Source organism: Nicotiana tabacum, chromosome 2, assembly GCF_000715075.1.
Source record: "Nicotiana tabacum cultivar K326 chromosome 2, ASM71507v2, whole genome shotgun sequence".
NCBI lineage: Eukaryota > Viridiplantae > Streptophyta > Magnoliopsida > Solanales > Solanaceae > Nicotiana > Nicotiana tabacum.
The window spans coordinates 79213062-79285150 of record NC_134081.1 but is presented as its reverse complement, the minus strand read 5'-3'; the positions used below and the strand labels follow the sequence as shown (position 1 = coordinate 79285150).

The following is a 72089-nucleotide window of genomic DNA, read 5'->3' as shown; positions in this document are numbered from 1 at the left end:
GTGACGTTCCACCAACTTCAGTTTTCATAAACTGAAAAAACATGTTTTCATGTGCTTCCTTTTGTCCTTTGCATAAATACAAATACTAACCTCGTCCCAACAAAGATGATATTTTTGGGATTTTAAAAGTTAATTTTTTAATTTTGATCATAAATTTAAATATAATAATTTTAAAGTTTTAAATAAAATTTTTAAAATATATTAAAAATTAATATTTAATAATTCAAAATATTTAAAAAAATATAAAAAATAGTAATTAAAGAACAAGACGTCTGACTCTCGCAATTAAAAAAATATGATCTTTTTGCAACACAGGGAATATTGCTTAGTAATACTATCAAAATTAATTACTGCCATTTGAGTCAGAAAACACAAAACATTTTCTGTCACTTTCTCCATTCCACCACTGTTCTCACTTGGTAATCGTGGCCAAAAGAAAATTAAGGGGTAAACTATTAAGCACCTTTATCATCTCTTTTGGATCCATTTCCGCCTCGTTAATTTAGAGATTATTTTGCTTTGCCTTTATAGTAATAGTCATGTATGATCATGATGATATTAGAACCCCACCATTTTAATTTTGAATTAAAACTAGAGTATCAAATAAGTAAATCGCGTCATATTTAAAGTCGTCCAATTTTGTTGAATCAATGACATGACCACACAAATCTAGAGAAGTGTTGCCTCAAATATCATTTTAGTTGCATATCATAATCCAATTTTTTTAACTCAGAAATACTTTTTTTTTAATTCATTCCAAATTAAGAGGATCTATAGTATTTTCACACTTCCTCTCCAGCGTGACTCAAACCCGGGACCTAACGATCGTAGATGTAGGTGCTTTTACCAACTGAGCAATATCACTTGTCCTCATAAACACTTTGAATTTGTTCATTTGTTTGTTTTGCCTTTTCTTTTGCTTTAATTACTTTATGTAATGAAGTTGCTAAAAAAGAACTGATAGTACAATAAGGTAAAATATACTTATGGTAAAAACATAGATCGAGCTAGGCACGAAAAGGTAAAATGTACTACTGACAATTATTAGTTCAACTAAAATCTAAAGAAGATCACATTGTGATCGAGGCACGAAACTCTCTTCAATAAGACTAGCAATTGGCCTCACCTTCTTTCCTTTGAAATGTGTCTGCAATTCCTTCATAGCGAATATTCTCAGTTCTTCCACTCTTTTCTTGTAATTATTTTTTCCTACTCCATTTATCATTCCTTGTATTATTCCAACATAAACCCCATAATTCCTCAAGCTTTCTACTTCTTCATCACTTCCATCTCCTAAAATGGCTCCACAAGCAGCTCCACATGCATGAATCTCTCCTTCTTTCTTCTTGCACGCGTATTCCCATAACTTCTCATCTCCATTGCCTGATTCCTTCCATTCTATCTCCCTAAATTGGCCTTCTAGCAATCCCTGTGACCCTACAGCTCGTGTGACCTCAGTAATAACCCTTAAGATCTTGTTCGAGTTCTCTCGGGCCGGGTTCATGGCTTTGGCTAGTAGTTCAATAGCAAAGGCCATGATACCATCTCCCGTGAGAAGCTCGATATTCGGGCCGAACTTGTGGTCGATTGCGGGCTTGGGCCCGGAACTGTGCATGTGTTGGTGGGTGTAAGTAGCAACATGCATGAGATGTATTGCTGATGCTGCAGCCATGGCTTGGACCCTTTCGCCACCTACCAGCTCGCACGCCGCAACGCATAAGGCTGATGCTGTGGATTTGGGTGTTGTTGTAAACGTCAAGTAATGCATGGGCTCGAAGACAGATTGAGGTGGCCTAATTGATATGACCTTCTTAAGATGGGCTTCAATTTCAGATTCGATGGAGGCCCGGTAGGATTGATCATGGCCCATTTTAACTACCATTGGCTTGTAACATGATGAATATGAACACCTAACTGAAGTGGGGAGGTTTGCTGAACCATTGATAGAACAAAAGACCCTTGCCATGCTAAATTCTTGAATCTGAAATGTTATTAAAATGGAAAATGAACTCATATCACCTTTAAGTATGGAATCTTGACAAATATAAAAAAGAAGACAAAAACTGAAAATAAGGGTGTACCGTGTACGAGTCTCCTTTTTTATTTTTTGGTTATTTTTCTTGTGATTCACGTTTTTAGAATTTCGCAAAACACCAAAAAGCCACAGGTGTTGTTGTGACTTGTGTCTCTGCCTTTCTATTTCTTCCATTTTAAAATTCTTATTGTAATTAATCTCAGTTGGGTATACCTAATATTAATATGATCGGATGTTCTTTAGACTTTGTAGAAAAGCGCTCTAATTTTGCGTCTTCACTGTGGTTTCTCAAATCTTATAATTTTACAAAATGAAAGGGTCATTGGACAAATTAAATGCATGTGGACTAACAATTGTGAGTTTAATGATCCTAGACGTAAGAAAATTCACCTTTATTAAAAGTGGTGCTTAATTTGATTATACAGAAAAGGGCCAAAAATGCCTCTAAGGTATTGAAAATGACTCAATTTTACCCTTTTTTCACCTATTAGGCCATAAATATCATTAACGTTAGTTTTTGGGCTCAAACTTACCCAACAATACCTCTAAAGTATTGAAAATAGTTCATAAATATCCTCAGTTAACATTTTGGTCCGTAAATGCCCTTAACGTTTGTTTTTGGGCTAAAACTTACCCCTATATATAACAGAACTAACCTGGTCAATTTTTTAACTTTAACTTCGCCATGTGGCATTTTCTTAATTCGACACGTATATTATTTGTATTAAATAAATCCACTTGTATCTTTCAAAATACCCAACGACCCTGACCCGCTCCTATATATTTGGACGGTCAGCTAAAAATAATTACAGTCGCTAGTTAAATATATAAAAAATATAAATAGATTATATATAAAAATATGTATATTATACATTAGTATTTTAATATATATTTTACATGATATTATTTTTAGGAGAAATTATACGGTGTAGTTTTCCCTTTAAATTTTGCAAATCTTAACAAGTTTAACAAATATAAAAATGATAATGTTCTATTTATATGATTCTAAAGGAGAAGCAAAGAAACAGATGGAAAGGAAATTATTTAAAACCTTTAATTATATACATAACCAATTGCTTAGCACATTAATGGACTTCACATGATCTTTTCATTGGGAACTAATAGTGTTTTAGTATATAACGATAGAGCTAAAATATTAGCAAAAATTATCGTTCCATTGTCATATTTGCTTAATAAATTCGAGTTATAGATCATAATTAATAGAAAAAACTACACCGTATAATTTTTTCTAAAAATAATATCATGTAAAATATATATTAAAATATTGATGTATTATATACATATTTTTATATATAATCAATGTATATTTTTTATATATTTAACTAGCAAATCTAATTATTTTTAGCCGACCGTCCAAATATATAAGAGCGGATCAGGGTCGTTGGATATTTTAAAAGATACATGTGGGTTTATTTAATACAAATAATACACGTGGTGAATTAAGAAAATGTCACATGGCGAAGTTAAAGTCAAAAAATTGACCAGGTTAGTTCTGTTAGATATAAGAGTAAGTTTGAGCCAAAAAACAAACGTTAGAGGCATTTGCGGACCAAAAGGTTAACGGAGGGTATTTCTGAGCCATTTTCAATATGTTAGGGGTATTGTTGGCCCTTCTGTTAGATATATGGGTAAGTTTGAACCCAAAAACTAACGAGGGCATTTATGGCCCAATAGGTGGAAGAAAGGCAAAATTGAGCCATTTTCAATATGTTAGGGACATTTTTTGTCTTTTTCCGTTGATTATATGAAAAAGTTATAAGTGAAGGCAATAATAATGCAGAGTGCATGTGTCTACATTTTGCAAGCCATATGCGTGTTAGCAATATAATGAATAAAATTGATTTTCGAACGGAGTAGCACGCGAATAGTGAAGATGAAAAAATAAAATAGATAAGGATTAAACTATAATTGCAGCTTAATATTCTATAGAACATAGGCTTTAATTTTAGCTGTTGGCTGCTTCATTGTACGGATCAATAATTCTTTATGGCAAGAGATAACGAAGAAGAAAGTTAAGGCTATATATATAAGTGTGTACGGTCAAAACCGATTCTTAGTCATAAAGACCGATCGAGACAATGACGTTTCAATCGAAGGGTATCCGCATGGCGAACTCGGACGAATTCCAAAATAGAGATGTCGAGCTTCAAGCTATAAGACCAATCAATCGCAAAACTCAATATCATTATCAAGCCCGCGTCCGAATCGGACTACAGGGTAACGACGACCGACACAGGCCCCGAATATCGATGCTCCAAGACAGAACCGAGCCGAACTAAGACTGGGGATTCTATCTAGCACCAAGCTCGAGTCAATGCCAAGCTCGTAGACAAGAGCCGTTACAACCGCACCAAGGGAGAGAATCTTGGCGAGAATCAAGGGAGAGACAAACCATCATGGGTTCTCCACTATATGTATTATTTTATGTTGTTACAAATAAAGTAGTGACCCTCTACTATAAAAAGGGAGATAGACTGCAATAGGGACAGGAGATAGAGATTTTATTGTGCTTGTTCTTCTAATATTTTTCAGTCTTCCCGTCCATCATTTCTCATTTCATAGCAAAAAATACCTCTATCATCATTTTGTATCAAAAAAATTTGCGTACCCTTAGAACCACATCTAAATTTAACGTTATCCGATTTTTCGGGTAAACAGTTTGGCGCCCACTATGGGGCTAAGGGTAACGGTGATTGTTTGATATAAATCTACAGTACACTCCAGCTTACAACTTCGAATCAGCCATGGCTCTACCTATCGACCTCGAAGCCGGCCTTCAAGATGAAACTAACAACTTGGTGCCCGGGGCCGGAAGGCTACCTGACAACGGCAACGAGGCTCGAATCGAAGAGCCCGAAATTCGAGCCGAAGTACCACTGGATATCAATTCGCAAATAGCTCTAGAAGTGAATCAGCGTTCTGAACCGGAGAGGAGCGTTCAGGGCGGTGCTCGATCCATAGCCCGAGACACCTACAGCACGGGGGAAATCGGGGTCAGCTTGCGTATGATTTTTGAAATGTTGCAAGCCCAACAAGCAGCGATAGCTCAGTTGCTAAGCCAAACTCATACGCAAAGCGGGCCGAACTCCAATCCGCTTCTTCGAGAAGCCAACCCCAGAACGGAACCCGCCGTAGTGAAATCAAACGAGCAGGAATCGGGGACTGCTCCTGAAATTACTAAATTGCTCGAGGAACTCACAAAGCGAGTCGAAGCCAATGACAAAAAAGTGAAAATGTATAATGCTAGGGTCGATCAAATTCCGGGGGCTCCGCCAATGATAAAAGGGCTTGATTCGAAAAAATTCATACAAAAGCCTTTTCCCTCGAGCGCAACCCCAAAACCAATCCCCAAAAAATTTTGTATGCCCGAAATTCCCAAATATAATGGTACGACTGATCCTAACGAACATGTCACCTCCTACACATGCGCCATCAAATCCGTGTTGTTGAAAATGTTCGGAGAGACCCTGGCAAAAGGAGCGATGATCTGGTATCACAACTTACCACTGAATTCCATTGATTCTTTCGCCATGTTAGCAGACTCGTTCGTAAAAGCACATGCTGGTGCCATAAAGGTTGCAACAAGGAAATCGGACCTCTTCAAAGTAAAGCAAAGGGGTAACGAGATGCTGAGGGAATTCGTATCCCGATTTCAAATAGAGCGTATGGACTTGCCACCGGTCACAGACCATTGGGCCGTACAAGCTTTCACCCAAGGACTGAACGGGCTAAGCTTGACAGCGTCACGTCGGCTGAAACAAAATTTGATCGAGTACCCAGCAATAACTTGGGCAGATGTACACAACCGGTACCAATCAAAAATCAGGGTCGAAAATGATCAATTGGGAGCTTCGTATGGGCCCGTACGTCAGAACCACACAACCACTAAAAATCAAAGGGAAACCAACAGAGAACGAAGGTCGAACAGAGATCGATACAAACCATACGACACAGATCGGATGAACAACGGTTCAGCACGTGACACGGTTCGGAACAACCGAAGGATTGATCGGGGGCAAAATTCTCGGGGACTTATGGGTAAGAGCGGCTTTGATAAATATACGGATCCTATAGAAATCCCTCGACTATCGGAGTATAACTTCAACATTGGTACATCCGCCATCGTATCGGCCATCGGACGCATCAAAGACACCAGATGGCCTCGACCCATGCAAACCGATCGTGCCCAAAGGAATCCCAATCAAATGTGCGAATATCATGGCACCCATGGTCACAAAACGGAAGATTGCAGGAAACTAAGAGAGGAAGTGGCCCGATTATTTAACAAAGGGCACCTTCGAAAATTTCTAAGCGATAGGGCGAAGAACCATTTTAGAGACAAGGAATTTGGTAAGCGAAACGAGCCAGAAGAACCGCAACACGTCATTCACATGATCGTCGGCGGCGTCGATGCCCCCCAGGGACCGATGCTTAAACACACTAAAACGTCGATTGTGAAGCGATCTCGAACTCAAGATTATACACCCACAGGGACTTTATCCTTCAGTGATGAAGATACAGAGGGAATCATCCAACCCCATAATGACGCACTGGTAATATCTGTACTCATGAATAAAACTAAGATTAAGCGTATGTTAATTGATCCAGGTAGCTCGGCCAATATCATCAGATCGAGGGTCGTAGAGAAGCTCGGCCTGCAGGATCAGGTCGTACCCGCAACTATGGTTCTAAACGGATTCAATATGGCATGTGAAACCATTTAAGGCGAGATTACCCTACCGATAAACATGGCCAGAACCATCCAGCAAACAAAATTTCACGTGATCGAAGGTGATATGAGATATAACGCCCTCTTCGGAAGGCCGTGGATCTACAGCATGAGAGCCGTACCCTCGACCCTACACCAGGTCCTCAAATTCCCAACATCGGGAGGTGTCAAAATAGTGCACGGGGAACAACCGACCGTAAAGGAAATGTTCTCCGTCGAAGAAGCAAAATCAATATCCTCACCTTCACCAATAAAAGGATCAGGTTCAAAGAAGAGCGCCAAATAGCAATCACAGACATCGGCTTCGACCCGGCCAGGTAAGCAAAACGTTGAAGAAAACGATGATGATTGATGGATCCCTCGATCCTTCGTAACCCCTGATGATTTCGATGCCACCAAATCAACTGGAGCAAATTGTATTGATCGAACACTGGCCCGAACAAAAAGTATACCTGGGAACGAGTTTGAGCCCTGAACTCAGGAAGAACCTCATTCAATTTCTTATCAATAACATCGATTGTTTTGCCTAGTCCATCTAGATATAACAGGGATCCCGTCGGACATAACGGCGCACCAGTTAAGCTTGAACCCTATGTTCAGACCGGTGAAGCAAAAAAGAAGGCCCCAGTACGAGGAAAAGCATGCATTCATAAAGGACGAGGTAACCAAACTTCTCAAGATAGAGTCTATTCGGGAAGTAAAATACCCCGAATGGTTAGCCAATGTGGTTGTTGTACCTAAAAAAGGAAACAAACTTAGAATGTGTGTGGACTATAAGGATTCGAACAAAGCATGCTCCAAAGATTCCTTTCCACTGCCCAACGTCGATCGTATGATCGATGCCACGGCCGGCCATGAGATTCTCACCTTTCTCGACGCCTATTCCGGGTATAATCAAATTCAGATAAACCCGGACGACCGGGAAAAGACTTCATTTGTAACCCGGTATGGAATATATTGTTATAACGTAATGTCCTTCGGGCTAAAAAAGGCAGGAGCTACTTATCAACGCCTAGTAAACAGAATGTTCGAAGAACAAATAGGTAAAACGATGGAAGTCTATATTGATGACATGCTAGTTAAGTCCCTGCGCACAGAGGACCATTTGACCCATTTGCAAGAAACGTTCAAGATTCTGAGGAAATACAACATGAAGCTCAACCCCGAAAAATGTGCTTTCGGGGTCGGTTCGGGCAAGTTCCTCGGCTTCATGGTCTCAAATCAGGGAATTGAGATCAACCCCGACAAAATCAAGGCCATCGAAGACATCACCATCGTGGACAGCGTGAAAGCTGTACAAAGGTTAACGGGAAGAATTGCAGCCTTAGGCAGGTTCACTTCAAGATCATCGGATCGAGGTCACAAATTTTTCTCCCTACTCAAAAAGAAGAACGACTTCGCCTGGACGCCGGAATGCCAACAAGCGTTACAGGAATTGAAACGATACCCCTCGAGCCCGCCACTGCTTCATACTCCGAAAGTGGATGAGCAGCTCTACCTGTACTTGGTGGTATCGGAAGTCGTCGTAAGCAGCATCCTAGTCCGAGAAGAGCAAGGTACGCAATTTCCCGTTTATTACATAAGTCGGACCTTAGGAGAAGCGGAAACTAAGTATCCGCACTTAGAAAAATTGGCACTTGCCCTGGTAAGCGCATCTAGAAAGTTAAGGTTGTATTCCAATATCACCCCATAAACGTATTAACCACCTACCCACTCCGAAATATTTTACATAGGCCTGAACTATCAGGCCGATTGGCCAAATGGGCCATCGAACTCAGTGGTTACGATATCGAATATCAACCCCGCACGGCCATCAAGTCTCAATTTTTGGCAGATTTCATGGCCGACTTCACGCCAACCCTCATACCCGAAGTCGAAAGGGAAATCCTTTTGAAATCAGGGATATCGACCGGGGTATGGATCCTTTTTACGGACAGTGCTTCGAATATAAAGGGGTCCGGGTTAGGCATAGTTTTAAAAACTCCCACGGGTAATATTATTAGGCAAGCTATTAAAACTATCAGGTTAACTAACAACGAGGCTGAGTATGAAGCCATGATTGCAGGTCTCGAACTAGCTAGAAACTTGGGAGCAGAAGTCATTGAGGCGCACTGTGACTCTTTACTGGTGGTGAGTCAAGTAAACAAAACCTTCGAAGTACGAGAAGATAGGATGCAAAGGTATCTGGATAAATTGTTTATCACCTTACACCATTTCAAACAATGGACCCTACGGCATGTCCCACGAGAACGGAATAATGAGGCCGATGCTCTAGCAAATTTGGGATCGTCGGTCGAGGTAGGTGATTTGAGCTCGGGGACTGTCGTCCAACTTTCAAGATCGGTAATCAAAGAAGGGCACGCCGAAATAAATTCTACTAGCTTAACCTGGGATTGGAGAAACAAGTATATTGAGTACTTAAAAAATGGAAAGCTCCCTTCAGACCCTAAAGATTCCAGGGCCCTATGGACTAAAGTTGCTCAATTTACGTTGGCTGCGAACGGAACACTATATCGAAGAACATTCGATGGACCGATGGCGGTATGTGTGGGTCCGGGAGATACCAATTATATCCTCCGGGAAGTACACGAGGGCACTTGTGGCAATCACTCCGGCGCCGACACATTAGTCCGAAAAGTGATCAGAGCGGGGTATTATTGGATCGATATGGGCAAAGATGCGAAAGAATTTGTTCGTAAATGTGATAAATATCAGAGGTTTGCGCCAATGATCCATCAAGCCGGGGAGCAACTTCACTCGGTCCTATCTCCATGGCCATTCATGAAATGGGGGATGGACATCGTCGGCCCTCTGCCGTCGACCCCAGGTAAAGCCAAATTTATTTTATTTATGACTGACTATTTTTCTAAGTGGGTTGAAGCGCAGGCGTTCGAGAAAATAAGAGAAAAAGAAGTCATAGACTTTATTTGGGATCATATCATATGCCGATTCGAGATACCCGCCGAAATAGTATGCGACAATGGGAAGCAATTCATTGGCAGCAAAATCACATAATTCCTCGAAGATCACAAAATAAGAAGGATATTATCAACACCATACGGACAAGCCGAATCAACGAACAAGACTATTCTTCAAAACCTGAAGAAGAGATTGAATGGCGCGAAAGGAAAATGGAGAGAAATCCTACCCGAAGTCCTTTGGGCATACCGAACAACGTCAAAATCCAGTACGGGGGCGACCCCGTTCTCCTTAGTATATGGTTTCGAAGTATTGATACCAGTCGAAGTCGGTGAACCTAGTCCCAGATTTCGATTCATGACAGAAGAATCAAATAAGGAGGCTATGAACACCAGCCTTGAATTATCGGACGAAGGACGAGAAGCTGCCCTCATCCGACTGGCCGCCCAAAAGTAACAAATCAAAAGGTACTATAATCGAAGAATTAAACTCTGCCATTTCAAGCCCGGGGACTTAGTGTTAAGAAAGGTCACCATCAATGCTCGGAATCCAAACAAAGGAAAATTAGGACCAAACTGGGAAGGACCATACCAGGTGCTCGAGAACGTTGGAAAAGGATCATACAGGCTCGGCATCATAAACGGCAAACAGCTATCAAGCAGTTGGAATGTATCACATCTAAAATGGTACTACTACTAAGGCACGACCTTTCTATATTCATCTAACTAACCCATGCAGAAGTTCGAACAAGAGCTGAAGAAGATCTTCTGATCAAGAGCATGCGTTGCACTCTTTTTCCCTTAGACCGGTTTTCTCCCAAATGGGTTTTCCGGCAAGGTTTTTAATGAGGCAACCATCGATCGTGCTGCACTTTCAACAATATCCGAGGCCTCTTTCGGACAGACCTCGAGTACCGAGGAGCATCAGGGCCCTCAAATACATCGAGTTTAGATGCAAGATAGTCATCTCACAACAAGGTTCCAACGGGAAAAATTGTAAGAGCCAAATGGTCAAAATGAACCATGCTCATATAGATCGGCCCAAACATAAACACATGTGCAATGACTTGAGATTTATTGTGGAACTAGAATTAAGATTCACTCGACTATTAAGCCTACGGGCTACTATTATTCTGAGCTCGAGCAAAGCACTCACTCTACCATTTAAGCCTACGGGCTACTTACATTTCGAGTTCGAAACATTCACTCGACTATTAAGCCTATGGGCTACTATTATTCTGAGTTCGAGCAAAGCACTCACTCTAACATTTAAGCCTACGGGCTACTTACATTTCGAGTTCGAAACATTCACTCGACTATTAAGCCTACGGGCTACTATTATTCTGAGTTCGAGCAAAGCACTCACTCTACCATTTAAGCCAATGGGCTACTTACATTTCGAGTTCGAAACATTCACTCGACTATTAAGCCTACGGGCTACTGTTATTCTGAGTTCGAGCGAAGCACTTACTCTACCATTTAAGACTACGGGCTACTTATATTTCGAGTTCGAAACATTCACTCGACTATTAAGCCTACGGGCTACTGTTATTCTGAGTTCGAGCGAAGCACTTACTCTACCATTTAAGACTACGGGCTACTTACATTTCGAGTTCGAAACATTCACTCGACTATTAAGCCTACAGGCCACTGTTATTCTAAGTTCGAGCAAAGCACTCACTTTACCATTTAAGCATACGGGCCACTTAAATTTCGAGTTCGAACCATTCACTCGACTGTTAAGCCTACGGGCTACTGTTATTCTAAGTTCGAGCAAAGCACTCACTCTACCATTTAAGCCTACGGGCCACTTAAATTTCGAGTTCGAAACATTCACTCGACTATTAAGCCTACGGGCTACTATTATTCTGAGTTTGAGCAAGCACGCACTCGACCATTACGCCTACATGCTATAATATTTCAAGTTCCGAACATTCACTCGACGGCTAATAAGCTACTTTTTACATCTACGGATTATGTTCTTTCAAAGTGTGAATCATCGACTCAACAAGCGAATTCAGGGGCTACAAACCTGATCGATCAGAGAGACTACAAGGTCAACATTCGACTAAAAGTCTTCACAAAACAAAAACAAGTCAACCTGATTATGCATATATATATATACGAAAATTGCCTACAAGATTAATGTACAAACATGAAGAATTCGAAACTAAGCTTCTTGGTCGAGCTCTTCCCCGTCCTCGGATCCGCTTTCGCTACCATCATCATCATCGTCATCAGAAGCTAAGGCTTCAGCTTCCGCTTCGAGCTATTGTTCCTTTTTCACCTCTTCGGTAAGGTCGAAACCTCGAGCGTGTATCTCCTCGAGGGTCTCCCTTCTAGACCTACACTTAGCAAGTTCGGTAACCCAATGAGCTCGAGTATCGGCGACCTTTGCCACTGCCCAAGCCTCCATCTGATCAGCCTCAGTATCAGCCTGATATACAGCAATGGACTTATCCGCCAAGACTTTCGACGACTCAACCTCTGCCTTAGCCTCAGCAAGTCGTGTTTAAAGCTCCTCAATCTTCTTAGCTTGAACCGACCCCTTTTGCTTGACACTTCGAAGTTGAACGTCGGCCGATAATAATTTTGTCAAAATGGTCTCTTTTTTTGCTGCCAGGCGGTCGAGGGTCTCCTTCCACCGATCGCATTCAGCTCGGATTTGATCGATTTCTTCTCGAAGTAACCCAATATTTTTGATTTTCTGCTGCAACTGAGACAACGAAGGGTTAACTTCCACGGTTGAGTCAGACCCATACTTTAACAGAACGAGGCTCACCTGGTTATCGAGCTCGACCCCTTCTTCACGGACCTTAGCCAAATCCGCTCTGAGGTCCTTTATAGCATCGTCCTTTTGGCTTCAAAGAAGCCTCAGGCCATCTCTCTCACCTGAGACCTTTCGGAGCTCGGTCTCACACTGGCTAAGATCGACTCGAAACCTACTAATGGCCTACACAGTAAGAAACACGAGTCAAGTATAGAAAAGAACAAATAAATGAAGTATGGAAGAATCATTACCCGAGTAATGAAACGCTGAGCCTCCTCAAATAAAAGAGAAGCGTCACTGATATCGGAACCATCGTCGACTCCAGTAAAATAATCCCTGAAAGGATCCCCTGCACCAGAACCTGCGCCGATATCGGGAGTCTTCAATTCTCGAGCTTCCTTCAGCGCCTCCTCAGAAAAAGATGGAAGAGAAGGCGAATCACCCATTGTCATAGCCCCGAGCAAATCGCTCGGAGTACTCCGGTCGAGATTCTGGTTTTCGGGAACAACCTCGACAGGTACAACCGCCATCGGCTCGGGAGCTCTGGCAACCTCGATGGCCTCCGTATATCGAACTACCAAAGCCGAGGAACTATTTTCTTCTTCTTTTTCTCTCAGTCGTTGGACCGAGTCAATCGAAAGGGCAATTGTTTTTATCTTCACCCTGCGAGTTTTGGTCTTATGGTCCTCTGACCGAGAGGAAGCTTTTCGCTTCTTATCTTCCCCCTGTTTAGGGACCAGGGACTTGTTTCTTTCCTCGCCGCTCGAAGGCCTCAAAACGACATCCCTGGTTACACCTGCACAAGAGGGAATCGGTAATGAATAGAATGCAAAGAATACTTCGAAGGAAACAAGCAGCAAACCTCACCAAGGTTCTTGGCCTCCCATCTGCCTTTTGCCAAATCACGCCAAGCGCGCTCAGCGTAAGAGGAGGTCGAGGCCAACTTTCGAACCCAGTCCTCGAGGTCGGGCACCACTTGTGGCATCCAAGGGGCAGCTGGACATCAGGGAAGGACATCAGAAAAATTGGAAAAGCACCTGAAAAGTGAACAAAAATCACTTACGGTCAAAATTCCATTCTTCAGAGAACGGCATCTTCTCCTCCGGAATGAGATCACGGGTCCTCACTCGGATATAATGACCTATCCAACCTCGATCCTTGTCTTCATCGATGCTCAACATCAATGCCTTCGATGCCCGACGATGAAGTCTGATTAGTCCTCGAAAGATTTGAGGCTGATACAGTCGAATGAGGTAGTTCAGAGAAAAATCCAACCCTCCGGCTTTGATAGAGAAGAAAAGCAATAAGATCACTATACGCCATAAAGAGGGATGGATTTGTCCAAGGGTGACTTGATACCTTTTGCAGAAATCAATAATCACCGGTTCGACGGGTCCCAGTGTGAAGGGATAAGTGTAAACACTTTAAAACGCCTCCACGTAAGTGGTAACATCCTCATCGAAAGACGAAATTTGCAGCACGATCTCGGAACCCCAGTTGTAATTTTTTCGGACGGCCTCGAGGTGATCCTCCGTTATAATGCATGTATACATCGATACGTGTTCACATCAACCCAGAACGGAGGAAGGGTTCTCCACCTTAAAATCAGTTTTCAAAATGCACGGGCCAAGAACATAGTCATGAACTGACGGCTCCACCGGCGCCTTATCATCAGACGGTCGTGAGGAAGAGGCTTTTTCCTTCTGAGGTACAGTTTTGGAAGTTTTCGCCATTGATATAAAAGGAAAGCGTGCAAAGGAAGAAATAGACAACACCAAAATTCTGGTATGAACGGCCCCGTAGCAGCAAAGTAGAGAGGATAAATAGGAAAGTCTGGAAGAAGAGAAGGCGCAAAAATGGTAAAAGTTGTGTGGAAAGATTATTTATAGACTAAGGCCTGACGGTTCGGTATCAACGGTGGCCAACCACCGTCTGACACACATTAAATGCCTCGATAAAACCAAGCCGATGGGACAGCTATCACATACGTCGAGATCGGGTTCGATAGAAACGTCGGCATAAATTTGATCGAGCCGCAGGGAAATCATATCGTTCCTCGCCATATCCTTTCCGAGAAATGAGGGGACTATCTGTGTACGGTCAAAACCGATTCTCAGTCATAAAGACCGATCGAGAGAATGACATTTCAATCGACGGGTATCCGCATGGCGAGCTCAGACGAATTCCGAAGTAGAGACGTCGAGCTTCAAGCTATAAGACCAATCAACCGCAAAACTCGATATCATTATCGAGCCCGCGTCCGAATCGGACTACGGGGTAACGACGACCGACACAGGCCCCGAATATCGATGCTCCAAGGCAGAACCGAGCTTGAACTAAGACTAGGGATTCGATCTAGCACCAAGCTCGAGTGAATGCCAAGCTTGTAGACAAGAGCCGTTACAACCGCACCAAGGGAGAGAATCTTGGCGAGAATCAAGGGAGAGACAAACCATCATGGGTTCTTCACTATATGTATTATTTTATGTTGTTACAAATAAAGTAGTGACCCTCTACTATAAAAAGGGAGATAGACTGCAATAGGGACAGGAGATAGAGATTTTATTGTGCTTGTTCTTCTAATATTTTTCAGTCTTCCCGTCCATAATTTCCCATTTCATAGCAAAAAATACATGTATTGTCATTTTGTATCAAAGAAATTTGCGTACCCTTAGAACCACATCTAAATTTAACGTTATCTAATTTTTTGGGTAAACAACAAGTTTTACATGTTCCTTTTTAATTCAAGCGCAAAACATAATGGCGTATTTTTTCATATTCGTATCAAATAACCACTGTTATCCTTGGCCCCACGGTGGGCGCCAAACTGTTTACTCGAAAAATGGATAGAGTTGAATTTATATGTAGTTCCAAGGATATGTGAAGTAACTTAATACGAATTGTAAGGATAAATAGAAATATAAATATAGATTGCGAAGAATGCGAAATAGATAAGGTTGTAAAGAAAATGAATCTTAGGACTCAACAAGTAGAATCAATTCAAGAAGCCTAAAAGAACGATTTTTTACTATGGGAGAATATAGTGTTTTTATTACAATGTAAGCCTGGAAAAAACTTATCCTTTCATAAATGATAACCATATCCTTTATAGTAGAGGAACCTTGCTCTAAGCATAATAAAAAATACTTAGTGGAGACCCATGATAAATCAGGTTTTTCACAAATTCTACCAAGATTCTCGCTAGTGGGATTGTAACAGCTTTTGTCTGTGAGCTCGATCTTGCCTCGAGCCCTCAAACTTGGTCCGAGCTTGATTCTGACTCAAACTCTCGATCTTGGCCCGAGCTCGATTCTTACTTGAGCTCTCGAATTGATTTGGGGTCAATGTTGGTTGTCTCTGGATCATAAGCATGATAGCTTTACTATGCATCATAGTTCGATTTGGATTCGAGCTTAATAACGATGTCGAACTCGATATGGATCGGCCCATCGGGTTCGAGGCTTGTTTGTTTCATCTTCAGAGTCTTACTTCGATCGATCATCGTTCGAACTCGATCGGACGTGCTAAGACCGAAATTTATTTCGATCGTATACATATAGTCCCCTCGTTTTTCAGGAAGAATGTGGTGATAAACGATATGATTTTTTAACGGCTCGATCGGATTATAACCTGACGTCCCCATCGGGCTCGATCATGATGCAGGTGATAGCTGTCCCGTCGGTTTAGTCTTTCAAGGCATTTAATGCATGTCAGACGGTGGTCAGCCACCATTGATACTGAACCGCCATCGCTTAAGCCTATAAATAACCCTTCCTCTTACCATTTACCACTTTTACTTCCTTAATCTTCCAAATTTCCCAAGTCCCTTTTCGTATTTTCTGATTTGCCCGTAAATCTGTGATTTCCTAAAAGCCCCTCTTCAATTTTACCAAATCTTTGTCACTTTCTTCTATTCCTCACCTTTGAATTCGAAAATGGCGAAAACATCACAAACCATTCCTCAGAAAGAGAAGGCTTCATCTTCACAGGGTGTCGCCGATGAGACACCGGCAGAACCACGTCCTGAGAAGTACGTTCCGAGGGCGTGTGTTCTTACTTCTGATTTTATGGTCGATAAAGGCTCATCGGTCCCTGGCTGGTGTGAGCCAGTATCGAGGTACATGTGTTCGATAACCGAGAATCACCTCAAACGGCTAAAGAAGGATTGCAATTGGGGTGAAAAAGAAATAATAATTCCTACTCCTGATGAAGATATCACTTCTTACGTGAAAGGATTTTTGAATGTGTATTCTTACCCTTTCACTTTAGGTCCCCCCGATTCTGTTATTATAGACTTATGTCGTCAATACCAGATAACCCTAGTCCAGTCCATCCTTCTTTTTGGCGGATCGTTATCCTGATCCGATATTTTGTGAGCAAAATTGAGAGGATGTCGTTCACCCTCGACCATCTTATCTGATTGTACCGTCCTCGACTTTTTCGAGGAGGGTTAATAAAACTTCAGCGTCGGGCTACCAAGGCTCTATTTCCGAGCATTGACGAGGACATGGATCGGGGTTGGATGGGCAGGTTCGTTCGAGTGAAGACTTCGGACCTGATTCCGGCTGAAAAGATGCCCTTTCCCGAGGAGTGGAATATGAAACCTAAGTGTGATCCTCATGTTACTTCTACTTTGTTCTTTCATTTCTTCTCTCATCGACACTCCTCCTTTTGTGATGTAGCGAACCCCTGGATGCCCGGAGCAGTTCTCGATCTCAAGAACTGGGTACGAGCTCTTGTTTCGATCTCCACATACGTCGAGCGTTCATGGCGTGATTTGTCAAAGGGTCGGTGGGAGGCCAAAAATCATAGCAAGCCCCTTTCTCATACTCTTTGATAATTCGAACGAGGTAGTTTCTAAATATTAAGATTTTCCATATGCAGGTTTGGGTAAAGACGCAGTTTTGAGGCCCATGTCCAATAAGGAAGAAATCTTGGCCTCTGTCCCAAAGCCGGTGAAGGGAAATAAAAGGAAAAGAACCTCAGTTCCCGAAGATCCAAAATCGAAGAAGAGGACGGCTTGTAAGCCGAACAAGAATGACATTCCTTTGACTGTGGAATCAGTTCTGTGTCTAAGGGATGAAGATAAAGAAGAAGAATATGAAAACAATGGGTCTGTGCTGGCGGCCCGAACGAAGAGAATCATCGATGCCCCATCGACCGTTGGATCGATGATGCTTCATGAGGCTCCGCCTCAAACTAAGGATATACCGGAGAAAGATTCGGGTAGAGTCCCTGAATTATCGGAGATCGAAGTCGCATCCCATCAGAGCCAATGGGCAGGAGATATGACTGAAGGGGCCCTTGAATCCCTTCGAACCGAAGATAATGCTCCAGGTGATTCATTTGGGGCAGCAGCAATCGAGGATTCGCCTACCTTTCCTGCTTTTTCCACAGGGGTGATTCGGGATGCTCTTGGGGGGGGGGGAGGGGGAGGGGCTCGATCTGCACAGGCCTCACGATGGAGAGGATCCCTTTCGTGACCTGTTTACCGGTATCGAGGACGTTGCCGGTACTGGTGATGAATCATAACTTTTTCACGGGATGCGGCAGGCTTTGAATCAGGCAAGCTTTAAAATTATTTTGTTGGTACTACCTTTATGTTTACTTTTCGTTAACTTCATTTTTTGTTTCTTTGTAGGCAGCAGCAGTTCATCGAGAAGCATGTTCTCGGTCCCAAAACGAGCTGCATCGATATGAGGCTGACCTAGAACGGGCTACTAATGAGAGGAACTCTCTTAGACTTCTCTTAGGGCAGAGAGAAGAGGAAATAAAAGACCTTCGAGCTGAGTTGGCCAAGGCTTATCGAGATCAGACCGATTTGTCTAAGCAGCTAATGATACTTTTGAAAGCCCATGGTATTGATACTAGTACGGTGGCTTGCCTTTCGGTCTCACAACTGCAGCAAAAAATCGAGATGATCGGGAAGCTTTGTGAGGAGGTCGATGTGATAAAAGCGGAGTCTTTGCAGTGAAAAGAAGGTATGGACCTTTTTGCTGCAGAGAAAGAAACTGCTCGAGCCCAGTTATCATCGGCCAAAACCCAACTTCGGAGAATGAAGGAAAAAGGCATGGTTCAAGCATGAAGAATAGAGGAGCTTGAGGCTCGATTGGCCTCTGTACTTGTCAAGGCCGAATCTGATGCCGAAAAGGCAAAAGCAGATGCAGATGCACTCGTGGCCATCTATCGGACCGATGCTGAAGCTACCCAAGTCCAAGCAAGAGAGGTAGCCGAGTCCACCGATACTCGAGCACATTGGGTCGCCGAACTTGCTAAGTGCAGATCCCGAAGGAAAACCCTCGAGGAGATCCATGCTCGTGGTTTCGATCTCACTGAAGAGATAAAAAGGGCCAAAGAGCTCGAAGTCGATGCTGAAGCTTTGGTTTCCGATGACAATGATGACGACGATGATGATAATGAGAGTAAGAGTGAATCCGAGAACGAGGGGGGCTGATAAAGAAGAGACTACTCTTGACCAAGATGTTTAGTCCTTAGTTTTTACGTTGTAATCAACCATGTAGTTAATTTTGTATATAGATAATTTTGCCGACTTGCTTCCATTTTGTGAAGACTTTATTCATGCCTTATGAATGATTTAAACAACTTAATCAAATTTGGACTTTCGTAGCCTCTATAATCGAGCGAGTGCTTACTCAAACTCGAAATAAAAGTAGCCCGTAGGCTTAGTAGTCGAGTGAATGATTTGAACTCGAAGTAATGTAGCCCGTAGGCATAATGGTCGAGTGAGTGCTTGCTCGAACTTGAAATAAAAAGTAGCCCATAGGCTTAGTAGTTGAGTGAATGATTCGAACTCGAAGTAATGTAGCTCGTAGGTGTAATGATCGAGTGAGTGCTGGCTCGAACTCAAAATAAAAATAGCCTGTAGGCGTAGTAGTCGAGCGAATGATTCGAACTCGAATTAATGTAGCCCGTAGGAATAATGGTCGAGTTAGTGCTTGCTCGAACTCAAAATAAAAATAGCCCGTAGGCGTAATGGTCGAGTGAGTGTTTGCTCGAACTCGAAATAAAAAGTAGCCCATAGGCTTTAGTAGTCGAGTGAATGATTCGAACTCGAAATAATGTAGCCCGTAGGCGTAATGGTCGAGTGAGTGCTTGCTCGAACTCAAAATAAAAATAGCCCGTAGGCGTATTGGTCGAGTGAGTGCTTGCTCAAACTCAAAATATAAAGTAGCCCGTAGGCATAATGGTCGAGTGAGTGCTTGCTCGAACTCGAAATAAAAAGTTGCCCGTAGGCTTTAGTAGTCGAGTGAATGATTCGAACTCGAAGTAATGTAGCTCGTAGGCATAATGGTCGAGTGAGTGCTTGCTCAAACTCAAAATAAAAAGTATCTTGTAGGCTTAGTAGTCGAGTGAATGATTCGAACTCGAAGTAGTGTAGCCCGTAGGCGTAATGGTCGAGTGAGTGCTTGCTAGAACTCGAAATAAAAAGTAGCTTGTAGGCTTAGTGGTCGAGTGGATGATTCAAACTCGAAGTAGTGTAGCCCGTAGGCGTAATGGTCGAGTGTGTGTTTTCTCGAACTCAAAATAAAAGTAGCCCGTAGGCTTAGTGGTCGAGTTTATCTTAATTCTGTTTGCATAATCTCCAAATAGAGGAATTTTTCTTGGACATAAGATGTTGGCAAACTTTCTTTGCAAGTGACTATACATGTGTTTATGTTTCGCGTCTGGTTTCGGTCCAACTATATGAGCATGGTTCATTTTGACCATTTGGCTCTTACAACTTTTCCTATTGGAAGCCCGTTGCTGCGAAATAACTTTCTTGTATCAGAATTTGATATATTTGGGTGGCTAATGCCCCCCAGTATTCGAGGTCGATTGTACAGAGGCCTCGGATACTATTGTAAGCGCAACATGATCATTGGTTGCCTCATTAAAAAAAACCTTGCCGAAAAACCCATTTGGGATAAAACCGGTCTAAGGAAAAAAGAGTGCAACACGTGCTTTCAGATCTTAGGGATTCGTATTGAAGGATCCACCTTAGCTCATGATCGGACTTCTACAGGGGTCAGTTTTGAAATGTAAATGAATATGGGAGGGTCGTACCTTTAGCAGTAGTATCGTTTTAGATGTGACACATTCCAATTGCTTAATAATTGTTTGCCGTTTATAATGCCGAGCTTGTATGAACCCTTTCCGACGTTCTCGAGAACCTGATATGGTCATTCCTAGTTCAGTCCTAGTTTTCCTTCATTCGGATTTCGGGTATTGAGGGTAACTTTCCTCAACACTAAGTCCCCGGGCTTGAAGTGGCGGAGCTTGGTTCTTTGATTATAATATCTTTCGATTCGTTGCTTTTGGGCGGCCAATTGGACGGGAGCAGTTTCTCGTTTTTCATCCGATAATTTGAGGCTAGTGTTCATAGCCTCGTTATTTGATTATTCTGTCGTGTATCGAAATTTGGTACTGGGTTCGCCGACTTCGACTGGTATTCATGCTTCGGACCCATATACTAAGGAGAACAGGGTTGCCCCCGTACTGGATTTTGACGTCGTTCGATATGCCCAAAGGACTTCGGGTAGGATTTCTCTCCACTTTCCTTTAGCGTCGTTTAGCCTCCTCTTTAGGTTTTGAATGATAGTTTTGTTCGTTGATTCATCTTGTCCGTTCCTACTGGGGTGATACGGTGTTGATAATATCCTTCTTATTTTGTGTTCTTCAAAGAATTTTATCACTTTGCCGCCCATAAATTATTTTCCATTGTCACATACTATTTCAGCGGGTATTCCGAATCGACATACGATATGATCCCAGATAAAGTCTATAACTTCTCTCTCTCTTACTTTCTCGAACGCCTGTGCTTCCACCCATTTAGAGAAATAGTCAGTCATAAATAAAATGAATTTAGCTTTACTTGGGGTCGATGGCAGAGGGCCGACGATATCCATTCCCCATTTCATGAATGGCCATGGGGATAAGACTGAGTGAAGTTGTTCTCCGGGTTGGTAGATCATTGGTGCAAACCTTTGACATTTGTCACATTTTCGAACAAATTCCTTCGCTCTTTGCCCATATCGATCCAGTAATACCCTGTCCTGATTATTTTTCGGACTAAAGGATCGGCACCGGAGTGATTCTCATAAGTGCCCTCGTGCATCTCACGTAAGATGTAATCGGTGTCTCCTAGACCCAAGCATACCGCCAATGGTCCATCGAATGTCCTTCGATATAGCGTTCCATCTGAAGCCAACGTGAATCGAGCAGTTTTAGTCCGTAGGCCCTTGAATCTTTAGGGTCCGATGGGAGCTTTCCGTTCTTTAAGTATTCAATATACTTATTTCTCCAATCCCAGGTTAAGCTTGTAGAATTTATCTCGGCGTGACCTTCTTAGATCACGGATCTCGAGAGTTGAACAACAGTCCCCGAGCTCAAGTTACCTTTCTCGATCGATGATCCCAAATTCGCAAGTGTATCAGCCTCGCTGTTTTGCTCTCGTGGAACATGTTGTAAAGTCCATTGTTAGAAATAGTGCAAAGTGACATGTAGTTTGTCCAAATACCTTTGCATTCTATCTTCTCGAACTTCGAAGGTTTTGTTTACTTAACTTACCACCAGCAAAGAGTCACATTTGGCTTCAATGACTTCTGCTCCCAAGTTTTTAGCTAGCTAGAGACCTGCAATCATGGCCTCATACTCGGCCTCGTTGTTAGTCAACTTGGTAGTTTTAATGGATTGCCTAATAGTGTTACTCGTGGGTGGATTTAAAAATATGCCTAGCCTGGACCCCTTCACGTTCGAAGCCCTATCCGTAAAAAGGGTCCATACCCCCGATGACATACCCGATTTCAACAGGAGTTCTTTTTCGACTTCGGGTACGAGGGTTGGCGTGAAATCTGCCACGAAGTCTGCTAAAATTTGAGACTTGATGACCATACGGGGTTGATATTCGATATCGTACCCACTGAGTTCGACGACCCATTTAGCTAATCGGCCTGATAGTTCAGGCTTGTGCAAAATATTACGAAACGGGTAAGTGGCTAATACGCATATGGGGTGACATTGAAAGTACAGTCTTAATTTTTTAGAGGCGCTTATCAGTGCAAGTGCCAGTTTTTCTAGGTGCGAATATCTAGTTTCTGCTTCTCCTAAGGTCCGACTTATATAATAAATGAGAAATTGCGTACCTTGCTCTTCCCGAACTAGGACACCGCTTACTGCGATTTCCGATATTGCCAAGTACAAGCAAAGTTTTTCGTCTGTTTTTGGAGTGTGAAGTAGCGGTGGGATCGATAGATATCGTTTTAGTTCCTCTAATGCCCGTTGGCATTTCGGGGTCCAAGCGAAATCGTTCCTCTTTTTGAGTAGAGAGAAAAATTTATGACTTCGATCTAATGATCTCGAAATGAATCGGCCTAAGGCTGCAATCCGTCCTATTAGCCTTTGTACAGCTTTCACGCTGTCCACGATGGTGATGTTTTCGATGGCTTTGATTTTATCGGGGTTAATCTCCACTCCCCGATTTGACACCATGAAGCCGAAGAACTTTCCCGAACCGACCCCGAAAGCACATTTTTCAGGGTTGAGCTTCATGTTGTATTTCCTCAAAATCTCGAACGTTTCTTGCAAATGGGTCAGATGGTCCTCTACGCGCAGGGACTTAACTAGCATGTCATCAATATAAACTTCCATCGATTTACCAATTTGTTCCTCGAATATTTTATTTACTAAGCATTGGTAAGTAGCCTCTGCATTTTTTAGCCTGAAGGGCATCACATTATAATAATATGTTCATTTATTTAGTGACAAATGAAGTCTTTTCCTGGTCCTCCGGGTTCATCTGTATTTGATTATACCCAGAATAGGCATCGAGAAAAGTGAGGATCTCGTAAACCGGCCGTGGCATCAATCATACGATCGATGTTGGGCAGCGGAAAAGAATCTTTGGGGCATGCTTTGTTCAAATCCTTACAGTCCACACACTTTCTAAGTTTGTCCCCTTTTTTTAGGCACTACCACTATATTGGTTAATTATTCAGGATATTTCACCTCCCTAATGGACCCTATCTTGAGAAGTTTGGTTACCTCGTCTTTTATGAATGCGTGTTTTACCTCGGACTAGGGTCTTCTCTTTTGCTTCACCGGTCTGAACTTAGGGTCTAAGCTTAGCCGATGCGTCGTTACGTCTGGTGGAATTCCTGTTATATCTAAATGGGACCAGGCAAAGCAATCAATGTTATCGATAAGAAATTGAATAAGTTTCTTCCTGAGTTCGGGGCTCAACCCCGTTCCCAGGTATACCTTTCGTTCAGGCTAGTGCTTGATTAGTATGACTTGCTCCAGTTCCTCAATTGTTGATTTGGTGGTGTCGGAGTCATCGGGAATCACGAAGGATCGAGGGATCCTCTGATCATCATTTTCTTTGATCTTCTGGTTATCTGGTTCGGTTGAAGCCGGTGTCTGTGATTGCTATTTGGTATCTCGTTCTCCTTCTGAGCCCGGTCCCTTTATTGGCGAAGGCGAGGATATTAGTTTCGCTTCCTCGATGACGAACATTTCTTTTGCGGCTGGCTGTTCTCCGTACACTGTTTTGACACCTCTCGATGTTGGGAATTTGAGGACCTGGTGTAGGGTCGAAGGTACAACTCTCATGTTGTGGATCCATGGCCTTCCGAAAAGGGCGTTGTATCTCATGTCGCCTTCGATCATGTGAAAATTCGTTTCCTGGATGGTTCCGTCTACGTTTATTGGTAGGGTTATCTCGCCTTTGGTGGTTTCACATGCCATATTGAATCCGTTTAGAACCAGAGTTGCGGGTACGATTCGGTCCTGCAGGCCAAGCTGTTCTACGACCTTTAATCTGATGATGTTAGCCAAGCTACCTGGATCGATCAACACACGCTTAACTTTAGTTTTATTCATGAGTACGGATATTACCAGTGCATCGTTATGAAGTTGATTGACTCCTTCTGCATCTTCATCATTGAAGGACAAAGACCCTATGGGTGTGTAATCTTCAGTTAGAGATCGTTTTTCTCTTACAATCGATGTTTTAGTGCGTTTAAGCACTGGTCCCTGAGGGGTATCGGCGCCGCCGATGATCATGTGAATGACGTGCTGCGGTTCTTCTTGTTCATTTTGTTTGCCGAAATCTCTAGTTTTAAAATGGTTCTTCTCCCTATCGCTCAAAAATTCTCGAAGATGCCCTTTGTTAAACAACCGGGCTACTTCCTCGCTTAGTTGCCTGCAATCTTCCGTTCTGTGGCAATGGGTGCCATGATATTCGCACGTTTGATTGGGATTCCTCTGGGCATGATCAGTCTATATGGGTCGAGGCCATTTAGTATCTTTGATGCGTCCGATAGCCGATACGATGGCAGATGCATCGACACTGAAGTTATACTCTGATAACCGAGGTGCTTCCTTAGATACGACAGGCCTATCGAAACTACTTCTGTTTATCAGCCCCCGTGAGCCATGACCTCAATCACTTCTTTTGTTATTTTGCCTAAGGTTGTCTCGACTCACTGACTCTGTGGCTTCCGTTGTACGGTTGGTATCGATCCCCAATCGGACCTCATTCCTGATTAGTAACCTTTCGAACAGCGGGTTCAGACCCCAATTGATCATCTTCGACCCTAATTTTCGATTGGTACTGATTGTGCACATTGGCCCATGTGATGGTTGGATATTCGATCAGGTTATGCTTTAATCGATGTGAAGTCGTCGAACTTTGCTCGTTCAAACCTTGAGTAAAAGCCTAAATGGCCCAGTCGTCTGTGACTGGCGGCAAGTCCATTCGTTCCATTTGAAAATGAGATACGAATTCCCTCAGCATTTCGTTATCCTTTTGTCTTACCTTGAAGAGGTCCGACTTCCTTGCTGCGACTTTTATGGTGCCAGCATGTGCTTTCACAAAAGAATCTACTAACATGGCGAACGAGTCGATGGAGTTTGGCGGTAGGTTGTGATACCAAATCAATGCACCCTTCGAGAGGGTCTTTCCGAATTTTTTTAGCAACACAGATTCTATTTCATCGTCTTCTAAATCATTGCCATTGATGGCACATGTATAAGAAGTGACATGCTCGTTGGGATCGGTCATTCTGTTATATTTGGGAATTTCGGGCATACGAAATTTTTTGGGGATTGGTTTCGGGGCTGCACTCGAGGAAAAGGGTTTTTGCACGAATGTTTTCGAATCCAACCCTTTTATCATTGGTGGAGCTCCCGGGATCTGATCGACCCTAGAGTTATAAGTTTCTACTTTTTTATCATTGGCTTCGACTCGCTTTGTGAGTTCCTCAAGCAATTTAGCAATTTCGAGAGTAGTCACTGATTCTTGCTCATTCGACTTCACTATGGCTGGTTCTGTTCTGTGGGTGATTTCTCGGGATGGATTGGGCTCCGGCCTGCTTTGTAGCTGGGTTTGGCTCTGCAACTGAGCTATTGCTGCCTGTTGGGCTTGCAATATTTCGAAAATCATACGCAATCTAACACCGTTTTCCTCGACATTATGAGTATCTCGAGCCGCAGACCGAGTGCCACCATAGATGCTATTCTCGGGTTTAGCATGTAGGTTCGCCTCAATGGCTACATGCGAATTGATATCAATTGGCGCTCCGATTTGAGCTCCAACAGTGTTCACAGGTGTTCTTTCAGTACTGGGTATCAAGTTATTTTCGTCTTGAAGACCGGCCCCGTTATCGATCGGTGAAGCCATTTGATTGATGGTTATTCGTAGCTGATCCGAAATTCAAGATATTTTCGGAAATAAGCGCAAAACATAATGGCGTATTTTTTCATATTCGTATCAAATAACCACTGTTATCCTTGGCCCCACGGTGGGCGCCAAACTGTTTACTCGAAAAATGGATAGAGTTGAATTTATATGTAGTTCCAAGGATATGTGAAGTAACTTAATACGAATTGTAAGGATAAATAGAAATATAAATATAGATTGCGAAGAATGCGAAATAGATAAGGTTGTAAAGAAAATGAATCTTAGGACTCAACAAGTAGAATCAATTCAAGAAGCCTGAAAGAACGATTCTTTACTATGGGAGAATATAGTATTTTTATTACAATGTAAGCCTGACAAAAACTTGTCCTTTCATAAATGATAACCATACCCTTTATAGTAGAGGGACCTTGCTCTAAGCATAATAAAAAATACTTAGTGGGAGACCCATGATAAATCAGCTTTTTCACAATTTTTGCCAAGATTCTCGCTAGTGGGATTGCAACGGCTTTTGTCTGTGAGCTCGATCTTGCCTCGAGCCCTCGATATTGGTCCGAGCTCGATTCTGACTCGAACTCTCGATCTTGGCCCGAGCTCGATTCTGACTCGAGCTCTCGAATTGATTCGGGGTCAATGTTGGTTGGTCTCTGGATCATAAGCATGATAGCTTTACTCTGCATCATAGTTCGATTTGGATTCGAGCTTGATAACGATATCGAACTCGACATTGATCGGTCCCATCATCGTTCGAACTCGATCGGACGTACTAAGACCGAAATCTATTTCGACCGTATATAATATATATATATATATATATATATATATATATATATATATATATATAAAGAGAGAGAGATTTCTTTTTCAATGCTGCAATCTTTTTGTGTGCAAATATTACAATTTACAGAGCATTGAGTAAAAAGAATTAGTGATGTTTAGCTATCCATTGGATAAACTATTTTGTGTAAGTAAATTATTTAACGGGCTGATTTCTTGCGTCGTTTCACAAATTATTAGAGTCATTTCTAATTTGTACTTTCTTTTGTAGTATCTTGTGATTTTGGTGCTGAACGCATAAATAAAGTCGTTTGTGGCATCTGTACGCAGATATCAAATTGATGTACCTAAAGTTATGATTTTTCCATTCTTCTCTTTTTCTTTTTTTTCGGTAGAGATTTTCTTTGCTTTGAGTTTCATATTTGGTAGCCAATCATATTCGAGCAGATTGTAAATTTGCAGGAAGGTGGTGATAACCTAACCACTTTGGACATGGTGGCCCCGACCCACTTGAAACTCTGCTAGAATACCAACACAAAAAGAAAATAATAATAATACTATAAAATAACAAAGGTTTTCAAGGTGTATTTAGATGGGGTTGAGGTTTATAAAGCCGACCTAAGCCTAGAAACATCACTTTCACAATCACACACTAATATTGTTGAAATGTTGTACCAATCATATTGCTATTATATCTTCCCCCATGTATTTTATTTCAAAATGTTCTCTAATGCAATTATTGATATCTAATTCAAGGAATATAATGCACTTTCTATTTTTAGGAGAAAAGGACCAAAAAGAACTAATAATCAGAACTCTACAAAGTTTATAAAGCTTAAAACCACTAGATAACTTTTCTCCTTGATATCTCCAAAAGGTTATAATGTTAGGTAAGATAAACTTTCAAATGTTTCATTATAACATACACAATTTTAACTCTTATATATGATGATAATGATAATATTTTAGCAGGTAAATTGATATTCAATTTTGCAAGGAGAACTACTGTTTGCTATAAGTAAAAGACTTTATTTTTTAAAAGGGCTAGTTAATTTCTTTTATCTTTATATCTTTATTGATTTACTCATAAAGATCATGAACGGCCTCTTTAGGCCAATTTCATTAATTTCTGTTAAGACATATTCGAAAAAGAAAGGCGCGCTTTAGAGCAGGTTGTTTAGGTTCTTAGTAACGATACTGCTTTGTAAAATAGAATTCACCTTTTGACTGGATCTTTGATAAAGTACGACAGCTCTTTGGACAAAAAGAAAGAGAATTCAAGAAGCATAAAGTGTTAAGTCGCTTTTAATACAGTACATAATATACGTAAAATGTAATTTATACTATATAGTTACATTATTTACTTGTTATACTAGGTAATTTATAATGCTTTTAAGATTATAAATGACATATTTTTAAAATAATTAATTTTAAATTTCTTTATATAATCCATGTATATAACTAAACTCTTTTGTCACTATATAAGTAGCTAATTTGAATTATGAACCCTGCTGGATGTTTCAAATAATTTTCTAAATTATTTGTTATTTTAGAAGTTCATGACATAATCGATTAATTTTTTTAAATTTTATTCTTATAATAATTATTCAAGATGAAAATAACGCATATAAAATAAATAAAAATTATATTTTAAGACATAAATATTTCTTTTATCTCACTATTTTACATGATTTTTATGTACTTTTGAGTTGACCCAAGTTCCAACAAAGTTACAGTTACGTCTACAGTTGTAACATTTACTGATAACAGCTATCCCACCGACAATTTCATAATCTCATGACAAAAGAGAGAAATAGGTGTCCACGACTAAAAGCAGAAGAATAAAAAAACGAACAGATGTAGTTTTGAACAAAGTGCTTTGTGTAAGTCTTGTGTTCCTCAAATTCCACATACTACCATTACTTTCTTTCTTCTACTTCACCGCCCTGCAACTTCTCCCATGTGATAACAGAATCTCCTTTACAGTAAAAGGAAGCTTTTTTACAAATCTTGAAATTGCTTACTGCTTTGGGTTCTATTTTTAGACATAGTTGACTTGGGAACTGAAATGGGTGTTGCTTGAATTAACCATTAATTGGTTAAGAAATGAAGAACACAACGAATTGGAAAAGCAGAGGAGCTGAATCAGCTGCAAAAGGTGTTTTTTCACCCAAATTGACCATTCTTCTATGTATTGGATGCTTCTGTGTAGGAATGCTCTTCACTGACAGGTTCATTAATTTGACCTTTCTTCAACTTTGTGTTCAATGAGAATTTTTCTGATTTTTAATTGTATTATTTAATTGTGGATCTTTACACAAGGATTTGTCTTTCCATTTAAGTTTTAAATAGATTGTTATTGTATGTTTATATAGGGATTTTTTGGTCTGGTGAATTTATGCAATTTAGGAATTTAATGATGCCATACTTCAAAAGATCTGTAGCTACATTTTAAGCATATTATTGTAGTTTAAAATGCTCCGTTTACTGTTATGTTATCACTTCCTCAAATATTGAGCCTTTTGCAATTTTGTTCTATTTTTTCATCAATCAAAGTATTTTGGTTTATAGGATGTGGACAGTGCCAGAAGCTAAGGGCATATCAAGGACAAGACAGATTGATGATCAAAAGCTAGGGGTAGTCTCTGAGGACTGTGATCCTACAACTGTGAGTATTAATTTATGAAAGTTTAGCTGCAATTTGTGAAATGAATTTTTAAGTCATTTGAAAGTAATGGCTTTTGGTCTTCTTGTTAATTTTCAACAGAAGGGTGTGAAAAGTGAAACCAAGGATATTTTGGGGGAAGTTTCGAAAACACATCATGCTATACAGTATGTTTCTCATGCTTTTGACTTGTTGATTTGATGAATTTGATTCCTTATTTTCCTTTTTCTCAAGTATTTGGAAATAAAAAATTCCTTAGCTGTTGTCTTTATACCAAAATACAGAACACTGGATAAAACAATTTCAAATTTGGAGATGGAACTAGCTGCAGCAAGGTCTTTGCAAGATTCTATACTGAGTGGCTCTCCCATAACGGAAGACGTGAAGATCCCCGAATTGATCAAGAAGAGAAAATATCTCATGGTCATAGGGATAAACACTGCCTTTAACAGCCGAAAGAGAAGAGACTCAGTTCGTACTACCTGGATGCCAAAAGGTTTTTTAGCTTTTATTATTTGTGTGTTCTGAGTTACTCGTGGGGATACACTCCAAGTTTGAATGCATACCAAGCATTTTGATTTCTTGATTTTTGGAAAAACAGGTGATAAGCGAAAGAAGCTAGAGGAAGAAAAGGGTATTGTGATTCGTTTTGTGATCGGTCACAGGTGAGTAATACAATTAATGGTCGATATTCTCAACGTGTTGTGTATCCAGTCTATGATATTGTTGTTAGCTCTTGGTTAATTTCGGTTTGGTGTTTTCTGTAAATGGAGGGAAGACTGTTTCAAATACTTCTTTGAAAATTTACCTCGAGGGTATCTTAAGGCAAGTATTGAGGACGACAAAAAAAAATATTTCGTTCATCTTTTCACAATTTTGTCTAATATAATTAAAACTCAGTACTTAAAAAGGATATTTCTCAATGGGAGTAGCTTATATTTTATATTTCTCCTACTAATGGAGAGGTATTTGTCTGGAAATTTATTTACTTTTTTTTTATTTCTTTTAAATCTTATACTCATCTAATTATCCGTTATCCAGTGCAACATCAGGTGGCATTCTTGATAGAGCAATTGAGGCAGAAGACAAGAAGCATGGAGATTTCTTGAGGCTGGTAATATTAATACCTTTAAGTCTCCTCTTATATCAGATCCCACCCCTTCAAAACTAATCTAACCGTCGGACATGTCATTGTGACTTCCATAGGAACATGTTGAGGGATATCTTGAATTATCTGCCAAGACAAAGACCTATTTTACTACTGCTGTTGCTCTGTGGGATGCAGATTTCTATGTTAAAGTTGATGATGATGTACATGTAAATATAGGTAAGACCTTTAACCATTATGCCTTATTGTTTCTGCGTCGTAGATGGTTCTTAAAAATCCATGCTTGTATTACTACAACAAGTGCACTGCTATACTTAGGCTATCACTCATGCGGCAACATGCATGTTGAAAACGTCAGGTGCACTCGGAGCAACTCTAGCTAGGCATCGTTCAAAACCCAGGGTATATATTGGTTGCATGAAGTCTGGTCCTGTCCTTGCTCAAAAGTAAGCGGAGGAGTTTACTTTTGACTGTAAATGAGTCTTGAATAGATTTCCTTGACTCGTCTCTATTTTGCCCCTCTTCCCCTTGCAGGGGAGTGAGATATCATGAGCCTGAGCATTGGAAATTTGGTGAGGATGGAAACAGATATTTTCGACATGCAACAGGGCAGCTATATGCTATTTCAAAAGATTTAGCCACTTATATATCTATAAATCAGTAAGCGTTTGCCTTTTCTGGTATACTTGGACTTTAGTGTGTTCTTTTGCATCACTTGCTGATCGGGATTTCCAATTCTCCTAGGCATGTTCTACACAAGTATGTAAATGAGGATGTCTCACTGGGGTCATGGCTCATTGGATTGGATGTGGAACATATAGATGATAGAAGATTGTGTTGTGGAACTCCACCTGGTAACAGTTTATTGATTTCCTGAAGTTTTGATCACTGTATCTGCATTGAATTTTTCTATTTGTCAGTTTCATTTTTCATTTATCTATCTTTTATTATTTTTCCAATCAAATAAACAATGAATGATAGGGTTAGTGATTATTGTTAATTTGAAAAGGTTGTTAAGATCCGCCTACAAGATCAAACATTTGAAATTCTCCAAGAACACTATGAGAATTCCCAATTTTGGCTAATTAAAACGGCTTAGGATTTTCCTTTTGACCTGTTTTCCTCGCCATTTTCCCCATGACTGCCCTGTAAATTTACACACAGCACCGTTCTAGTAGTGTAACTTTTTTCTTCCACATAGTTGCCTTGGACCTTTACGCACGTAGCACCAGTTTGTTACTTCTTTCTTTCTTCCTCATTGTTGCCTCATGACAGGAAAATTTGTGCATTTATTCTATCTGGTTCACTTGGTTGAGAAAAGTTCTGGAAAATTCTTGAATTGCCTTTTCCATACCCCCCCCATACCCCCACCCCCCTTATGCAGTTTAGTTATCATGTTGAGTCCGAGAAATTCACTTATCTTCGTACATTAGATAACTTGAATGTAGGAAATTGGATATCACATTTATTTAGGCCTTAAAGAAGGATGGCTAGTTACAACTACAGCTATTCATACAGGGTGTTTTGTCCTACTCCAGAAGAAGTTTGATTTTATTAATCTCCAAAATACCCGAGATGATTAATTTGATTTTGTTATCTTAATTTTGCCAGATTGTGAGTGGAAAGCTCAAGCAGGCAACATTTGTGTTGCTTCCTTTGATTGGAGCTGCAGCGGGATATGTAGGTCTGTTGATAGGATTAAGGAGGTTCATCGACGTTGTGGGGAAGGTGAGAATGCTTTGTGGAATGCAGTCTTTTGACAAAAATGCAGTATTTCTCCAATCTCTGGAGTCTCCAAAAAGATTATACCAACAATCAAAAAAACCTGATGAATCCAAGAATTGTGGAAACATCAGGTTAATAGGATATGAACTGTATGTGCTTATGTACATGTCAGTGGGAGAGGGGAGAGAGGTTGCCACTTTATCTGCTCCAATTCTTATTAGGCTAAGGAGGGATACTATTGTAGGAACCAACATGTGAAGCAAAACAACCATTCTTTTTTAGATGCTTAGAATACGATTTGTTAGTCTCAACTCTCGTGAGAGGAAACTAATAAGGTGTATGCTTCAGCAAGCCCTTGCTGCTCTTATGAAGTATTGAAATTTTCCTTTTAGTCAGATACTTGCCTTTTCAGACTCCACTCGTGCCCAGTGGGATTACACTGTGCATTTTGTTGTTCTTTTAATCAGATACTTATCTCGTGCTCATAATACATCATTGTGAATCATGTCCAGCCAGTTACTTTATTTCCTCCATTCATCTTGTATGAGTCATTGCAACAATATTTGTGAAGCCTATGAACCATTAGACCAATTTGATTGGAGCATTGTCAGTGAGGATCCATATTACTGCAATTGAAGCTAAACCTGAAGGCTTTTTTTTTTTTTTTTTTTGTTTTAATTATTCGAGAGCAAATCCACATGAACATTTCCAGCACATTTTGATAAAGTGCGCAGTTGGGATTTGACCATGTTACTAACTCAGAACACTCTTTCATAGCATGTGACTTGGTATGGGAAAAGAAAAGAAAAATTTAGCTATCTGAACATAGATTTGGTTGAAATTGAAAAAAAAAATTGAAACAGTGTTAAAAATAATTTTTTGGAAGTTGAAGTTGTATTTGAACTTGAATTTTACTTGATTAAATATTGAAGTTTTGTGAGTGGAAGAAATTTTTTGCACTCAAAAATTGGTTTGCCAGTTTTTAGAATTTGAAAAAAAAAATTAAAATATTTTCAAAACTGATCAAATTATTTAATTTTTTTGAAAAAAAGCGTGCAACTCAAGTATTATTCATATCGGAAATGAGTACATCATGAATCAAAGATGGGGGATGCACAATCCATTCCATCGCATCAGACATGGAACTCGCGGCCCTAACTAACATATGGGCACACTGGTTCGCTGACCTTTTAACAAAAGATAAAGAAATAGATGTAAAGTCGCACATGAGCACTTTACAATCTTGCACAATAACATCAAAAATAAGAGTTGCCAGTATCAGATCTTTCCAAAGCTTGCTTGGCCAAAAGACAATCCATCTCAATAGTAATAGGTGATCTGTGATGCTGCATTTTCAACTAACTCAAGGCTTCACGAACTGTTAGAATTTCAGCCATTACTGCATCATGTGAAGCTTCCAATGGAGTACTAAATCCTCGAACAAAATTTCCATGAGTGCCGCGAATCAACATACCAGCCCATGCCCTTCCAGAGTTAACATCATAGGAAGCGTCAATGTTGCATTTCAACGTACCCGGATAAGGGGAAACCACTTAACAACAAATTCTGGCCTAGCCACAGAATAAATACTATCATCAGATCGCGTTGAAGTCCACTCTTTCCAGAAACGACCGGCTCTAAGAATGACAGTCTCTGGCCGTATAGTTTTACCATTCCAAACCAAATTGTTGCGGGCATTCCAGATCTCCCATAGAAGCATGATAGCCTCCTGCAATATTTCACTCGTGACAGCTGGTACTAGCGTTGTGAACCATTCCATGAACGAGGTTCCCAATGGCCGCCACCCCATAGAAGATTTAAGCCATGCTAGTTTTGCCGCATTGCACATAACTAAACAGTGCATGATAGATTCGGCATATTGAAGGCGTGCTGGACAAATATTGCTTTCAAGAACCTTTTTAGAGAATAAATTTTCACCAGTTGGTAAAACTCCTTTCAACGCCCGCCAAGCAAAATTTAAAACCTTTGGTCGCATTTTTAAAGTCCAGAGTTTCTTCCAGATGATACCATCCGAACTAGGAAGATTATTATTTTGTGGCACCAAGTAGCCACTCTTAACAGTATAGTTTCCTTTTCTATCTAACCTCCACATCCAAATATCATCACGGAGATTTATTCCCAGAGGAATGCGTTTGATACAATTTATCTCCTAAGCAGTAAAGAGGGTTTCTGAAAGAGATATTTTGCCGCACAGAGAGAACGCCAGATAAAGCTAGGATTCGATCCCTCGCCCGCACTAAGAAAGTCAGAGTTGCGAAAATATTTAGCCTTGAGGACGCGGCTTACAAAAGCACATGGCCTTGTCAAAATTGTCCAGCCTGTTTTGGCCTGTAGCACTGTATTGATATGTTGAAATCTCCGAAATCCCATACCACCCTCATTTTTCTGTTTACTAAGGTGCTCCCATGAAATCTATTTAATTCCAGACCTCTCACTACCTCCACTGCGCCACCAAAATTCATTCATAGCACGTTCAATAGTAAGATATGTATCAATTGGCAATGCAAAGAGAGACATTAAATAGTTCAGAATTGTCTGTACAACTGTTTTCAGTAAAATCTCCTTTCCTGCTCTTGACAATATTGCTCGTTTCCAACTTTGAAGTTTTGAACGCACTTTATCCACAATATAATTAATTGAATACCTCTTTCTTACTACGACTCATAATAGCTGGAAGCCCAAGATATTGACCAGGTTAATCAACTTTCCTTACACATTACATCAGTAGTATTTCCACTAAAAGAGATCTCTGATTTATGAAAATTAACCTGCTGGCCCGATGCTTGTTGATAAAGCATAAGGCACTTCTTAATAGTACTTGCTTCATTGTCCACTGCCTTGAAGAAAAATAGTGCATCATCTGCAAAGAAGAGATGAGAAATGGGAGAGGCATATAGTGTAATCTTCACATCATGCAGAGTACTACATTGTGCATAAAACCTCAAAAGTGCTGAGAGACCTTCTGCCACAATGATAAATAAGTAAGGTGATAAAGGATCACCTTGATGAAGGCCTCGTGATGGAATAATATTACCAAAATCCCTGCTAGCATGAGAAATTCGGCAGGACACGGTGCTAACCATCCTCATAACCTTCAAAACCCAATCCATAGAAAACCCAAGCTTGAGCATAATGTTCTTCAAATAGTCCCATTCCACTCTATCATAGGCTTTGCTCATGTCAGTTTTTAAAGCAACAAAACCTGTCTTTCCTTGTGTTTTCCGTTTCAAGTAGTGATTTATCTCAAAAGAAATCATGGCATTATCAAGAATAAACTTGGCAGAAATAAAAGCGCTTTGAACCTCAGAGATAATATCGTTTAAACAGTGCTTCATTCTATTTGCCATCATTTTACAAGTAATGCTCAATGACATTACACAAAGATATAGGTCTCATATCAGAAATTGCTTCAGGCTGTTTCTTTTTTGGAATTAAGACTATCTTTATGTTTTTATGGCGGGGTATGTTACTATTTTCATTAACACACCTTAAAATCGCATCGGAGACATCCTTACCCACCATCGACCAAAAACTGCGCTAGAAACCTGGATTAAGTCCATCGGGTCCTGGAGCTTTATCTGGGTGCATAGAGAAAACTGCATTTTTTACCTCATCAGCAGTAAAAGACCTATTTAAGGATAAATTATGGGCTGTCGTAACCTTACTCTCAACCAAATCAAGAACTATATGCACACCTCCTTGTTCAGAGGTGAATAAATCATCAAAAAAACTCTCACATCTTGTAGACCATTATCTCATCCACGCCACTGTCCCGAATTATCTTTCAGTTGTGTGAAAGTATTTTTCTTTCGCCGATTTGAGGCGATAACATGAAAGAATTTTGTGTTGTTGTCACCCTCTCTCAACCAGTGTTGCGTTGTTTAGCTCTCTGCTTCCAGTACATATTTTTTTGTTCAAGGGCCAGCAAATACGCCGCTTTAGCTGCATCAAACAGTTGCATATGATACATGTGTGCACTGTTTTTATATTTTGTCATCTGAGCCTTGGCTTGTTTCAACTTGACGTTAAATTGTTGTCTTTTATTCTTTCCCCATTCCAGGAAATAGGCACCAAAACTCTTTATCATCTCGTCTATAGGCAGGCCTTCTCCTTGTTCCCACGCGGTTTGGACTGCTTGCTTAATATCTATCTCTTTCATCCAAGAGTTTTCAAACCGAAAAGGTCTTGCAGCGTAGCAAATAACTTTCACACCTAAATCCTTGGGTTCGTAATTCCAGCATAGAGAACTCATCAGGCTTGGCGGGTCTGGGATCCAGAACCCGCCACTAACAAGTTTTTTGACCCATCCACAACGCTCAAAAGCACTCGACTCATCAAGTTTTCTCTTTTTATCCAAAGGAACTAAGGCATTTGTCATCATATCCGTTACTATATTCTCATTATCATCCTCATCCTCCTCTACCCAATCACTATCATCATCCTCTTCCCCAGTTAATATCATCTGCTTCTTTCCCTTAATATTTTCGCTCTCCACGTTCCTCCTATGATTATTCTCTCTTCCCTGATTTTCGGAAGATTTTCCCCTTCTCACTCTCTCATATCTCGCATTTCCTTTCCCAGTCTGCTCATTCCCCAAATCTCCAAGATTTTCTTTCCCAGTTCGCGGTGCTGGGTTAGCATCATTACGCGGGATCTCCGTCCTACCATACGTACCTTCCATCTTCGTTTCCCGTGTCTCTCCGCCCAATCCTCTGTTGGCAACTGTTGCGACCAAACACACTCACGCAAGTATACGCGGTCGTCAAGTAGTAAAGTGACTAAAAGTCGGATGTCGTACCCATGAGGACTTATGATTAACTATTAACTAAATTAGACTATCCCAATTATCTAAATAAGAATTAAATCTAAAAATATTTTATTCTAACTAATTAAATAAGAAAAATATAAATAATAAACTTTGAACAGAGGAAGAGCAGATTTTAATGATATCAATGTAATGAAAACGATCTAGGGTTATGGTCTATCTAACAATCCTATTGTATTCTTCAATTGAATTGACCGATTAATTTATCTAGCTTATTGGTTGACAGGGTTAATATTGCTCATAAGAATCTATCGAGTTCTTACTCGCCTATTCAAGCTAACCTAACGCCTATATGTCTATGGAGTTAGAATCAACAAGAACGCATTTATAATTCCTGTAAATCAACCAAGCAAGGTAATTAGGTATATGTCTATCCTAACCACGAATCCGTTCCCCGATGCCCGAGTTCAAGAACTTGCCCTATTCAATCCTATATGCAATATAGAATTCCCACTTTCGAGTTCAATTCTAGATTCGTAGATAATATCCAATTGGTGATCAATCAATTAAATAATTAAGTGCAAGATTGAATAAATAAACTAATATGATAAATCAAGAAGTCAAAATCAATATCCGAATAACAATAGTCATGAAAGAACCACAACCCTAGAATGTGAAGTTTAGCTCCACATAGACATGGTAGCCAAACAACAAATCATATAAAGAAACATAAAAATTACTAAGTTTGGTGGGAGAAAGATGAAACTTGATGAATTCCGGCCTTCACAGCTTTGTCGTGGCTTTTTTTCTATTCCCAATATGTTCGCTAACCTAAAAGAGGCGTTTTTAGCTTATATATTGCGTACAAAAGTCGTGGGCCAAAGCTCTCCCATTCCTAGTCCAATTCGGCTTCAGGAATTGATGCTAAGGTGGATGCGACGCATCCACCTTGTCCTCCATTTCAATTTTTGCCTGCGAAGGTGGATGCGACGCATCCACCTTGTCCTCTATTTCTCAGCTTCGCATGCGATGGTGGACGCGACGCATCCAGCTTCACTTCTACTTCCCAGTTTCGCACGCGATGGCGGACGCGATGGCACAACTTCACTGCTAAGGTTGCATGCAGGATGATGTTTTCCTAGGTTGGATGCGACGCATCCAACCCTTCTTCCTCTAGCTAAACCACCTTTTCTTCATATTTTGCACTCCGAACACCTTAAATCGTCACACATAACTTAATTAGTCATCAAACCAATAATTACACCATGTTGGGTGTTTTAAAGATTAAATAACATCAAAAAGTGGTTAAAGCATGGGTAAAGTAACATTAACACATATCGAAATATGCCAAACATCACTACCCCACACTTAAACCTTTGTTCGTCCTCGAACAAACCATCATATAGTAGACGAAACAAAATTAAACTCTTATCATTCAAAGCACATTGCACCTATGACCGTGGTTATTTGCTACAATTAGGCTCTAGACTATGCATCAACACACTTCCCTTTTCTTATGCCCTTCTTTAAACATATTCGAACAAAGACAACATGCTCACAACAATCCTAACCTCAAAAACCGACTCAATGTCACAATGCACTCATGGCTTGAACAACCAACATCATAGAGAAGTCTAATAACGTTACCTATCCCTCGTGAAACCATGTGCCCTCACAACAAAAGCAAAGAGAGTAGAATCAATCCACACATTCGAATCTCATGCTCACAAAGAAAATCGCTCACTCTCACAAAAAGAAGTCGCATGCATGCAGTTGGTACTATAGGCTTGCCCTTAATGTAAATCTCTACTAATGTAAGCTCGCTCGATCTAAAATCAATTAGGACTTTTTTCATGGTTGTAATGTGGGCTAAGGGACGGGTAGGATATATTTTAGGAATAGTGACTCAACTTCCTAAGCACTTTAACACATCATCAAATAACTTAAGCGCAAATTCTTCAACACCACTTCAATTTCACAAATAATATCACCCCCAACAATATTTCCTCTTTCTTTAAGCACTACTTTAATTCATACCCACTAGCAAGAATAAGACAACAATTTATTCATTTATATTTTTCTTTCTTTCAATTTCCGCTAGTGGTGTATTATTTTACAAAATAAGTGCACCCTTCTTTCTTTCATTGGTTCCACTCAAAAGTCACCCCACACTTAGTCCCTTCTTACTTCTTTCAGCGCTCATCTAACAATTAAAGTGCTTTAAGAGGTAAAAGGATCAAAACAATGTCAATTAAGAATAAAAAGGGTATAGGCTTGTAATGTGGGTACCAAATAAAAGGTCTACAGGCTCAAAAGGGTTAACTAGGGATAGATTTTATTTGTGATAAGCAATAAGCTCAAAAAGATCAAAGAAAGCCTAAAATCATTTTTCAAACCGAGCATCACCTAAAATTTCGCTTCAACTCACATACCGGGCAAGTTCTAGACACAAGTACATTACATGGACTACACAAAAACCTCACCACACATGGCACATGACTCGCTAAGGACGGTCACATTCCGACTCTCAAACAATGCAAGTATTCACGGAGCAACGAGATATTAAGCATTAAACGCAAAGTGAACACAAGTCAAGAAAAATGAGAAATAGGCTGCAACAAAACATGCTATCCGTTTTAACAAAGCATCATCAATAATTTCAGAGTGAGAAGGGAAGATATTACATATGTAAAAGCTTAAATATGCCAGTATCAACCAAGTCAAGGTCACCTAGGTTCATCATTCTTCCTCCTTTTATTCCCTATATTCCTACTCTACTCTAAAAAGAAAACAGAATTACCCGGTTCAAACTACATCCCATGGAAAAGAACCGAGGCACAAAGAAAAACCACAGGGGATTATTACTATCTACAAAGATACTTTTTTTTTTTTTTTTTGAATAAACTAATAGATAAACTGATAGTTACTCCATATAGATGAATTTACTGCTATTTTATGCCATTAATCCAGTGAATATATTAGTACATTCATCCATACATCAAACATAAATCACCCCACCCCACACTTAGGATTGTGCGTTGTCCCCAACGCACACAAACAAGGTAAAGTAGGGTGAGAAGGACTCCCTGAAGTCAAGGTGGAGGAGCATCTGCATCCATAGCATTCCTATCATCAACAACTGGTGCTGATTCTGTATCAGGTGTTACAGCGACCTCAATAGGCCTGTTGAGTGGAGCCTCGGTGACTATGGGAGGAACAGGAGTGGATGGTCCGGCAGTGGATGATGCAATCAGCTGGGAGATGTCTGTACCTGCACATTGAACCAGAGCTCTGAGGAGTAATGATATCTCCTTCATCATCGTGGCCTGCTCGGTCTGAACTCGGCTTAGATCCGCACGAGTCTGTCTCAACTCATCCCTGGTGGCACTCAACTCGACACGAGTCGCTATCAGCTCAGCCCTGTTCTCTTGCATATCTGCTTGCATATGCTCAAATAATTGTTGGACGGTGAGCTTAGAAGACCTTCCCTTGTTCGGCTCTAGAACATGAGTGACATCATATGGTCCTGGAGCTTTAGCCTCAATGTCATCATTCTCCTTGTCCCATAGTACTCCCCTCTCTGTTAAAAAAGCCGTTAGGGTATTAGCAAAGAACAGCCTCCACTTGTAATTCATCCTGGTTCGCTGCATTTGATCATGCATGATGGCTCCGAAGTTGAGTGGTATCCCCTCTAATAAAGCATATAATACGAGTGCGCGGTAACGAGGGACATCAGTTTTATGTTGGCATGGCAGCAGTCGGTTACAAATGAAATTTAGAGCCACACGTGCTAACGCACTCATGAATTCCTTTGCTATAGAGTGGTACTCCATACTCCCATGCTTCCATTCTGCATCCTTCCTGGTAGGGCATAGGACAGACTTAATGTGTGCATAATCTGGTGTTTTGCATATGGCGTCAAACCTGTCAGTGAGTGTGTGTGGCACCCTTAAGAAGTTATTCAGAGCTTCAGCTGACACATTAATATCTATCCCTCTTACTCGCACAATGTTTCCCCGTGCGTGACGCCAATTGGCGTAGAGCTCTCTAACAATGGTGAGGTTGGCTTTTCCATGACCTTTCAGAATGGGTCCCCATTTTTGCACCTCTCGAATTGACTGGAGAAACTCTGAGTACTTTGTCTTAAGTGGTCCGATGTTTATCGGCTTTTCCGGAATGTACTTCTTTGAAACCAATATCTTCTTATAGGCTCGGAATGCCTTCTCATTAACAAAGTATTTCTCCCAATCAACTCGGTCTATGGGTTCACCTTCGTCTTCATCACTCATGTTGATCTGTAGGTGGTCATTGTCCGAATCGGAATCGGATTCAGATTCTGTAGTAATCTTCTCCTTCCCTTTATCAGTTGGAGCACTCATTCTCGAAGCTTTTCTTTGGTATGTCACAGGCTCTCGTATCTCTATTCCTTTGCTTGGTGTAATACCCTTCTTCACTGTCCTCCGGACCAATGTTTCCTCCTCCTCTTGCTCTGAATCATCACTTAACTGCCTAGGCAGCAGTTCCATTTCCTTCTCCGTCCGCTTCCTCTTTTTCTGTGGATTTGGACCGCCCGCTGCCCTTCCGGTAGGCTTTTTGGGCGGTTGTTTGTTACCATCTTTGTCTTGTTTCTTGGATGGTTTACTCGCTGCTGTCATTTTACGAATCTAAGTACCTGCAATGCAAAGAATTCAACAATTAGCAGATGAAACAGCGAAGTTCAGCCTGAAAGCAATTGCGACAGCTTGCAGACTTCAATTTATTTGTAAAGTCATGCCATTCACTCTTCATGGAATTGTAGCTCATGACTTTCAGCAAGTATGTGATAACTTTCTTCAAAAACTCAATTTCACATAGCCCCTCACTCGACCCCACACTTATTCTCAAGCATACACCAATGTTGCTCGGTTACTCAGACTTCACCGACGCCTAAATTTTTCTCAGGGACAATTCGTCGAACATGTGGTATGCAACAAGTGTGCCTAGTTCATTCTATCAGTTGAGCAGTGCAACTACCCTCCCAAAGTTGGACGAGATGAAGGGAATTATAGTTTATCATCTCTCAACCATTACAACTACCAAGAACGACAGCCCTAAAAATCTTGAAATTGCAAAACCTACCTGCTGCTACCATTGAAGGAGGGAGGAGAGACGAATTTGGAGAGAAGCCAACGGAAGAACGAAGAGGATGATGCGTACCTGTCGCGTTTGATCTTATTGCGATACAATTTCGATGAGAGAATTCTGTTCTGCGTTCGTAGGCGTCGCCAAAACGAGACGAGTGGATGCGTCGCAAGAAACGTTTTTGTTCGAATAGGTTATCTTAAGATGTGTTAAAATATATATTACTTACCTGTGCGTGCGAGCTTTGACGCGACGCATCCCCTTGTCTTCCTTCAAAAATTTTGGGACGCGATACGGGCGCGATAGGCAGACTTCACTGCCTTGAGCAATTGGCCCGTCAATTTTTTTCGTCAATTTTTTTGCTGAGGGGGACGCGACGCATCCGCCTCGTTTTCCTTCAAAAAATTTTCGGACGCGATACGGGCGCGATAGGCAGACTTCACTGCCTTGAGCAATTGGCCCGTCAAATTTTTTTTTTTTTTTTTTTTTTTTTGAGGGGGACGCGACGCATCCGCCTCGTTTTCTTGAATAAAATCTATGTCCTACGAAAAAAACTAACTAACTTGGGTGGCCTCCCAAGAAGCGCCTGATTTAACGTCGCGGCACGACGCAACATGTTCTTCATGCCTCCACTAAGTCCATTGTGGTCTTGTGACGTGCAATGTCACCACCCCAATAGTGTTTTACTCTTTGGCCATTTACCAAGAATGTCGTATTGGACCCCTTTTCACACAATTCTATCGCACCATGAGGTTTCACACTAACCACTTCAAACGGACCCGACCATCGAGATTTAAGCTTTCCTGGAAAAAGCTTTAGCCTTGAATTAAACAGTAGAATTTGTTGACCTGGTTCAAACTCACGATGTTGGATATGCTTATCATGCCATCTTTTTGTCTTCTCTTTATACAATTTGGCATTTTCATACGCATGCAATCGAAACTCATCAAGCTCGTCGAGTTGTAGCAATCTCTTTTCACCGGCCAAGTCCATCTCCATATTTAGCTTTTTAATCGCCCAATAAGCTTTGTGTTCAAGCTCGACGGGCAGATGGCAGGCCTTCCCATAAACCAACCTGTACGGAGAAGTGCCTATTGGGGTCTTGTACGCAGTGCGATATGCCCATAATGCGTCATCCAGCTTCCCGGCCCAGTCCTTTCTATTCATACTTACTGTCTTTTCCAAAATCTGCTTGACCTCTCTGTTGGAAACTTCTACTTGACCACTCGTTTGGGGATGATAGGCAGTAGAAACTTTGTGCTTGACTCCGTATTTTGCAAGAATATTATTCAGCAGTTTGTTACAAAAGTGAGTTCCCCCGTCGCTTATCAACACTCTTGGGGTCCCAAAACGTGTGAAGATGTGCTTCTTTACAAAGCCTACCACAACTTTTGCGTCGTTAGTAGGAAGAGCTATGGCCTCTACCCACTTAGAAACATAGTCGACCGCCACCAAGATGTATCTGTGTCCGTTAGAATATGGGAATGGTCCCATAAAATCAATCCCCCAAACATCAAAAAGTTCTACCGCCAGTATATTTTGCAAGGGCATCTCGTGCTTCCTCGTGATAGTTCCAGTTCTTTGGCATCTATCACAATTTTTAACGAAGGCATGTGCATCCTTAAACAATTTTGGCCAATAAAAACCTGATTGTAGCACTTTTTGGGCGGTTCTATCCCCGCCGTGATGACCTCCATATGGTGACGCATGGCAGTCATGTAGTATAGCCTTCATCTCTTCCTCAGGAACACACCTTCTCACCAACTGATCTGCACACTGCCTATATAGGAATGGCTCATCCCACACGTAGAACCTTACATCATGTAGGAATCTTCTTCTATTGTCAGCTGTCCACTCTAGTGGTGTTACCCCACTTGCGATAAAATTCACATAATCTGCATACCATGGGGCTTCACCTGAGGTGATTGCCAATATTTGCTCATCCGGAAATGTTTCTTTAATTGACCCTCCTTCAGCTACATGGTTCCGGCTCTCTAATCTGGATAAATGATCGGCCACTTGATTTTCTGTCCCTTTTCGATCTCGGATCTCTAAGTCAAATTCTTGCAAGAGGAGGACCCAACGAATCAGCCTCGGCTTGGCGTCTTTCTTTTCAAATAGGTATCTGATAGCTGAATGATCTGTGTAGACGATGACTTTGGTTCCCACTAGATAGGATCTGAACTTGTCAAACGCCCACACCACTGCAAGCAACTCCTTTTCAGTCACTGTATAATTCATCTGAGCTGGATTCATAGTTTTGCTTGCATAATAAATGGAGTGAAAGATTTTATCCCTCCTTTGCCCCAACACCGCTCCAATTGCTATGTCACTTGCATCGCACATCAACTCAAATGGTTGTGCCCAATCGGGGCCAATGATAATTGGTGCAGTCACCAATCTTCCCTTCAGCTCCTCAAATGCTTTCAGACATGCATTATCAAACTTGAAGGTAACGTCTTTCTCTAGAAGCCTGCACAAAGGGGAAGAAATTTTCGAAAAATCTTTAATGAAACGACGATAAAAACCTGCATGACCCAAGAAACTGCGAATGCCTTTTATGGATGTCGGCGGGGGCAATTTTTCGATCGTCTCCACCTTTGCTTTATCCACCTGTAGACCATCTTTTGAAACCTTGTGCCCCAAAACTATACCTTCACGTACCATGAAATGGCACTTTTCCCAGTTTAGCACCAAGTTCGTCTCTTCACACCTAGCTAGCACTTTAGCAAGGTTCATCAAACAACTATCAAAAGAACATCCAAACACAGAAAAATCGTCCATGAATACTTCTACATATCTTTCAACCATGTCAGTGAAAATAGCCATCATACACCTTTGAAAAGTCGCAGGTGCATTACAAAGACCGAAGGGCATTCTCTTGAACGCATACGTGCCATAAGGACATGTAAATGTAGTTTTCTCTTGGTCTTCTGGGGCTATAGCAATCTGATTATACCCCGAATAACCGTCCAGGAAACAGTAGTATTCCTGGCCAGCTAATCTATCAAGCATTTGGTCAATAAAAGGCAGGGGAAAGTGGTCTTTCCGGGTGGCATTGTTTAGTTTTCTGTAATCTATGCAAATTCTCCATCCAGTTACAGTTCTTGTCGGAATTAAGTCATTATTTTCATTAACTACTACGGTTATCCCCCCTTTCTTCGGCACACATTGAACGGGGCTTACCCATTTACTATCAGAGATTGGAAATACAATACCTGCATCAAGCCACTTAATCACTTCTTTCCTTACCACTTCTTTCATGATTGGATTTAGTCGGCGTTGGTGTTCTACACTCGGCTTGTGTCCGTCCTCCATGAGGATTTTGTGCATGCAGAAAGCTGGACTAATGCCTTTAATGTCAGACATTGTCCACCCAATTGCTCGCTTGTGCTCACGTAGCACCCTTAATAGCTTTTCTTCCTGTAATTTAGACAAGTGAGCAGAAATAATAACAGGTAAAGTGTCAGAACTTCCCAAATAAGCATATTGAAGGTGAGGGGGTAGGGGTTTAAGTTCCAAATTTGGAGCTTTTTCAATTGACGGCTTTGGTGGGGGGCCACTTGGTCTATTCAGGGGCTCAAACGGGATTATTCCTTGCATGTAACCACATGATGTATCTAGGATTCCCTTTATCTCCTCAACCTCATCATCCATCTCCAAGCTATCAAATAGCATGATTGCTTTTTCTAAACAGTCGCCTAGATATACGCTCGTGTTAAGAAGTTTCTCATCCACCTCCACCACAGATATCATAGAGAGCTCCTCATAGTGGCGGGGGAGTTGGATTGCTTTGTAGACATTGAAGACTGCCTCCTCGTTGTCCACTCTCATAATCATTTTCCCTTCTCTCACTTTAATTATTGCATCGCCAGTAGCCAAGAGAGGTCGTCCCAATATGATTGGAACTTGTTCATCAGCCTCGAAGTCTAGAATAATGAAGTCAGCTAGGAAGATGAATTTTCCAATTTGTAGCAGCACATCTTCAATCACTCCTTCAGGGTAGGCTATGGACCTATCAGCTAATTGCAACATCACGGTGGTTGGTCTCGGAGCTCCCAGACCTAATTGCTTAAACAAGGATAACGGCATCAGATTTATGCTTGCACCCAAATCACACAGAGCACGTCCTACGTTAATATTACCGATTTGTACTGGAATAGTGAAGCTGCCAGGGTCCTTAAGCTTTTGGGGAAGCTTGTTTTGGACCCTTGATGTGCACTCCTCAGTAAGTGCAACCGTCTCGAACTCAGTCAATTTCCTCTTATGAGCCACTATGTCTTTTATGTACTTAGCGTACTTTGGAATTTCACGAAGTACATCCACTAATGGAATATTTAATTGAACCTGACTCAACATGGAGAGAAATTTGTTGAACATGCGATCGTCATTCCTTTTCTGCAATCTTTGGGGGAAAGGTGGTGGTGGCCTTGTAACCTCCATTCGCTCTGAACTTGCATCATCTTCCTTTGACTCTTGTGTTGCCTTAGGTGTCAACTCCCCCCAGGTGTAGGTTTTTCTTTTATCTTCCTTGGCGCTTCCTCTAGTTCCCTCCCGTTTCTAAGTGTAACTGCATTAATTTGAGGGTTCTTCTCTGTATCACTGGGAAGTGAGCCTGTAGGTCTAGTATTTTGGTTTGCTGCTAACTGCCCCATTTGCCTCTCAAGATTTCTGAAATCGGTCCTGAGCTGTTGATTGTCTAGTAACAACTTTTTCAGCAAGTCATTCGTACTTTCTTCCATTTGTTGGGGTGGCTTCTGAGGTTGAGTAAAATTCCCTTGAGGCCTATACTGATTCTGTTGACTCCCGCCCCATGAGAAGTTAGGATGATTCCTCCAGTTTGGGTTGTAAGTGTTCCTATATTGCGCATGTTGATTCATAGGACCTCTGTTTTGTTGTCCCACATAGTATATAGATTTAGGATTCGTGGGGCACATGTCAATCATATGACTGTCTCCGCATAGTTCGCAACAAATAGACATCTGCTGTAAATGTTGCATTTGTTGTGTTGTCATTCTATTCATCTGATTTGCCAATTTTGCTATATCGGCTCTCATGGCGGAAAAGTCATCAAGCTCAATCAAACCGGCGGCCTTCTGTTTAATTACCCTTCGTGAATCCCCCTCTCCTTGCCAATTATGGTCATTAGCAGTGAAATTATTTAGCAGGAGTTGTATTTCACTATACGGTCTTGCCATGCAACTACCCCCACAAGCTGAGTCAAGATTCATCTTTGATGCTTCATCTAACCCATCAACAAAAGTGTGACCCAATACCTCATCAGTTTGACAATGATGCGGGCAGTCTCTGAGTAGTTTCTTGTATCTTTCCCAAGCTTGACGAAGTGTCTCGCCATCCCGTTGTTGGAACCCAAGAATTTGGCTCCTCAACGACTTTGTCTTCTTAGTTGGGAAAAACTTGATCAGGAATTTCCTTGCTAGATCATCCCAAGTGTGGATAGAGTTCGCGGGCTCCTTTTGCAACCATTCTTTAGCTTCCCCCAACAGTGAAAAAGGGAATAGTGTCAGCCTGACATAGTCCTTGGAGACGTTCGGATAATTGTAAGTGTCCGTGATTTCCAAGAAGTTCTGAATATGCCTCTGCGGGTCCTCATGAGATAGACCCACATATTGTCCTGTGGACTGAATCAGCTGTACCATGTACTGTTTGAGTTCAAAATGCCCAGTGATATCAGGCTTCACAATAGCCTGAGTCATATTCGCAAGATTGGGCCTTGCGGCTTCGATTACCGGACGCTCTTCATTGCCTGCCATATCTATTGGCTGTGGTTGGATTGCGATGTCCAAATCTCTTTCTATTCTCGTTCTAGCTTCGTGTTCCCTTCTCACTCTATGTAATGTTCGTTCGATTTCTGGATCAAGAGGAATGAGGTTGTTTGCACTTCTACTCCTCTGCATTCGAGAGTAAACCCTGCGTTGACACAAACCAGGCAAACTGAAAATTAAAACTTGAAAACAAATATCTAATAAAAAGCTTAACTTAGTCACGTAGCTAATTTCTAAGTCTCCGGGCAACGGCGCCAAAAACTTGTTGCGACCAAACACACTCACGCAAGTATACGCGGTCGTCAAGTAGTAAAGTGACTAAAAGTCGGATGTCGTACCCACGAGGACTTATGATTAACTATTAACTAAATTAGACTATCCCAATTATCTAAATAAGAATTAAATCTAAAAATATTTTATTCTAACTAATTAAATAAGAAAAATATAAATAATAAACTTTGAACAGAGGAAGAGCAGATTTTAATGATATCAATGTAATGAAAACGATCTAGGGTTATGGTCTATCTAACAATCCTATTGTATTCTTCAATTGAATTGACCGACTAATTTATCTAGCTTATTGGTTGACAGGGTTAATATTGCTCATAAGAATCTATCGAGTTCTTACTCGCCTATTCAAGCTAACCTAACGCCTATATGTCTATGGAGTTAGAATCAACAAGAACGCATTTATAATTCCTGTAAATCAACCAAGCAAGGTAATTAGGTATATGTCTATCCTAACCACGAATCCGTTCCCCGATGCCCGAGTTCAAGAACTTGCCCTATTCAATCCTATATGCAATATAGAATTCCCACTTTCGAGTTCAATTCTAGATTCGTAGATAATATCCAATTGGTGATCAATCAATTAAATAATTAAGTGCAAGATTGAATAAATAAACTAATATGATAAATCAAGAAGTCAAAATCAATATCCGAATAACAATAGTCATGAAAGAACCACAACCCTAGAACGTGAAGTTTAGCTCCACATAGACATGGTAGCCAAACAACAAATCATATAAAGAAACATAAAAATTACTAAGTTTGGTGGGAGAAAGATGAAACTTGATGAATTCCGGCCTTCACAGCTTTGTCGTGGCTTTTTTTCTATTCCCAATATGTTCGCTAACCTAAAAGAGGCGTTTTTAGCTTATATATTGCGTACAAAAGTCGTGGGCCAAAGCTCTCCCATTCCTAGTCCAATTCGGCTTCAGGAATTGATGCTAAGGTGGATGCGACGCATCCACCTTGTCCTCCATTTCAATTTTTGCCTGCGAAGGTGGATGCGACGCATCCACCTTGTCCTCTATTTCTCAGCTTCGCATGCGATGGTGGACGCGACGCATCCAGCTTCACTTCTACTTCCCAGTTTCGCACGCGATGGCGGACGCGATGGCACAACTTCACTGCTAAGGTTGCATGCAGGATGATGTTTTCCTAGGTTGGATGCGACGCATCCAACCCTTCTTCCTCTAGCTAAACCACCTTTTCTTCATATTTTGCACTCCGAACACCTTAAATCGTCACACATAACTTAATTAGTCATCAAACCAATAATTATACCATGTTGGGTGTTTTAAAGATTAAATAACATCAAAAAGTGGTTAAAGCATGGGTAAAGTAACATTAACACATATCGAAATATGCCAAACATCAGCAACCATCTGGATCCCCCCATGCTCGACGATCGACATTCTGCCCGTAAAGAGGTATCATATTGAAACTGTGACTTATCTACTCCCCGGGTTTGAAAGAGCTTTCGACAGAATTTATCAGTATGTCCTAACATACCGCATTTAAGCTTAGTGCTGCAGAAAATGGAAAAAATATTATGTTTAGCGAATGTCCTTTTCAAAAATTCTCGTCCTCCAGTTTGTGTTGTATTTATTTTACTCTTATAATCAAAAGGCGGAACTAGAATTTAAATTAATTTAGGTTTTAATTTTCAAGAATTTTACCATAGCTCATTTTATTTTGAGAATTTGTACATATTTAATAAATTTTTAAAGACAAATACAGAGTTTGTACCAAAGTTACTGGTTCGGCCGAACCCGTAATATATATACTAGCTCCGCCGCATGAGTCCTAACCCGCATATACTCTCGCCAAATTGAGTCATGATTTTTTGAGTAAGCCGAGACAAAAATTCTGATGGCATTCCCAATGTCTCGAATAACCTTCTCCGATCTTAGGCCACCGACTAACCGATGTATTTGCACCCAAATATTTAATTCGTATCAGTAAGTACCGTGTGCAGCAACTTCTTCATCATCAACATAATCCACGCATCATTTATATTCAACCCTGCGCATCTCTCTACCAGAGGCGTAGTGTCAATGTTGGGTCGAGAAGCATAATTCATTTGCGTGTATTACTAGATCAAATAAAGTGGAAACTAGGGCTAAGATAAGAAAAGATTAGGGCTTGTATTCAACAAGCGGTCTGGCTCTCACAGAGAGAGAGAGAACAACTGATAAAATTATATGAATAAACAATGATTTCAAAATCTTTTTGAAAAGAAAAACCAAAATACTCCTACTAGATGTCCAATTTCACCGTTTCAAAGAGGCTTGTCAATTTGTGATAAACTTATTCTAACTCCTAGCTGGACCTGATCCTCCTTTGTATCCTGACTTATTTTAACCTATTCTCTTTGGAGCATTATCAAATTTCCAGTGATGAGCAATGAAATTTTTGATTAAATTTTAGATGTGATAAACGCAATATACTTCGTGTGAAATTTCTTAGTAGTTTTTTAAAGAAATTTCATCACAAAATTAGAAAATTTTCCAAATTCACTAAGCATTTCTTTCACGAATTAACAATGAATCATAGTATCGTTTTAAATATTTCAATATTGCTTACAAACTAGTTTCCGTTTTATTTTTCCTTTTGCTTTAACCATTCAATATTCGAAATTCATTCGGATCCAAATTTGCGTCCAGTAGGCTATTAAAGGGATATTTTTCCTATCAAGAGTTTTCAAGACTCAAATGAGAAACATCTTATTGGGAAGTTCCCCCTGACCTTTTTGCTTGTAAACAAGTCCGGTGTAAGTATGTGGTGTTTAGCATTCTAAGTAGAAATCAGAAAAGGAAAACAGATCAGAGAAGATGTGCAAAAGAGTAGTCACCACAAAATGCCAGTAGAAAAAAGAAGAATAAACGACACCGTTCAAGGAAAACAGTTTAAAATAATCGGTGTTTACATATCATATTAATTTATTATATTTAAATAAATTAATGAGATAATAATAGTAACACTCTTTCAGTTTGATTAATTCAAAAAAAAATTTATTTTCTTATGTAAAATAATTTATCTTTATAATTCTTACTTTACCTATTATGAATTGGTTTACGGTCATACAAATATTTAAAGTTTATTTTAGACTATAAGTTTTAAAAAAATTCTTATATTTCTTAAACTTCATGTTGAATTAAATATAAATTGGAACATATATTAATTTACTATTGCTAAATAATACAAATATGTATATAAATATATATTATGATATTTATTGATTTGATAAAAATATTAGGGTGTTTACCGGGCAAGTGTGTTGAGGTAAAATCTATATATATATTAAAGGAATAAAGTTACCATATATAATTGGCATTGTGGTTAAGCCAAGTGGCAAGCTAATAAATGTCAATAGTATATGGTAACTTTATATATATATATATATATATATATATATATATATATATATATATATATATATATATATATATATATATATATATATTATATATATATATATATATATATGATAATTTTTAATTTATAGATAAGTTTTTAAATTTGAATTAAAATAAAAAAAATTTTATCTTTTGTCATCATGTTATCATACTTAATCCGGTTAATGATCATATGCAATCATTTTATGAACTTTTGTTATCTTAATTCAAATAATTTAAATACTACTTCGTCTCTGGCAAAAAATAATAATACTCCATATAACTGTAAAACTCTTTTACATTTAAAATCCTATAATTATAGTTCTTTAAAACACTATATCTAGATTTGAATAAAGCAATTTTTTTAAAAAATAAATGTAATATATAGGGTACAAGTCTATGTTTATCCAAATAACAAAAAAAAGTTTAAAGTTGATAAAAATTTACTTACATATATAATGAAGTAAACCTACATGCCGGAGAAAGAAACATTACAAAAATCAGTCAATATTCAAAATAAGTTATTTTTTTAATTTTATTTTTTGAAAAATATTTGTTTGAAGAGTCAATTTGTATAAATGGACATCAAACAAATAACAAAACTTTGGCTATACAATTGCTATCATTAATTTCTATTTAACACCTTCTAGGAATTGAAGGGTATAAGCCGAAATCTCTTCGTTTAGCTGCAGTCAAACCAACATTACAAGAGTATAGTATTTTTTCCGTTGAAGAATATTAGTTTTGTATCATTAGATTATGTGAAAGATATTTTTTTTCGAATTCAACAAGAAGGATATTGGTTTCTAATTGATAGTTTATATAGAGATTTTCAAGTGTAATAAAAAGTATATTTAAAAAAATAATTGTATGATGTGAAATAGTTATTTTTAAAATGTAAACAAAATATTTCGAAATGGGATTATTTATTTTTTTAAATTATAATATAATTTTTAAAATAAAAGATAATATTATTTTAAATTTTATTTAGAGAGTTTTCAAAATAATTATAATAGAAGTCATATCATGGATAAAATCAAGAAACCAAAATCTTATGAATTATTATATAAATATCCGAACAAATTTATTGTTTACTTTTTATAGCTAATATACATAGATGATATACCGACAACACACGATTATACACATGTTATATATGAATTATATATAAATTACACATCCTCAATTTTTTAATTTAAGTAGTTGGGTGAGCACCTGTTTAGGTTGACAAGATAAAGCCAAAAGAAACATATGACTGAATTTCAACCAAAGATTAAAAATATAAATAAAGTTTTTATGTAGACAATTTCTATTAAAATTCATCCTTTTATTACGAAATAAATTAATTTTTTGTAACAAATGAAAGAAAGACATAAAAAATAAGATAAAAGTAAATAAATATAGAAAAAAATGTACGAAGAATCTAAAAACTAAAAATAAGAGACGACAACGAATTTCTTCTTCTGTTTTATCTTTGTTGAGTGTAAAAAAATTTGAAAGTTGATCTCAACAATTTCAAATATTGTTTTCAACTCACATTGTGTGTCGTTTTAAAAAAAATCACTATTACTAACAAACTGATATGATATTCGAATTTAAATTTAAATGTTATTTAAGTAGTTTGCATTGAGGTTAATTCAAGTATGGTGTCGAGAAAAAATTAGTTGGATATTTTAAGATAATATATGCAATGTTATATAATAACAATCAATTAATCTAACATTTAATGATTCAAAGAACAAAAAATCTGTATATGTAGGGTATTCAAAATTCAAAATCTGTGACTAGAGATATCGATAAACTCAAAATAGAGTCATACTAAAATAAAGTTTCACCGGCCAAAGAATCATTTAAATTTTTAAATAGCCGATTAAAGTGGATTTTTAAATTAAAGATAATATTTTCACTTGCATCATTATAAAGATAATTATTATTGAAAAATATATAATATTTAAGAAATTGAAATTTCAAAATAGAAATATTTTTTTAAAAGATAATAGTATACCAAATAAGAATTCAAGTCGTAGTAAAAGAGTCACGTCGTAGCCAAAGAATCGTTAATATTGTGCCAGCCTTTGTGCTTTGCCATAGCTCATAAATACGAGTTATTATATCGCTTTGTGATTATTTTTAGGTTCCAATGACACCAATAAGAATGGTGCAAAAATAAAATTATCACTACGAGATTTGAGAAAATGTTAGCCTTTTTTCATGTAGTATTTCTTAATTAATATCTAACGATTATCTATAATTATCTAGAAGGTTTAAATTTTAAGGTTATTTACATATAATTCAAATAACTCAGATATTTAACATGGTTAATGTCAAATATCAAAATGGAGTCATACTAGGAAACAAAATCACTGGCTAAAGAATTTTTTAAATTTTAGATAGCCGACTAAAATGAGTTTTGAATTAAGGATAATATTTTTACTTATATTATTATAAAAATAATTATTATTGAAAAATAAAATTTTAAAAACTGAAATATTTTTTGAAAAATATCAACACACCAAATAAGAGTTCAAGAAGCAGTAATTAAAGAGTCAAGTCGTATCCAAAGAGTCTTTCATAGTCTAAACCTTTGATTGTTTTGCCATAAATATGAGTTATTATTTTGCTTCCTCACTATTTTTTGAATCCAATGACACCGGCGAGAGATATCAAAAAAGAAAAATAGAATTATAACTAGGAGATTTAAGAAATATTTAATAATTTTTATGTAGTATTTCTTAATTAATATACAATGATTATCTATATTTATCAAAAAAGGTTTAAATTTTAAAATTATTTATATATAATCTAAATAACTCAAATGTTTAACATACTTAATGTAATCCGCGCCGGTGTTAATACTACTACTAGTAAAGAAAAAAGGAGTACAGAAAGGGATAAAATACGGAAAACGTACTTGAAGATGCGTGTCTGATGTTTCATTATCCAATTATATAGAGTACAGTTTATTTTTTATTAACTTTAATAAGCAAGAAAAAATTTGGTTGCTTCTTCACTCTCTTGTGATTTCCTTTGTGTGAGGACTCTTCCCTAAATCTTCCGGATTTTTCTCTTTATTTTAATTTTAATTTTAATCTTTTTCCGTTATCTGTGAAAAACCCTAATTTTTTTGCATCTCTTAGTTTGCAGATACCCCAAATTTTTGGTTATCATTCTCCGATCACCATGGCCAAAAGCTCCTTCAAATTGGAACACCCTCTTGGTATTTTTCCAAGATCCGATCTTTGACTTGTCCAATTATGAAATTCGTTTGTTCAGAGTGACAATTTTTTTTTCTTTTCTTTTGGTGGGGGATTATTATTATATCTTTAAGACCCTTTTGTGCATATGCTTGATTCTTGTTATTGGAATTCTATTTTTACTTTTTGTTGGGTTTTAAATTTCTTGGTCTTTTTTGTTTTATTCTCTTGTGAATTTCACAGTTTATTTTTGACGCAATTATGTGTCGTCTATTTGTTGTACTATAATAGTAGCCAAATAGATTCTTTTTCGTATCTAGTCTTTGCAAGCATGATCACTTATTGCACTTCTATAGTTTTAGTGAAAAATTTGCTGCAATGTGGTAAACAAAAATATGCAGTATAAGAACATACTACTTGTAGTGAGCAAAAGAATCCTCACTTTATTAGAAGTTCTTTGTTCTTAATTCGAACAGGTCTGTCATTTGATGCTCTCCTAATAATCTTTTGGAAGTGATCGTGGTTTTGTTGTGGATACCCTGCATGTATTTTTTGTATACTTGAAGTTTTCTTTAGGTTTCTCTTTTGAATTTTCTTTGAATTGTAACTTTCTTTCTCTGCTATCATTGGATGCCATGCTCCTGTCAATTCGGTATTGCATTCATCTAGAGAGGCGACAGGCTGAAGCTGCTCGTATCAGGGAGAAGTACCCTGATAGAATCCCGGTACCAATTTTGTCTTTTCTCTTGCAATGCACTTCTGGTTGTGCTAGAAAATTTATGTGCTTTTTGTCCAACCTAATCCCTTGTTTCTTTCCTACTATTTAGGTTATTGTGGAGAAGGCCGAAAGAAGTGACATCCCTGATATTGACAAGAAAAAGTTAGTATTCTAGCACCTGGTCCCTTGAGATGTTTACTTGGGTTATGTCCTTAAGTTTACTGTACTTAATTCTTTTGTCATAAATGAACTTTTGATTTCCTCTAATGCTCTGCCATAACAATATATATTCCTCATAATTTTGAGGTTGCATCGTTTCTAGTTTTTGCGTTCAAGTATTATGGTTATTGTCGTTTATATCTTCCCTTCCCTTTGATATATGATGTGATTAATGTATATTTTTGGTATGTCTTTGTATGGAATAGCATATTCAAGTATTTACTGTTGTTGTCAGATTATTTACTTGAGATTTTAAAATGGAGTAGTATTACTATTAATCTGGCTGGAAAGAGCACTAGTTTGCTCTGATGAGGAGATTTATAGAAATGCATGACTGATGCAATAGTTTGTTCTCTCTTTCTTTTTGGTTAAGTGGTGCTAAGCAACTCAAACAATGGTTTCTTACTGCTAGTGAGATGGAAAGTGTTCTACTCTTTTCTTTTTCTTTTGGAATTGTTTCTTCTTTGACTGAGTTGACACAGCTATTTCCCGTGTTAGTGCTCTTTTTAAGTTAATCTTATGTTCAACTGTAAATTGTTTGTTAATCACATCAAGATACCTTGCAGGTATTTGGTTCCCGCGGATCTGACTGTTGGACAATTTGTGTATGTTGTTCGTAAGAGGATTAAGCTCAGTGCTGAGAAGGCAATATTTATCTTTGTGAAGAATATCCTCCCCCCTACAGGTGAGGAGAAACTTTCTAAAGTAATAACTGTTATTATGCTTTTACCTCTTTGTTTTCTGATTGTTTATCCACTTTGTTACAGCTGCAATGATGTCTGCCATTTATGAGGAACACAAGGATGAAGATGGCTTCCTCTACATGACCTACAGTGGTGAGAATACTTTCGGATCCTTCTGAAGACGTAAGAAACCGGAGTGAGTAAATAAGTTCAAGAAAACATGTAAATACTTTATTTTAGCTAGTATTTGGAATTATCTTTCTTACCAAGATGCTATCTTGGGTCGACATTGACTGGTTTGTGTATCTACTTTATTAAGATGTTCGTTTTCCATTTGCTAAGTTGGTTTCCGCATTTGTGTTTCCTTTAACTTGGTCACAAAAATAGTTTGATGATCTACTTATCTGCTTTTTCATACTTCCAGTTCCATGCGAATCATTGAACTTTAAAAATAATGTGATTTTATCTTAGAATTCACTAAGCAGATGTCTGGCTTATAATTATCAATACTAACCCTTCTGAAAACACTTGAACTCCATTGGCCTTCTTGATAAAGATGTGTTACTTCCCTGGATTTGAGAATTTGTCTTGCTGTTTGTCTCCCCGGTATTTTCTGAAGGGGTAGTGTTTCCTTCAACGTGCTGCTGAAGAACTTGAGGTCGCTGTAGAAAATTAACAACACAGACGGATTTTGGGTGGGTTTGTGGGTTCAGCTGAATGCGGTGTTTCTTGCTCAAATTATGTTTATGGGAAAAGAAAATTAAAATGTTTACATATAATAAGATCATATTCATTTTGAACCCAGTAACTTAAGAGGGACTGATCTATCTAGTTTGTGCTGATAAACAGCAGTAGTTTTTGGCTGAAATGTTTTTCTGGTCTATTTATCGAGTAAGCGGTGGGTGGTCTTTTTTATCAGTTGTGCGAATGAGTAAGGAAAAATGACACCGTATAACCGTTGTAAAAATAATAGTCCAAAAAATGTATACAACTTGTATATATTTTGTATATATATACATTTTGTATGTTATATACAAAAATTATACAAATTTTATACACTTTTTCGGCTACCAGATGTAAATAGTTTTTAGCGCGGGCTAAAAGTGATAATACCCCGACAAGTAACGTTAATATATTTTGCTCCTGCAAAGTGAATCCTGGGTACATGGACTGTAAACTTCTCCAGCATCTCTTCAGGCTGCTGTGCCAGAAATTCTTTTTTCATTGTCTGTTCCTCCTGGTTGCTGCATTATAAAGATAAAAAAAATATTCAAAAAACAGCACAACTGACCTTAGGAGATTCCTTAATGATTGAGATACGTATGGCGTTTCAACAAAGATACATTTCCATGGAATGAATTAAAGAAACTAGCTATAATGTGTCTCTGAACGATAGGTTCAGAAATCCACATAACTAGTCATCAAGTAGGAAATAAGTTCGAGGTCGATTTTATGAATCATCATTGTCCATTTTGCTTTATTTAAGTTTTTCTCTATTTAATATTTATAAAAAATACATTAAAAATGACCCCCCCAAAAAAAAGAACTACAAAAGCTGAGTTCAGGGAATTAAGGAGAGCTATTCAATCATTCATGACATACGTTGGGAGCAATGCGAGAGCATATATTGAAAGGGAATTTTCATAACTACAAGCCTTAAAACTTGTTTGGATTGTTGTTACCTATTGTATTGTATCGTATTGTTACTTTAAATACGATATTTGTTTTGATTGTTACTTAAATTTTATTGTATCGTATCGTTAAATCCGTCGTTACGTAACGACCGATTTGGTGTGGTTGCGCCGTTACCTTGTCTTTTTCTCTCAATATCACGTTTCATTATTATTAAATAATTTTATTTTATCATTTACCCTACCTTTTATATAGTAATTTTACCCCGTATCATAATTTTTCTTTATAATATTGTAAGTTTATTCTTCATATTGCTCGTGCGTGATATCATGAAACAATGACAAACAATACAATCTATCCAAACATTGTATTCATCAAACGATACAATACAATATAATACAATACATTATAAAACGATATGTAACAATCATCCAAACAAGTTGTTAAGAGATCAATTAACATTAACTACAACCAATTTCATTATTACGTTTAGTACAACAAATACGAAAAAGGAACTTACTCCTCTCTCCATGCGAAAATCAAGGAGTTGACATAAGAATAGAATCTCTAAATTTAAGCTTACCAATTAATTACATCTTTCTTAGATACAATAATAACTTCCTTACAAAACAGAAATGAAGCTAAGAAAATATTTCACCATCGGATCTAAAAAGCATAGGCATTTGTATCAATAATATGAATCTTTTACTCAAAAAATAAAAAAAAGTTTTTTTCATTAATAAATATCATCTTCATTCTACTTTTTAGGTGAAATTAAAGTAGATATTATAATGACAACCAATAACAATCCTTTGAAAAACATAAGCTAAAAATTATATTTGTTATAGCTTTTTTAATAATGGTATGTTAATGGTATATGTTTGATATAGTATACTTTATATATATAATTAATTATCGTTTTAGCTAATTCGAGATCTTCCCATTCCAATAGGTCTTCATCGAGTAATTATATTATTTTACACAAAAAAACATACGCATCTTCTAAACCTAGATTGGCATCAAACTTTTTTATGCAATGCATTTCATATCTTATATACTTCATAACACTATAATTATTACTATGAAAAAGTAAACTTTAAATATGTGTAATATATTGTATACTGCTATTGTAGACATTAGTTATCATATAGTCAGAATACACATTCGTACTTGTACAATTTACCTATATGAACTATATAATATATAATTATACAATAATATATTATATACTTTATATATTATAATATACGAATATATAATAAATATATATCATATATTATAAATAATATAATTGTACAGTATAAAGACATTGATTAACACTTTACAAAAATCCAGCATAGAACACTTTTACTATAATCTACCTTTATAATATACTGTATACGCTCATAAGACACAATGCATAAAACTAGAAAGAAAGAAAAACATTAATGAATATATACAGTATAATATATACAAAATAATGTATATTTTGTGTCAATTACAACAAACAAACAAAACAATATAGTGTATATTTCACTATTTTGCCCTTTGGGTTTTCTCGCAACAATAAGAATGAATTTTCTATCCATTTTTGTATCAGATGGAGTTATCAACCCAAATAAAAAAAAATTAAAATTTATTGGAATCAAAGTATGGAGAAGTATTGGGATGATAAAGGGAGATTAGAAAGAATAGACTAGTGGAGACTGAAAAATAAGTTCGTGATTAGGCAATTTTGGCAAAGAAAAAGGTTTAGTGGAAACAAAAAATAATGCTATGCCTATGATCTTGTGGAAGATAATGATAAAAATGATTTCTCCACGTAAGTATGGCAAAATAACGTATATTGGAGAGAGAGAGAGTGTGTGTATTGATAAGTTTGAAATAGGTTGAATACTCAAAATGATTTGAGTTTTCTATTTAAATGGTTTTAATGGAGATATTTAAGGGATATGAAAAGTTGTATATGATTTAGCTAAAAAGTTAAAAAGTTGTAATAAATTGTATCATATCTAATTTTCTGAAAATAGTTGTAATTCTTTTAAGTTAGTTTAAAAAGGTTGTATTCTGTGTAAATTCCACTATATTGAAGCCTGCAGCTCTTTGAGTCCGGCCCAACTATGACTCTCTTAGTTAGACCAATATTAGAACCATGCTATCTCATCAGCCCATACCTCTTCCTCCACCACTCTACCGCTATGTAGGAGGTTGACAATCGGTGTAAGACTAGTTAATTTGTTGTTGTTTTATTTTATACATATTTTTTTTTTTTAGTGCTATACAGATAGTCCCCCTGCTTTCCGGTGACATAACTTTGTGTGACCGGGAAGTTGGTAGAGATATTCTTTTTGGCGGGATTTTCTCTGACCCCCTCTGAAAAGTTTCTAATGGTTGATTAGACTTAGACGCACATCTCTTCGCATTTAATGCCCCGAACACGTGTCATCCCACGATTCAACATAACTTTTGCCGGTTATCGAGATAATTATGGCCACGAATTTAGCCGCCTAAACCTTTACTTATACGTATCAATCTCATTTATTCACACCCTGTAATTCTCCAAGCTCTCTTCATTCAATTTGTACTTTGTTCTTCAACCTTTTTGTAACTCTTCTCATACGAGAAAAGCTTTTCCTTCTTCTATAACATATAATGGCTTCTTCTTCAAAAAATATCAGTTCCTCAAAGAAAAAAAACAAAGCCGATGAAGCTGCTCCTCCTATAGTGAGCACCAGCATCCCTAGAAGTCTTGTCACAACTAAAGACTTCAAAGAGAAATTTCCTTCTGTTAGCCCTCGTACGTGGGCCGTTAGCAGATATCCTTCTTCCATCCGTCATTCCAGCAATCCTGATGTGAAGGAAGATTGTCGTTGCCAGGATTTAGACATTAGTGCTCCTGATCTGGCGAAGCGGGTAACCTTACCCAAGAAGGGTTTCACGTACTTCTATACGCATCCCTTCACTTTGGGACATTTTCTCTGAGTGGTTAGATTGGCTCCGTTATTATGGAGTTTTGCCTCCGCTACCAGGTATGTTTGGCGTAGGTGAGTCCCTCCGTGTGGAGGACGATCGCTTGTCTTCAGCGCCTATGCCAAGAAACGGGGGAGGAGCTATCCCTAGCTCACGTGATGAACTTTTATTCCCCCAAAATCTTCCGTGGGGGGATGATTAACTTCAGCAAGCGAGGACACCATGCACTTCTATCCAACATGGATGATGATAACGATCGTGGTTGGATGGAACAGTTTATTTCAATTGCCACCAGTGACATCATCCCGGCCTCAGCTCCTTCCTTCCCGGAATTGTAGAATCACACTTGTAAGTATACAGTTTGCTTCTACTTTTAAAGATCATTCCTCGTCATTATTAACTTTTCTTCCTTTATCTTCGTGAGCGACTCAGTGGGTTCCTCCTAGGGTTGAGGGCTTGGACAAATAGGTTCAAAAAATTTTGGACGTTACTACGCCCGAAACCCGCTCGTGGAAAGAACTATCCCCGAAGTATGGGTGGACGGCCAAAAATCAGGGTAAGTTGGACTCATCTAGTCCTTATCCTTCTTTATGAGAAAGTTGTCTGATTCTTCTCTCCTACTAAATATAGGTCTACCCTAGGGCTCAGTTGTCATCCCCGAGGAGGATGTTTTGGCTGATCCTACTGATGCGGCGAGACTGCTGCAGAAAGCTTTTTCAAATACAGGCGTCTCCGGGCCTGCTTCTGGTGCAAGTGCTTCTCCTCGGAGTCCCCAGATGGAGAACAAGAAACCAAAAAGAAGGCGTTCCTTCCCAACCAGGGAAAAGAATAAGAGGGCGAAGAATGTTGCCCCCGAGTCATCTCCGAAAGTCGTGGTAACAAGCCGTCCGCCCAGGCCGGCCATAGATACCGTGTTGATTGACGATGATGGAAAGGGAGCTTCTCTACATAGAAGACAATGACCTTCCTCAACTCAACAAACTGCTCAATCTATTGAGTTAGTTACACCAACCGAGGACTATGCCTTGGTGCTCTGGGGGAGTATGATATGGTGGAAAATGCTAACTCCCGTTTCCGAATCCTAGTCGATGTGCCCAGTACTGTGGGCCTGAGTACCAAATCCTTGCTGTCTTCGTTTGATGAGTAACCAACAACTAGCACTGTGTTTGCCACAGATTCTTCTCACCCTTCAACGCCATTAGCTTCATCCCCATCTTCACCAAGTCTTCCACCAGCAACTGCTACATCACCGCCACCGGCCGCATCTGTCCGAGAAGAGGATGTTCCTCTCCCTTAGTCCCCAGTTCATGAGAATTTGGGGCAAAATTATGCTGCCTCCTCAGAAGATCTGCAAAGGAGGAGGAGCATTACTCTCTTAGTCTCAACCGGATGCAATTTGCTATCCCGGCCGATGGAACTTGCTAACTATCTGAAGCCTTTGGCTTTTGAAAAAGATTTGGAAAAGATACATGCTCTCTCGGGAGAGTGCTTGTTGAACAATGTCATGCTCAACGCCACAGTGGTACATTCTTCATTTCCTTTGTCATGTCTCCTGTCTTTGATTGAATAAATATCCTGAGTTCGCCTTTCTTGTTTTGCAGGCCAATTTTCTGGCTAGAGGTTGATTCAAGGATAAATAAAAACTTACCTCCGAAGGGGATCAACTTTTGGCCGAGTAGGACCAAACTGCTGCTCGCCTCTCATAATTGGAAGCCAAAGCTGTTGAGGCCGTTGTGTTGGAGACTTGTTTGCAGCAAAGCGAGTAAGAAGTGGAAACCCTTAGCGAGGAGATGGCCCCACTGAGGGTTCAATTTGAAGAGGCCAAGGCCAAATGGGCTGAAGTCCATAGTGTTGTTCTTGCTGCATTCGATTGCGAAGCAACCTCCACTGCCTCCACTAAGAGATTGACCAACTTAGAGGTAGCCTTGAACCCCAAAATTGAAGAACTTGCTGTTGTGGGGGTGATATATGCCCAATTGGAAGAGAAGTATAAGAAGACCATTGAGCATAATAGAATTTTCAACTCTATTGTCCGCGAACTCGACGTTAGCCTCAAGTCGATTAGATCTACCCGGGAAAACCTTTCTGCCGAGGTTAACCAACTTAAAGAAGAACTCAAGCGCCAAGCGACTTCCCTCATTGTTGAGAAAACTTATGTTATGTACTGCATGAGGAGAAAAACCTTGGAAGAGGCTAAAACAGGTATCATTGCCTTTGATGCTGAAATTGCTAAAGCCCGTGAGCTAGAGTCAGCTGCTAAAAGAGGTCTCCCAGCAGGGACTGGTGTTTCCGATTCTTCTGGTTTCGGTTCCGAAACCTCGGGAACTAAAGAGAAACCGGAGGGCGAAGATGTTGAAGGCCAAACTGATGAGGGCCAAGATGTTGAGCCATTGGCGGATCTACCCACTTCCCCTGGGGGTGCGGACACTTCTTTTCCTCCGGGTTCCGGAGATGCTGCAGTTTAGCTTTTCCTTTCTCTTCCCAACTTTTGTACTTGTGCCGTTTTGGCACACTTATTATGAATAAAAACATCTTTTGTTCAAGTATTGCATGAGTCTTTCTGCGTTCTTTTGTTTGAACATTTATGCAAGTTTTAATCTTTCTTGCTTAAGTGTTTTGCGCAAGTTTTACTGTTTGTGTCTAATTATGTAAGGCCTTGGATGTATTTTCCCCCAAAAGCATTTGGATTTCGGGCACAAGTTCTTCTGAAATCAGCCCTTTATTGTGAGGGTTTTTATAATAGAGGGCTCTCTTATGTTTACGGTGCTCTTGAAGAGGATGACGTCTCCTATTTATTACGGCACTAGCATTTGAAGTACTTGTTTAACTTTCAAATGAAAAAATCAATTCATCGTTCAGACAAGAAACAAGGTAGAAATAAAATGACTTTTCTTTATTCCTTCAATTTTCAAAAAGTACATAAGCATTTGTTATGCTAAAAAGAAATTTCCATTTCTTGTGGCTAACTTATACAACTTGTTTCTACGGGACTGGTTGCGCAGTCCCCGGCCTCGATGATTTAGTTGTGTTTCCAGTTTTTGTATTTCGGTCGACGTGGCAGTCAGTGTTGCTGTATCCTCATATCACCCCCTCCTAGTGTTCGAATGCGAAGAATGCGAATTGGATCACTGGAAGTTTTGCACCTTTGAGAACTCTACTAATGAACTGCTAGATAATCTTCAGTTCGGTAACAAACTTCACTTCCCCTCAGGAATTTATGCTATCGAGCCAAAGACTATCTAACAAACCCCTAGTGATTTGCACTTGTGAACGGTCGGGTAACCTTTGCTTGATAGCAAACTTAATTTTTTGGTAGGAATTTTGCTATCGAGCCAAAGATTATCTAACCGCTCGGAAGACTTGTTATTAAAGGTCTTATTGCTGTTGTTGAAACCTTCCTCGTAGTATGCTTTACGTTGTCGCCTCGTTAAAAACATTGCTAGAAAAACCCAATTGGGACAAAAACTGGACGAAGAAAAAAAGAGTGCAACACATACTTTCAATACAGGTGATGTTCATCAGCAATAATATCTCTTGAGGTGTGCCACATTCCAGTTGCTTGGCAACTTTTCTCCATCCCGATTCTCCAACTCGTATGAACCTTTTCCGGTGACAGCTGAAACTCGGTAGGGGCCTTCCCAGGTTGGGCCTAGCTTCCATGCGTTGAGTTCCCGGGTGTTCTAAGTTACTTTCCTTAGAACCAAGTCTCCCACTTTAAAATAACAAAGGTTGGCTCTTCGATTATAATATCTTTCCATTATATTCTTTTGGGCTGCCATTCTTATATGTGCCAAGTCCCTGCGCTCATCGAGTTGCTCCAAGTTGACTAACATAGCTTCGTTGTTCGTCTCTTCACTTGCCTGGAAATATCTCAAGGTAGGCTCTCCTACTTCCACCGGGATTAAGGCTTCTGCTCCGTACACAAGGGAAAAAAGATTTTCTCATGTGCTTGATTTGGCCATTGTTCGGTACGCCCATAACACTCCAGGAAGTTCCTCATGCCATTTACCTTTAGCACCTTCCAACCTTTTCTTGAGATTTTGTATAATCACTTTGTTCGTTGATTCCGCTTGACGATTTGCGCTCGAATGATAGGGCGAAGACGTGATTCTTTTGATTTTCAAGTCTTCAAGGAACTTTGTGATATTTGCGCCTATAAACTGTGAGAGAATAAGAGAAATATATTTAGTACTACATTATTTGCACGATGGGATAACTGGAACAACTCTGGGACGTCCTCGTCCCCTACCACGGGCTGAAGCCCTCCCTCGGCTTGTAACAACAGGGCGAGTAGCTCTTCCCTAGTCTGGAACCTCATTAGAGCGTGTTCTCACCATCTGTGAGAGAATAAGAGAAATATATTTAGTACTACATTATTTGCACGATGGGAGATGAAGAAAGGTAGTTTTCCTAACACACTATAGCCTCTCGAAGATAAGTACAGATGTCTCTGTACCGATCCGCAAGACTCTATTAGGCCTGCTCATAACCTGTGAAACCTACGTGAACCTAGTGCTCTGATACCATGTTGTCACGACCCAAATTCACCTATAGGTCGTGATGGCGCCCAACATCTCAGCTAGGCAAGCCAACTAATGATTTAAACATATATTCAAAAAAATTATCCGAGTAATCAAACTCTTCGAAATTTTAAAAATTAAGAAAGATATGAGAAAATACGATAAATTAGAACCCAAGTAAAATAATTAAATCCACAAATTCTACTAGCGTGTGTGCCAAGACCTGGTGTCACAAGTGTATGAGCATCTAGTAGATTATACAAATTTTAAATACTGTCAGAAATAAAATAGACAGAATACAAATACAAGAGGAGACTCAAGGGTTGCAGAATGACTCAAGAAGCAGCTCACCACTAAGTCTCGGGGTATCTGGGTATGCTCCGGTAGGTCCTCCGATAGTACCTGTCTCAGGCCATGCACAAAAAGTGCAGCAAGCATAGCATGAGTACGTAAACAATGTGTACCCGGTAAGTATCAAGCCTAATCTCGAAGAAGTAGTGACGAAAGGTCGACTTTGACACTCACTATGGCTTAATAAATTTTTAAAGTAAAGAATATTTAATAAGAATGATTTATGTGAATAACACTAATTCCCTTAACAACAGAAATAATTAATTCATTAAATTTCAATAATTTCTAATTTTATCAATTAACTTCACAAGCTGCAATTAAAATATCAAAGTATCGTGTAATTATTATTATTAGGCACGATTTCTGCCGAGGTCGTACGGCTCGATCCAGAGTGTCGTCTACACTACCGAGGGACGTGTGGCGCGATCCATAGATGCATCTACACTGTCGAGGTGTTCGGCCCGCTCCACAAGAAAGGAGGACATTTTCTTATGAAACCTCCGGAATGAGAAGTTCTTATAATGTTAACACATAGAATGTTCTATCTCTATTAATAATTAAATAATTTACACAAAATTCGAGTATATGAAGTTTCGATCTTTTACTATTTCCTCTAACAATTTACAATATAATCCCAGTAGTTTAATTAAATAAAATATGCAATTATCACAAGTAATTCATGATTTGAGTCATACACTACCCGGACATAGCATGATTAGTAGCTACGCACGAACTCTCGTCACCTCGTACATACGTAGCCCCCAAAGTTAACAACAATTATTAGTTAAAATCACCTATGGGGTAAATTTCCTCTTACAAGGTTAGACAAGAGAATTATCTTGTCTCAAAGTCCACTCCCCGAGCACAATGTCGTGTAAAAATCCCAATTCGGTGCCGAAAAATTCGAAACTATCCAAATGTTATATAAAATAATTAATATATGCTCAATAATTCAAAATTAGACTATTAAATTAATTACCCAACCTAAAACGGTAAAATTCCTAAAATTTACCCCGGGCTCACGTGCCTGGATTCCGGAAATATTTGGTAGAAAACGTTACCCATAATCTCAAGAACTCAAATATACAATTTTCATATACAATTCCATACCCATTTTCGTGGTTAAAATCTCATTTTTATACAAATCTAGGTTTTTCATCTAAACCCTTGATTTTCTAAATTTACAGGTTATAATCTACCCATAATCTATGTATTTATCTCAAAGTGTGTAAAATTAACTTACCTTCAAGTTTCTAGTTGGGATCCCCTCTCAAAAAGCTCCAAAATCGCCCAAGAATGGAGAGAAATGGGCAAAAATGGCTGAGTCTCGCCCATTTTAACGTTCTGCCCAGACAGCATTTTCGCATCTGCAATGCCTGGGCCGCATTTGCGCGTCGCTTCTGCGCCAAATCTGCCGCTCTTGTGGCTCAAGCCGCTTCTACGCCCATTGCCCTCGCACCTGCGCCTTTGCAAGTGCGGAAAATTGTTCGCTCTTGCGGTACTAGGCAGCCTTGGCTTGCTCGCTTCTGTGACTCGTCTCTCGCACCTGCGAGCTCGCACCTGTGGCTGGCCAATCACAGGTGCGATTATGACAGCAACTGGGAGCTTCAGCTTTGGCTCCCCATTTCCAACTTGGTCCGAGCCTCGTCCGATTGACACTCGGGGCCCCCGAGGCCCCGCCCAAACATACCAACAAGTTTTAAAATCATAAAATGGACTTGCTCGAACTTTCGGAACGCCCGAAACAACATTAAAACTAAAAATCACACCCTAAACCAATTGAATCAAACTTATGAACTTCAAGTTCTTCAATTTACTCCCAATGCGCCGAAACGTACTTAAACTACTCGGAATGACGCCAAATTTTGCGTGTAAGTCTTAAATGACATTTCGGAACTATTCCCGATCTCGGAATTCCAAACAGACTTTAATTACTCCAAAACCTACTCCAAACCAAATTTAAAGAACATTAAACCTTCAAATAGTTGATTTTCACTATTAAACTTTGAAATACTCCCGGATTGTCCAAAACCCGATTCGAACATATGCCCAAGTCCAAAATTATCATACGAACCTATTAGAACCGTCGAATCCCGATTCTAGGGTCGTTTACTAAAAATGTTGACCGAAGTCAAACTTAGTATTTACAAGCCAACTTAAGGAACCAAGTGTTCCGATTTCAACCCGAACACTTTCAAATCCTGAACCAACCATCCTTGCAAGTCATAAATTAATAAAATCGCATACGGAGAGTTTATTTAGGGGAACGGGGTTCTAAAAGTCAAAATAACCGGTTGGGTCATTACATTCTCCACCTCTTAAACAAATGTTCGTCCTCGAACGGGTTTAGAATTATATCCGGAGTGCTGAATAAATGTGGATATCTGCTCCGCATGTCCTCCTCGACCTCCCAAGTCGCTTCCTCGACTGGTTGGTCCCTCCACTGTACTTTCACCACAGTAATCCTCTTGGACCTCAGCTGGCGAACCTATTTATCAACAATGGCAACTTGCTCCTCTTCATAACCCAAACTCTTATCTAGCTGAACCGTGCTGAAGTCTAACACATGCGATAGGTCGACATGATACTTCCGGAGCATAGATACATGGACAATCGGATGAACTCCTGATAGACTGGGAGGCAAAGCAAGCTCATAAGAAACCTCCCCAACTCGTTTCAACACCTCAAATGGGCCTATAAACCTTGGGATCAACTTTCTCTTTTTCCCAAATCTCATGATTCCCTTCATCGGCGAAACCTTCAAGAGAACTTTTTCACCCACCATAAATGATAAATCACGCATTTTCTGATTCGCGTAACTTTTCTGTCTGGATTGTGCTGTACAAAGTCACTCCTGAATTAACTTTACCTTTTCCAAGGCATCCTTTACCAAATCAGTACCATATAACTTAGCCTCACCGGGCTCAAACCATCCGATGGGTGAACGACATTGCCGACCATATAAAGCCTAAAATGGAGCCATCTCGATGCTGGACTGGTAACTGTTGTTATAAGCAAACTCGGCCAAAGGCAAGAAACGGTCCCACTGACCTCCAAAGTCAATCACACATGCCCTGAGCATATCCTCCAAAATTTGAACTGTCCGCTCCGACTGCCCGTCTGTCTGCGGATGAAAGGCTGTGCTGAGCTCTACACGAGTCCCCAATTCACTCTGTACTGCTCTCCAGAAATGTGAAGTAAACTGAGGGCCTCTATCTGATATAATGGAATTTGGCACACCGTGTAACCGAACTATCTCCTGAATATAAATCTGGACTAACCTCTCCGAAGTATACGTAGTCACAACCGAAATAAAGTGTGCCGACTTGGTCAACCTGTCGACAATGCCCCAAACTGCATCAAACTTTCGCAAGGTCCGCGGCAACCCAACTACAAAGTCCATAGTAATGCGTTCTCATTTCCACTCCGGTATAGTCATCTGCTGAAGTAGGCCACCTGGCCTCTGGTGCTCATATTTAACTTGCTGGCAATTTAGACACCTAGCTACATACTCAACTATGTCCTTTTTCATCCTCCGCCACCAATAATGTTTCCTCAAGTCACGATACATCTTCGTAGCACCTAGATGAATAGAATACCGAGAACTGTGTGCCTCCTCTAGAATCCTTTTCCTCAGTCCATCCACATTAGGAACACATAGACAATCCTGGAGTCACAGAATACCGTCTGCGTCAATAGTAACTTCCTTGGCACCACCCCGTAGTACCATTTCTCGAAGAACCATTAAGTGTGGATCATCAAACCGCGAGCCTTGATCTGCTCAAATAGTGAAGACTGGGCCACAATACATGCAAGAACTTAGCTGGGCTCTGAAATATCCAGACCCACAAGTTTGTTAGCCAAGGACTGAATATCCAAAGCTAATGGTCTCTCCTCTACTGAAATGAAAGCCAAACTACCCATACTCTCCGCCTTTCTACTCAAGGCGTCTGCTACTACATTTGCTTTGTCCGGATGATACAGGATAGTAATATCATAATCTTTTAGTAACTCAATCCATCTGTGCTGTCTCAAATTTAGGTCCCTCTGCTTGAACAAATACTGCAAACTGCGATGATCAGTGTAAACTTCACAAGACACCCCATAAAGATAATGCCTCCAAATCTTAAGAGCGTGAACTATTGCAGCTAACTCCAAATCATATACCGGGTAATTCTTCTTGTGGGGTTTCAGCTGACGTAAGGTATATGCAATAACGCGCCCCCTCCTGCATTAACACACAACCCAAACCAACACGTGAAGCGTCACAATACACTGTATACATCCCCAAATCGGGAGGCAACATTAACACTAGTGCTGTAGTCAATGCTGTTTTGAGCTTCTGAAAGCTCATCTCACAATCATCAGACCATCGGAACGAAGCACCCTTCTGGGTTAATTTGGTCAAAGGTGCTGCAACAGATAAAAAGCCCTCCACGAACCGACTATAGTAACCTGCTAATCCTAGGAAACTCCTGATCTCAGTCGCCGAAGTGGGACGATGCCAATTCTGAACTGCCTCGATCTTTTTAGGATCAACTTTAATGCCCTCGCCCGATACAATATGCCCCAAAAATGCTACAGAGTCTAATCAAAACTTGCATTTGGAGAACTTAGCATATATCTTTTATTCCCGAAACGTCTGAAGCACCACTCTCATATGCTTCTCATGCTCTTCCTTACTGCGTGAGTAAATCAAAATGTCATCAATGAAAACAATGACAAACGAATCAATATATTGCCTGAATACCCTATTCATCAAATCCATAAACTTTGCCGGGGCATTAGTCAAACCAAAAGACATCACCAGAAATTCATAATGACCATATCTGGTCAGGAAAGTAGTCTTCGGAACATCTGAATCCTGAATCTTCAACTGATGGTACCCCGACCTAAAGTCGATCTTAGAAAATACCCTAGCACCTTGTAACTGGTCAAATAGATTATCAATATGCGGCAACAGGTACTTGTTCTTAATAGTGACTTTGTTCAATTGGCGATAAACATTCGTATAGTTCCATCCTTCTTCTTCACGAATAGTACCGGTGCACCCCAAGGCGATACACTCAGTTTGACGAACCCTTTGGATAGTAACTCCTCAAGCTATTCTTTCAACTCCTTCAATTCTTTTGAAGCCATGCGATACGGTGAGATAGATATAGGCTGGGTATTTGGAGCCAATTCAATACAAAAATTAATTTCACGATCCGGTGGCATGCCTGGAAGGTCTGAAGGAAATACATCGGAGAACTCCCGAACTAAAGGCACTGAATCAATAGTCGGAGTCTCTGCAGTAGTATCCCGAACATAGGCTAGATAAGCCAAACAACCCTTCTCGACCATGTGTCGAGCTTTTAGAAAGTAAATAACCTAATTAGATGCGCTGACAGACGAACCCTTCCACTCCAACCTAGGAAATTCCGGCATTGCCAAAGTAATAGTCTTAGCATGGCAATTTAGGACGGCATGATATGGGGATAGCCAGTCCATGCCCCGGATGAACTTGAAGTCGGTCATATCAAGCAGCAGAAGATCTGCTCTAGTCTCATAACCACAGAATGTAACAACACAGGACCGATAGATCTAATCCACAATAATATTATCGCCCACAGGAGTGGACACATAAATAGGAGTTCTCAAGGACTCTCAAGAAACACCCAGGAAATGAGCAAAGAGAGATGACACATATGAATACGTAGATCCTGGATCAAATAATACGGAGGCATCTTTGCCGCAAACAGAAATAATACTTGTAATCACTGCATCTGAGGCCTCTGCATCTGGTCTGGCCGGAAAAGCATAGAACCGAGCTGGAGCGCCAACTGGCTGGCCTCCGCTTGGCTGGACTCCACCTCTAGGATGACCCCTACCCACCCGCCATCCACCTCTGGGTGGTCGGACGGCTGGTGGAACAACTGGTGCGGTAATCATAGGCTGCTGACCCTGCTGCACTGGTTTACCCCGAAGTCTGGGGTAGAACCTCCGCATGTGACTGGAATCCCC

At 39.5% G+C, this 72089-nt stretch overlaps 3 protein-coding genes across 6 annotated transcripts; 2 read left to right on the top strand and 1 right to left on the bottom strand.

The window, feature by feature from the left end:
• Nucleotides 1-894: 894 nt before the first annotated feature.
• Nucleotides 895-2197, bottom strand: LOC107779444 (heterodimeric geranylgeranyl pyrophosphate synthase small subunit 2, chloroplastic-like). Its single transcript, XM_016599880.2, has one exon. The coding sequence runs from the start codon at nucleotides 2012-2014 to the stop codon at nucleotides 1061-1063; it is 954 nt and encodes a 317-aa protein (XP_016455366.1). The 5' UTR covers nucleotides 2015-2197; the 3' UTR covers nucleotides 895-1060.
• A 26546-nt stretch (nucleotides 2198-28743) lies between these two features.
• LOC107779445 (putative beta-1,3-galactosyltransferase 2) lies at nucleotides 28744-32952 on the top strand. Of its 4 annotated transcripts, none has more exons than XM_016599882.2 (11): nucleotides 28744-29177; nucleotides 29518-29614; nucleotides 29717-29778; nucleotides 29896-30107; nucleotides 30213-30276; nucleotides 30653-30725; nucleotides 30818-30938; nucleotides 31078-31165; nucleotides 31254-31379; nucleotides 31464-31573; nucleotides 32331-32952. In XM_016599882.2, the coding sequence occupies exons 1-11, from the start codon at nucleotides 29053-29055 to the stop codon at nucleotides 32477-32479; spliced, it is 1227 nt and encodes a 408-aa protein (XP_016455368.1). In that variant the 5' UTR covers nucleotides 28744-29052; the 3' UTR covers nucleotides 32480-32952. The 4 variants fall into 4 exon arrangements, with proteins under 4 accessions (XP_016455368.1, XP_016455367.1, XP_016455369.1 ...); XM_016599881.2 differs by having other exon boundaries at nucleotides 29714-29778; XM_016599883.2 differs by having other exon boundaries at nucleotides 28770-29104; nucleotides 29714-29778.
• Nucleotides 32953-54711: 21759 nt separating this feature from the next.
• Nucleotides 54712-56988, top strand: LOC107782293 (autophagy-related protein 8C-like). Its single transcript, XM_016603161.2, has 6 exons — nucleotides 54712-54851; nucleotides 54958-55037; nucleotides 55684-55739; nucleotides 55842-55894; nucleotides 56518-56636; nucleotides 56719-56988. The coding sequence occupies exons 2-6, from the start codon at nucleotides 55001-55003 to the stop codon at nucleotides 56811-56813; spliced, it is 360 nt and encodes a 119-aa protein (XP_016458647.1). The 5' UTR covers nucleotides 54712-54851; nucleotides 54958-55000; the 3' UTR covers nucleotides 56814-56988.
• Nucleotides 56989-72089: the final 15101 nt, after the last annotated feature.

Bases quoted from the DNA above. Each gene is read 5' to 3' on its own strand.
- LOC107779444 (XM_016599880.2), bottom strand. From the start codon at position 2,014: ATGAGTTCATTTTCCATTTTAATAACATTTCAGATTCAAGAATTTAGC.
- LOC107779445 (XM_016599881.2), top strand. From the start codon at position 29,053: ATGAAGAACACAACGAATTGGAAAAGCAGAGGAGCTGAATCAGCTGCA. The intron at 31,380-31,463 runs GTAAGCGTTTGC...CAATTCTCCTAG, and splicing joins ACTTATATATCTATAAATCA to GCATGTTCTACACAAGTATG. The intron at 31,574-32,330 runs GTAACAGTTTAT...TAATTTTGCCAG, and splicing joins GTGTTGTGGAACTCCACCTG to ATTGTGAGTGGAAAGCTCAA.
- LOC107782293 (XM_016603161.2), top strand. From the start codon at position 55,001: ATGGCCAAAAGCTCCTTCAAATTGGAACACCCTCTTG. The intron at 55,740-55,841 runs GTACCAATTTTG...CCTACTATTTAG, and splicing joins AGTACCCTGATAGAATCCCG to GTTATTGTGGAGAAGGCCGA. The intron at 55,895-56,517 runs GTTAGTATTCTA...GATACCTTGCAG, and splicing joins CCTGATATTGACAAGAAAAA to GTATTTGGTTCCCGCGGATC.